The 72,089-nt window shown below is 39.2% G+C and overlaps 4 protein-coding genes across 6 annotated transcripts in view; 1 reads left to right on the forward strand and 3 right to left on the reverse strand.

The window, feature by feature from the left end:
- The window catches only part of LOC131237567 (uncharacterized), a 23,285-nt gene extending 22,758 nt beyond the window's left edge, over window positions 1-527 (reverse strand). For all 3 annotated transcript variants that reach the window (XM_058235400.1, XM_058235399.1, XM_058235397.1), the window contains exon 1: window positions 320-527. In XM_058235400.1, the coding sequence (XP_058091383.1) occupies window positions 320-511 (192 nt within the window). In that variant the 5' untranslated portion in view covers window positions 512-527. The remainder of the gene's footprint in view (window positions 1-319) is intronic.
- Window positions 528-11,783: 11,256 nt separating this feature from the next.
- On the forward strand, window positions 11,784-22,921 carry LOC131227445 (L-gulonolactone oxidase 2-like). Its single transcript, XM_058223244.1, has 4 exons — window positions 11,784-12,449; window positions 19,806-20,055; window positions 20,761-20,925; window positions 22,160-22,921. The coding sequence occupies exons 1-4, from the start codon at window positions 11,784-11,786 to the stop codon at window positions 22,888-22,890; spliced, it is 1,812 nt and encodes a 603-aa protein (XP_058079227.1). The 3' UTR covers window positions 22,891-22,921.
- Window positions 22,922-48,676: 25,755 nt separating this feature from the next.
- LOC131227454 (uncharacterized) lies at window positions 48,677-51,164 on the reverse strand. The gene is made up of 9 exons (XM_058223252.1): window positions 51,113-51,164; window positions 50,991-51,047; window positions 50,756-50,827; window positions 50,523-50,594; window positions 49,879-50,429; window positions 49,663-49,767; window positions 49,498-49,569; window positions 49,151-49,414; window positions 48,677-49,057 (listed from the first exon to the last, which is right to left on the reverse strand). Exons 1-9 carry the CDS (start codon window positions 51,162-51,164, stop codon window positions 48,791-48,793), a joined length of 1,512 nt encoding a protein of 503 aa, XP_058079235.1. The 3' UTR covers window positions 48,677-48,790.
- A 186-nt stretch (window positions 51,165-51,350) lies between these two features.
- LOC131227463 (uncharacterized) lies at window positions 51,351-53,360 on the reverse strand. The gene is made up of 3 exons (XM_058223258.1): window positions 52,658-53,360; window positions 52,256-52,579; window positions 51,351-52,119 (listed from the first exon to the last, which is right to left on the reverse strand). The coding sequence occupies exons 1-3, from the start codon at window positions 53,260-53,262 to the stop codon at window positions 51,351-51,353; spliced, it is 1,698 nt and encodes a 565-aa protein (XP_058079241.1). The 5' UTR covers window positions 53,263-53,360.
- Between the last annotated feature and the right edge of the window lie 18,729 nt (window positions 53,361-72,089).

A 72,089-nucleotide genomic window follows, 5' to 3' on the forward strand; every position in this document is an offset into this window, starting at 1 on the left:
CAGATCATATTTAAAGGGATTAGTATTAATTTCAAAAGTACTCTAGTTTAACACTTGCTAATATTAACCTAATTTCTAAAAGTTTTGGTCCTGGGTGATTTCTGCCTGAGGTGGTACTCGGGTCTTTGTACTGATTTTTCCGAGATGTTATAATGGGGGTTTCCAATCATGGGGGTTCCGAATCCATGGGGTTTCCAATCATGTGGATTTCGAATCCATCGGGTCAACACAAAACTCAAAAGTGGGCCACACCACAAGGGAACAGTAAGAATGAGAACCACCACTATCAATCGATTGAGAGAGAGAGAGAGAGAATTACCTCAATGTTTGTGGAGAGATCGACAGGAAGAGAGAGAGGTGGGAGAGATCTGTAGGGCTGGCACTGGGAGAGGGACAGACGGAGAGGAGAGCGTATGAGAGGGAGAGAGAAACAGAGAGTCGGTTTAGGGCTGGTTAAATGAAAGGTAGGGAATAGGTGGCTAACGTCAGCAAGTTCTGTGGGTCCCATCATGAGGTATGTGTTATATCCCAACTATCCATCCAACTGGCGAGCTCGTCGCAAGGCTTGAGACGAAAAATAAGATAGATCTAACTATCAAATGAACCACACTGAAAAAAGCAGTGGGGGATTGAACGTCTACCATTGAAACCCTTTTGAGGCCATAAAAGTTTTGGTTCAAGCTGATTTTGTTTTTCCCTTCATCGGGGCCTGTATGATTTAATCAATAGATTGGATGTCAAATAAACAGTATAGTGGGCCTTAAGGAGGATTTTAATGGTGGATATCCAATCATTATTATTTTCCTTATGATGTGGTCCACCTTAGATTTATATCCCTATCATTTTTTTGGATCAAGCCCTAAAATGATCTGTTAAAATGGATGAACATAATGGATGATATACATACATCATGGTGGGGCCCACGGAGCACCGAATACCAACCACCGGGCTATTGTCAGGGGGAGTAGCCAATCTATTCCCCATCCCCGCTGGTATTTGTGGTGTGGTCCATTTAATATTTGGATATGATTCATTTTTTGGATAATTCTCTAAAATGATCTCAAAAAATGGATGAACAGTATGAGTTGATACCAAATTTTTAGTAAATCCAAAGTTCAAGTGGACCATGCACATGAAACAGTGTGGAATAATGATTTCCATCATTGATACCTTCCTTGGGCCCAAAATAATGTTTATTTGTCATCCAACCTATTCATAATATCAAAAAAGACATGGATGAAGAGAAAACACAAACATTAACTTGATCCAAAACTTTTGTGCCCTCCAAGAATTTTTCAATGGTAGAGGTTCAATCACACTATTTCCTATGGTGTGGTCCACTTGAGCTTTGGATATGTTCTTTTTTGTACTCTACACCTAAAATTATCTGTTAACATGGATGAACGGAGTGGATAAAATAAATAAATAACCGTGGACCCCGCAGAGTTTACTCAGTATTGTAAGGGTATTGAGTTACTCAGTACGCAGTCTGCTTCCCTGAGAATACTACCCACCCATACGGTAATCCATCCGGGCAGGGTATGTGGGGCCCACCATGATGTGAGTGTTTTATCCATCCCATTCATTATGTGTGTCCCACTTGGATGAGTGGTCAGACCAAGTTTCAACAGCATCCAAAACTCACAAGGGCCCCACCAACTGCTTTTATATATTTTAGGATGTGTTCACGTAGTTTTAGATGGGATGGCCCACTTGAGTTTCGTATATGAATGATTTTTGAGATATCTCATAACCTAAAAGGGACACATCAAATGCACGGTGTTGATGTTCGACACACATCATGATGGGCCCACAAAACTTACATCAATTCTTAGGTTTTCATGAGGTCAATAAATTGGGTCACAATTTTGACCAGAATATTCCAAAACTTCTATGAATGTTATTTTTAATGGTAGATGTTCAATCCCCACTTTGTAGTCCACTTAAGCCTTGGACCCACCCCATTTTTGTTTAAAATAAAATTTTTGTAATATTTTTAATTCATTTTTTATTATTTTCTTTCCCTATAAATCTATTTCAATATAAAAAGTAAAAAAGAAAAAGAAAAACTTTATTTTTTAAGGTGAGAATTTTTGTGAAGAAAGTAATCAAAAAGCATAAAACCCAGAATATTTAGAAAGTACAGGAGATCATGGTGAGAGAAGAATACTAGAAAATAGTAATAAAAGAAATAAAAGAAATTGTATAAAAAATGTTCAGGGCTATTTTCGTCTCAAAATTTTGAAAAAAAAAGTAGTATAAAAAATGTTCAAGGCCATTTTCATCTCAAAATTTTGAAAAAAAGAAATCGTATAAAAAATGGTCAAGGCCATGTTCGCCTCAAAATTTTGAAAAAAAAAAAAAACGAATGAAAAATGTTCAAGGCCATTTTCGTCTCAAAAATTTGAAAAAAAAAAAAAGAAATCGTATAAAAAATGTTCAAGGCCATTTTCGTCTCAAAAATTTGAAAAGGTTTTCCATTTGTACGGAAGAAAAAACTGAATACTTAGAGCCTTTACTTGGCAGCAGACGGATGAACACAAAATCTAGTAATGGATTCTGTTAAGGAAGAAAAAGGCTCAATTAATAAACATCTAAGATAGTATAATCATAGAAATTTTAGTTAAAGGTCAATCAATGGTCGATTCCACAAGATTAAACTTCTTACATCAGCTTGATCCAAAACTTCCGTGAATGTTATTTTTAATGGCGGACGTTCAATCCCCACTTTGTAGTCCACTTAAGCCTTCGACCCACCCCATTTTTTAGTTAATATCTTAAAATGATCCGAGAAAAGCGTTGAACGATATGGAGAAAGTCAATCCATGACTTGGATGGGCCAAGAGCTTAAAAATAAAGTCAATCCATGACTTGGGTGGGCCAAGAGCTTAAAAATAAAGTCAATCCATGACTTGGGTGGGCCACACCACATAATATAGTGGAGATCGGGTTTCTTAAAAACATTCATAATCATATATTGGGCCTACCTAAATGTGATTCACATATCCAACCCACCCATTATGTGTGTCCCACTTGGATGAGGGGTCAGACCAATTTTCAGCCGCATCCAAAACTCATGTGGGCCCCACCAAGTGCTTTTATATTTTTTAGGATGTCTTCACATAGTTTTAGATGGTATGGCCCACTTGAGTTTCGTATATAGATGATTTTTGAGATATCTCATAACCTAAAGGGGACACATCAAATCCACGGTGTTGATGTTCGACACACATCTTAATGGGGCCCACAAAACTTACTAACATCAATTCTTAGGTTCTCACGAGGTCACTAAGTTGGGTTACAATTTTGACCAGAATATTTGGCCCATTTTACATGTCTGGTCCGTTCACTCTATTTTACTGATCAATACCCTCAAATTGAGTAGTAACTCGCCTTAATCAGTTTACATATGAGAAAGATATTAGGCATACAAGATTGATCACACAATTTCAGTGAAATTTGATTTAAACATTTGAAGTTATTTATTCTTCAATCTGAATTGATTAGATTGTCCAAAAATGATTAAAGGTTCAATTAGTGGATGTGCCTAATAATTTAGTAATTTTATTTTTCACAGATAAATTTCAATTTCCATTTAAAAATAACATTTTTTTTTCGAAATGTATATATTTTTACTCTTTTAACAAAATATCATTTTTATTATAAAATATTTCAAAAAAAAATCATAATACAAATTTTAAATTTTTATTTTTAAATTCTCAAAAAAAAATCTCATATTTTAATTTTTTTTTTCTTAAAAATTTTAAAATGCTGATTTTTTTCTTCAAAATCAAAATTTTGTTCTCAAAATTTTTCTCAAACTTTCCTAAAATTTTTATCCTTCTCAATATTCATTTTCATGTAACATTACAAATCATTTAAATATTACCTTTTAATTATATTTTTAAAAAAATTCTACTCATATGAATATTCTATATATATATATATTTACCGACAAAAAAAATTTAAAATTAAAACATTTTTACATTATTACCGACGATTTTCAGCTGTCGGGAAAAAGATATAAGAAAAGGACTTTTATTGACAAACATTTTCATCAATAAAAGACTCATTGACCGACGAAAATTTTCGTCGGTAAAAGTCTTACTGCCAAATTTTCAACACAACGCGAAAATTTTCTAGCTGTTTGATGGAAATATTCAAAAACCCTTTACCGACGAACATTTTCGTTGCGAAAAATATTATTGCCGACGGTTTTATTTCGTCGGGAAAAGTCAGGGTGAATATTTTATAGTACAATACTTTTAGCAACTAAAAATATTATTGGCGACGGTTTTGGTTCGTCAGTAAAAGTCAGGGCAAAATTTTAAGTTAAAATTACAACACTTTTGGCGACGAACATTTTCGTCGCTAAAAATATTATTGGTGACGGTCTTGGTTTGTCGGTAAAAGTCGGGAAAATTTTCGAATATAATTTATAGGGTGAAATTTTTTTAGTTAAAATTTACAACACCTAGCGACGAAGATTTTCGTCGCTAAAAATATTATTGGCGACGGTTTTGGTTTGTCGGTAAAATTCAGGATGAACTTTTTCAAGTTAAAATTACAACACTTTTGGCGACAAACATTTTCGTTGATAAAAATATTATTGGCGACAGTTTTGGTTCATCGGTAAAAGTCAAGGCGAAAATTTTCTAATATAAAATTACAACACTTGGCGACGAAGATTTTCTTCGTTAAAAATATTATTGGCGACGATTTTGGTTCGTTGGTAAAATTCAGGGTGAAATTTTTCAAGTTAAAATTACAACACTTATGGCAACGAACATTTTCGTCGCTAAAAATATTACTGGCGATGGTTTTGGTTTGTTGGTAAAATTTACAACACTTTTAGCGACGAAGATTTTCGTCGCTAAAAATATTATTGGTGACAGTTTTGGTTCGTCGGTAAAAGTTAGGGTGAAATTTTTCTAATATAAAATTTCAACACTTTTGGCGACGAAAATTTTCGTCGCTAAAGGAAACATCTTGCTAAAGGTGGCTTTTAGCTACGAAATTAATTTCATCGCTAAAAGGAAACTTTTTTATTTTGTTGTTTTTCCAAAAATTTAAAACACCCTTTCGCGACGAAAACTTTCGTCGCTAAAACTCTTAGCGAGAGAATTTTCACAATAGCGGGAAAATTACTTTTACCGACGAAAATTTTCATCGGTAAAAGTGACTTTTAGCTACAAATTTACAGTTTCGTCAGTAAAAGTGAACTTTTAGCGACGAAAATTATTTTCGTCACTAAAAGTCATTTTTAGAGACGAAAAAAAGTTTCGTCGCTAAAAACTCTGTTTCTTGTAGTGAAAATTAAACACTCTTTTTTTTCATAAACAAAAGAAGTGGTTGAACGTCTCAAATTTTGACCCTACTCGTTGAATTTATCATTATTAGTTGCTTTTGACTTTTTAGTTAAGAGAAAGGTGGATAGAAAGTATTTATCATTGCATTAGAGGTTCGATATGTGTTTGACTACATGTATTTTTGGAGCAAAAGGATTGCATTGTAGTGATCGATCTCGAGAATTTGTTTGGGCAATGTTTCTATAGTTATCTATTTCCTCAAGAGTTCATTGTCCCTCAGAATGCTCTCTCTCTATATTTATATAATTCACTCCCTTCTCTCTAACCTCCTTTTCTGCCTCCTCAAGGAGTTGCCTAAATAGGCGAATGGTGCCACGTGCATCATGATTAGATAGTGTTGTTGGAGCATCACCGGACTACCACTATTACCACGATTGGTTGTTGTTACGGCCCATAGTAATATGGAAGCAGGAGGATAGCTTGGCCTGGATACGGTGCTCAAGCTACCGCATCCATGGATACGGATTTTCCACCACCGTATCTAGGCAAGGATCTAGGTGAACCTGGATTGGTACTCCCTTGTCTATTTTGTCACCTGTATGCCATGATCTAAGCCAATCCGACTCGCATAGCAGCTACCTTCAAGGCATATTTTTAACTGTACAAACTGCCTCAGTTGGTTGTTATTGAAGCCAATGAAGGGATTCAGGTTTTATCTACAATGGGGTGTCTGCAAGATCACATCACAGAAAAGAGTGTTGATTGAATGTGTACCATTAAAAATTTTATAGGGATCATTGTATTGTTTATTTGCCATCCAACTTGTTGATAAGGTCATGCAAATCAAGATGAAGGGAAAACACAAAAATCATTTCGATTCAAAACTTTTTTGGCCCCAACAAGTTTTCGACAATAAGCATTCAATTCCTACTTTTTTCTGTGGTGTCGTCCACCCAAGATTAAGATCTATTTCATTCTTGGGCTCATGCCCTAAAATAAGTTGACAAAAAGAATGACCAGTGTGGATAAAACACATACATCATAGTGGGCCCACAAAGCTTTTGACACCGGCTAGCATGCTAGTGTTGGGGTCACTAGCCATACCACATCCAATCAGGTGAGGCAGGGTTAATAGTTTAGTGGGTCAGCCCTTGATCTTGGCCTTACCTCAATATATGCATGTGGTATATATCCACGTCGTCCTACCTTTTTGTCAACTCATTTTAAGGCATGGTCCCAAAATTGAGTCACATTGAAAATGATCCATTAAAACTTTCTAGGGCCCATAAAATTATTGGATAAAGCTATTAATTTTGTTCTCCCTTCATTTAAGCCGGTGTGAGATTATAAACAGGTTCGATGGCAAATAACACTACAAGAAAAGGCTACATTGTCGGCACATTCTTGACGGTGGCCTACATTCACCACCGGCGGTTCATATGGCTACCTGTAGTTGAAAGAAATGAGCGTCCCAAAAATCATTTTTGTCAGTTTGGAGTAACATTTGCCAGTAACAAAATCAGCCATTGAAGGTCCTAATAAAAAACAAAAAGGAAAACACTAGCCCCCCCCCCAACAAAAAAAAAAAAAAAAAAAACAAACCCTGACAACCTCTTTTTCTCTCTACACCTCCCCCATTCTCTCTCTCTCTCTCTCTCTCTCTCTCTCTCTCTCTCTCTCTCACTTTAAATGTTGGAGGAGAGAGCTCCCCTTTGGATTCGCAGATCTCAACGAGCTCATGTTGTCAATGACAGATCCGTTCGATTCTCACGCTTGCATCAGATCTAAGGTTTCTTTTAATTCCTCGTTCCCCGTTTTATCAATTTAGGGTAAGAGAGAACATGTGCCTTTCGATCTCATCCTCCTGCATTATGAGGTTAGGGTTTCATTGAACTCTATTGTCATGCCCCGAAAACCGGCACCCGAGTACGGAGACTCCAATCTTAAGTTCCCTGGTGTGAACCTAGCAAAAATACAAGTGGGTGAGTTCCCCCATGCCTGCGCAGTTTGGTTAATGTTCACCAATTGGAGTAGTTTTAAATCAGTGGCATGAAAAGTTATGCAGAGATAACTAAGCCCAGAAATATATGCCTAATATCTAAAATGTACAATTCTAATAGTGTTGTCTGCCTAAATGAGAATTATACAAGCCATAATATATATACCCAAAATGATTACAGGTTAAAGTTTTTAATTTTTTGGCCCAATCCTCCAAACCATAACGGCAGTGGTGCAAGCCAATCTAGGCCTATCTGTCTGAGATCTCGATAGTACTTGCATCGATAATATCGCCTGATTGGTATTTTAAAACACCGTTCTAGGTGGGAGTAAGTAGCTAACTCAGTGGTTTCATTAGTTCTAAGTTACATATATTATAGACTCGATCAGCACAAGTAATGATAACATTACAAAACAAACAATTCCTAAGTTAAATGCATGGATCACACGATGATATGCGCAATGGTTAGCCCCCGGCACAATTAACAGTATTTAACATGATGAATTTCCAAGATCAACAATACCAATATAGAACCACATCAACGCTATTGCTAGCAAAGACGTCAAAGTATGTGCAATGGTTGGCCCGCAACACAATCCAACAATATAATGATATGCATGATTAACCAAATAGTCATTACTTCTAGTTCAAACAGCATGTTGACGAAGTTAGGATACCATCATTCTATTAATAGTCATTAAATGGATTCACGTAGCTCACGGCAGCACCTCACCAGTATCCTTGATCCAAATTTAGGTTCATCACCCAATAGTCCATACAACTCAGTCGGATTAATATTAAGGTTTGTTATCCAAGGAAAATCACGTTTAGCGTGAAGGTCGTCACCTGCACCCTGAATATGGAGAATACGCACCACCCAAAGTATTAACAACATGGTAGGGTCGTGATATTCATTTGTGCTCAGAGAGACTCGTCACCCAATTTTTTGTCTATGTGGCAGACACGTCACCCCAATGTAGGCCGATAGCTCAAATACAGCGTCTCATACCACCATGACTGGCTCATGAGTCGTATCAACTCCCTTGAGCTAAAGATTAATATACATCACAGTGGGCTCCATAGTGAGGGATCCACCCCCTCTATCCACCTAAGCCGCAACCTAGCTCGAGACGGATGGTCCTATCAGGTTCTTTGTTGGCCCACTGCGATGTATATCCTTTTATCTATGCACTTCATCTATTTTGATGGATCATTTAGGGCATGTGATAAAACATATACATCATGGTGGGCCCACATATCCTTTTCACAGGATGGTCCATCTCTAGCTCAGTGTTGGTGCGTGGGAGTAGTACCCAGTCCTCTTCTACATATTAAATTGTTCATCCATTTTGCCTGCTCATTGTAGGGTATGGTCCAAAAGATGAAGCAAATCTTAGGTGGACCGCATCACAAGAAAACATCAGTGATTGAATGCCTACTATTAACAACTTTCAAAGGTCGTACATAATGTTTACACTACAAGAAAAATTAACTTTATCAGCGGTCAAAAGGGGCAGTAAATGGCAAAAAAAGTGCCAAAAAACTTTTACCAGTGATTAGACAAGTGCTGAAAAATGGGTGCGTTAGCATAGGATTTATTGACGTTTATCATCCATTACCGGCGTTTTTTCTAATCGCCATGATCGAGTAGACTTTTCCGGCACCTATTCTACTTTTACCAGTGCCTCTGGTGGCTGTTCGTAATCGCTGAAAAAGCGCCCACGAAAGTTTTAAAAAAAAAAAAAAAAACACCGGCAAAAGTCTATCCAAGCACCGGTAAAAGTATTACAAAGCACAGTTTCTGGCCACATTTAATTATGGAAAAAGAGCCGATAAAAGTTTCTCCAAACACCGGTAAAAGTCTTTGGAATGATTAGAGAGGCATCGATTAAAAGCCATGCAATCCACAGCGGAGTCCACTATATATATATATATATATATATATATATATATATATATATATATATATATATATATATATATATATATATATATATAATTCAATTAGAAGCTGTATTTTTTAAAAAAATATTTGAAACCTATTGTAATACAATTAAAACTAAATATTCAATAAAAATTATATTACTTTACAATTAAAAAAATATATAATATTTACAACAATGAGTTGAAAATGGTCTTGAATACATTAAAAAATTTAAAACCCTCCATGTGGTCTACTCTTAACTTGACCACAACGAAACATGATGACCGGACTGGTTGCCTTTTCATCAATCCACTTCATGCATATGATTATCTAGAAACATGGATGTCAATCAGTAGTTCTGAAACATCAGAAGAGATCATCTACATCATCATCCTCTTCTGTTTTTTGCTTTTAAGATGACCGTAATTTTTTTAAAGAAAAAAGTATCCAGATGGTGCATAATCTATAAACCTAAGACTCATCATCAATATATTAGGAACCCACAAAAATAAAGAAGGGGAAACCAAAAATAAAGACTCATCAGCCTGTAAACCGAATATGGTAGCGCATTATTCCATAGGAACACGTGACATAATAAGTATCAATCTCGACTCGTCATCCACTTTTTTATACTCTTAAATTAATATATTTTAAAATAAATGTCCACAAGATGATCCTACGGTTCTAATCAGCATCCTCTCAAGAGTAGTAAACAAAACCAGCTGACGGGCAACATTCATCACTTGAAAGCGAAAATGATATTTGTCTGGTTTGTATCAGATTTCAAATATAGCTCCATCACTGATAGATATCACTAGATGGACGGCTCTGATAAGGTGCGGCCCCGGCCGCACTCAAGAAGGTACGCCCTTACCGTGGGGCCCACCTTGAAGAATCTATTCTATATCCACTCTGAAATGGATCCAAATCTCACGTGGACCATACTATAGGAAACAGTGTTGATTGACCTCTCCACCATTAAAAACTTTCTACGGTCCATCGTATTGTTTAAGATCAAAAAAATATGGATGAAGGGAAAAAAAAAATATCATCTTGATCCAAAACTCTTGTGGCCCACAGAAAATTCTTAATGTTCATTCACCACTGTTTCATATGTTATTGGTCTACAGAAGATTTGGATTTATTTCATTTTTCTATCATGCCCTAAAATGATCTGAAAAAACGGATGGACGGTGTGGATATAAAATACATGCATCAAGGTGGGCTCCATGGTAAGGGCCGCACCGACTTGTGTGAGGATGGGTCTGCACCTAATCCGTTCCTTTCGTCAATGTTTTCTTATTTCTCTAGTCTTTTCACTGATTATTTCAGCCGTCCGTGAGAAATAATAACCCACTACGCGCTGTCGGTTAGCATAACATATAATCAGCCACACGTGCCAATATTTCATGAGTGAGCAGAATCCGATCCATGCAGAAGGTGGACCCCATAATGAATATCAACTGGTAAAAAAATCAGCCTGGGCCCACTTACCTGGAAGACCATTTCGTATTGAAAACAACAGAGATTAAATCACACCCGTTGGTGATCTGATTCAAAAATTCCTTGCCTGACAAGTGGAGAACCTTGACTTTCAAGACAGGAATTTTCAAGGTGGGGCCTAGTTTTGCACGGCACGGATGCTATGGAGGATTGTTCCTCCGCAACCTTTGTAGGGTTAGCTTATTTCACACCTTCTTTGTGGGGTCTACTGTTACAAAGGGCCCACATCACTCAGTTCATCATGTGAGCCCCCTCATGTTTTCTACGGAGTCCAAAAGATCAGGACCATCCAAGATTCACATGGCCCACACCATGTAAGATCATGTGTTAAAAATTAAAAAAAAAAAAAAAAAAAAAAAAAACAATGCTTATGAATAGAGTTGATGGAATATATATATATACACACGTGTGTGTGGGCACACACCCATTCTGAAACGTTTTAACCGTGGCATCCCATGCCAACTACTACCAGCGTTGGAGTAGATGTGGGCCCCACACGTGTTGAAAATTGGATTTTTAAAATTTTATTTAAATTATATAATATTAGAATAAGAAAGTTAAAAAACTTAATAGGTTTGGTTTGCAGGCGTTGATCCAAACCAGATATACATAAACACATTTTTTTAAAACAAAACTTCACTTTCTCTCTCTCATCTTAAAAAAAAAAAAAAAAATCAAAAAGGACAATCCTAGTTATAGACCTTGTGAAGACACCCTTGCGTAGAGACACCCTTTCAAAAAGAATTGTGACTATTGAGTTTAAACTTAATTAGTGCCACCTTTAGGCTCCAAAAGAAACAATTTTTCGAAACAAAAATAAAAAAGGCATTTAGATTTATCTGAAAAGACACATTTGTAGGGCATAGGCAATGAAAATTTAAAACACTAATTTATTTTAAAATAATTTAAAATACTACAACATGCAATTGAATAAGCTTATTCTCCAAACCTAGCTAGCAGTGGAATACCTCACTGGTATGTTTATAAATACTCATACCATTCCCTTATTTCCTCAAATATGAACTCATTTCAAGGTATGTGTGCAACCATGGCTCTTGGTTTACTGGTCTTGGTGATGGTGATAGGTGTGTCCGCCACTCTACCGAGCCAAGTCATCAACTGTTCATCAGGTAGCAACATTAATTGCACCGTGACGAACAGCTACGGCACCTTCTCCGACCGGACCACTTGCCGAGTGGCGGCTGCTGTGTATCCATCAGACGAGATGGAATTGCTACATGCCGTATCGAATGCATCCATGAAAAAGCAAAAGATGAAGGTGGTGACCGTCTACTCTCACGGCATGACCAAGATCTCCTGTCCAGGTGGGCCTAGTGGGACTGGTCTTGCAATAAGCACTGAGCGGTTGAATCATGTGGCTAGCATCGACTCGGCAAGCATGCGCATAACCGTGGAGAGTGGGATAACCATGAGCAGAATCGTAGATGCCGCCGCTCAGGTGGGACTGGCGATCTCACATTCGCCCTACTGGCTAGGACTTACCTTAGGTGGTGTATTGAGTACAGGAGGACATGGGAGTTCGTTATTTGGAAAGGGATCAGCTGTTCATGAGTATGTTGTGGGTATGAGGCTTGTTGTTCCGAGTCCTGAGCCTATCAACGGCTACTATGCGAGGATTGTGGATCTTGGAGAAGATGACCCTGACCTCTTAGCAGCTAAAGTGTCTTTGGGTGTGCTGGGAATCATTTCTCAGGTATGATCTTATACTATTCTATTTCTGATGGAAACAGATTGCCTGTGTGAGCCCCACTGTGATGTGTGTCAAACATCAACACCGTGCATTTGATGGGTTCCCTTTAAGTTATGGGATATCCCAAAAATCAGCCATATACGAACCTCAGGTGAGCCATACCATCTAAAATTATGTGAAGACATGGTTAAAATATATAAAAGCACTTGGTGGGGCCCAACTGATTTTTAGATGCGGCTGAAACTTGGTCTAACCCCTCATCCAAGTGGGACACATACAATGGATGGGCTGGATTTGTGAACCACATCTCGGTGGGCCCATTAAATGATTATGAATGTTTCAATAGGAGGGTAACCCCTCTCAACTCTTGTATGTGGTGTGGCCCACCCAAGTCATGGATTGACTTGATTTTTAAGCCCGTGGCCTCCATGGTACATCTGACTGATGGGGTGGATGTTCGGCGTACATCACGGTGGTGGCTGTGTGAGGTCGGCCTCATTGTTCCATTTCTCTCCATCTCCCTCTGAATATATATATATATATATATATATATATAGGAAAAGGTATTATGCGCTCGGCCTCACGGTTAGCTCCTATGAGGTCGAGCTGTGTGGGCCCCACCGTTATGCGTGTCGACCATCAACACCGTGCATTTGATGGGTACCCTCTAAATTATGGGATATCTCAAAAATTAGCCGTATACGGAACTCAGCTAGGCCATACCATCTAAAATCATGTGAAACACCATTAAAACATATAAAAGCACTTGGTGGGGCCCGCCTAAGTTTTGAATGCTGCTGAAACTTGGTCTAAACCCTCATGCAAGTGGGACACACATAATGGATGGGCTGGATTTGCAAACCTAGGTCCACGATGGAATGGTGCATCTGAATGATGGGTTAGATGTTCGAAATGCATCACGATGGGGACCACACAGCTCGACCTCATGGGACGGACTCTTGAGGTTGAGCGGATAGTACCTTTTCCCATACAGACTTGTGAGGTCGAGCGCATAGTACCTTTTCCCATATATATATATATATATAAGCTTGATCCAAAACTTTTGTGGCCCCAATAAATTCTCAACAGTGGGTGTTCAAATCTTACTATTTTTTTTGTAGTGTGGTCCACCTGACTTTTGGATCAACATAAGCGTTGGGATCATGCCCTGAAATGAGGGGGCAAAACAGGTGGATGGAATGGATAAAACACATACACCGTTGGCCTTTTGGAGATTGTTCCCCATCGTGCCACATGGGTATCCCTGTGGTGGCTGCCGCAGGCAACCCGCTACCATCTCTGATGGGAGGAGAACGTAGCTAATTAGGTGCAGCCCCTGTTCGGCACTGAAGGTAGGCCCACCTTGATGTATGTATTGGATATCCACTCTGACCATCCATCTTGCCAGCTCACTTTAGGGTAATCCCAAAAAATGAAGCAGATCCACATCTCAGACATGGCCACATTCATTCGTGCCCTAAAATGAGCTGGCAAAATGGATGGATAGCCTGGATAAGCAATACATACATCAAAGTGGCCCATGGTCAAGGCCGGAGGCAGTGGCCACACCTAATATGCTCCTAGAGGAGAAATGTTTACATAAGTGTGGATCATTTGTTCCCTGATCAAGGTGGACATCTGACGTAGGGAAGAACATGTTGAGGTCCGGCACCATCTTCCTCAAGGGTTAACTATTCCTAATCCACTGAACTTCTTGGTCTCCTTATAGATATGTCTCGAATCCACGAGAAAAATTAAGAAAATAGAATAATTCTAGAAAATTTGTAAATTAATTGATGACTGAAATCAACCAGCTTACAACCCTTTAAATAGGGATACTAAACCGTGGAAGATGTTTCAAAATTAAACTACAACTAAAATTCTTAGGGGCATTTGGAGCGTGGGATTGAATGGGATTAGGTGGGCGTGGGATTTCAAAACCCAAGATCTGATGGGAAGTCTGTTTGGTGATGATTTGAAATCCCAGATTTTCGAAGCCTGCATTGGACACTGTGTTGAGGGAAGGGATTTGCACAATCCCTCTTGGTCTTTGGGTGGAGTTGCATCATTTCCACGTGCCTTCAGATGGCTCGAAGTGGGATTGAATGAAATCCCACCAAATCCCGGAGTTACAGCGTATATTTCCCTCATTCCAGGCCTACAGACAACACGATCTTCTGTCTTTCTCATTACATCTCTTCCATTGATTCAGATGGGGGGAAATCTAACCCAACCCATACTATAAATTCGGGGGAGAGGAAGAGCAGGTTTCGCCCAACACCTTAAAATCCTTTGCAGGTAGGTGCATGTACTTCTTCTTTTCCGTTTTTTGATTTCCTTGATGCTTCTGCCTGATGACCCTCCTTAGCCGACCGTCCGATTTTCAGGTGGTAAGTGGACCACAATCCAGGAAGCAGTGGTGATCATGTGTCCCATCGTCGAAACATCTCTACATCCCATAGTGTTGTTTTTTAACCATCCAACATTTTGATAATGCCATGTACACCTTTTGATGACCTTCCGAGCAGGCCCACATTGTTATCCAAACATAAACCTGGAGTGGATCATTACGTAATCCATGGGACTGGAACTATACCCAAATGCCACACCACCTTCAAACCTGGGATTCATTTTAAGCCACCTCTCCATCCAAACACGTTCCCATTCAAGCCAACCAACGTGGGATTGAAGACAATCCCTGATAGACCGTGATAATGACATGTTTTGAATCCCATCCCACGCAATCCCATGCACCAAATGTCCCCTTTGAAATCATGACTTAATATAAATAGTAAACTTACTATTTATAGTCGGTCGTGATTTCCACTAGACCTCATGGTTTTCGGCCAAAAATGGTAAGTGTCCTATTTGACTAAACAATGCTATTCTCCAAATTATTCTAAGCACTTTTCATGTTGGACGTAATTCCTAAAGCCCAACACATGAAGAGTTATAATCAAACTAAAACTTATTATAAATAGTAAAAGCAAAAATTAGACCGTCGATCTAATGGAATCTCTCAAATTCGGCACGTCTGATAATTCATTCCGATTTGCGAGATACGCTTGTTCTAAGGTTCTAACAGTCCAAATCACTTTTGTCGCCGACTGGAACTTTTCTAATCCATCTCGGCCAAGAAATTGTCAGCGACCAGCTCTACATCAACATCTTAGTGCAGTGAACATGGAGATCTACTTGATTCACAACCCTTGATTCACTGTTGCGCTGTGTTTTGCTTCCTGACTGAAATTTGTAGATTGATCCCAGTTTTTTATCAGCACAAGATCTACACCTATCATCTGTTGTTAGCTTCAGCAATTGAGATCATTAAGACCTAATTGTCACTGATCTATTGTTGGACTCTAATCTATTGTCTATCCATACAATATGACCAGAAGATCTAGTTATCACTGATTTGGTTATGTTGATCATCTACTTTTTTTTCTGGGTCATTATTATCTCTAAAACTAGTGTATTTGAACACGTGCTACCTGGCTGACGCAGGGATGCGCGACGAGGAGGTCGATGAAACCAACCCAAGACTTATAAAGTAGAGGGACAACCTCTCATAACGAAACAGGTCTTTATTAAACAATATGAGGAAACGGGATATATATACATTAGTTGAAAAGAAAAAATATGTGGAGCCTGTGAACATTTCAGATGATTTAGAACTAGTGTTGTAGGAGTTCAAGGCAGTTGTGTTCGATGAAATCCCTAATAAATTGCCTCCCATACGAGATATATAAAACCACATTGATCCCTTCTCAGGGACAAGTCTAGCTAATTGCCCACATTATCATAAAGAATGTGAGATCTCGAAAGCAAAAGTTAAGGAACTAATTGATACTAGTCAAGTTAAGGAAAGCATGAGTACATATATTGTGTCAGCTCAAGAGCCTAATGTCAAATACAAAAAAGGACTAATAAACATTGACGTCAGAACTTATCTCAGAATCATAAGCATAATTCAAGGATGAGTTTTTGGCAAGTGGAGGAGTCTGACATAAAACATGTCACAGATGTGTTCCTAGCATGGTTAGGCCAAAAGAAGGTAGACCGTAAATTGACTGTAACTTTTGATCCGGGTATCGTTATAGGGTGCACAACCTATCAATCTTTACTGAAATGGGCCATTCAAGGTGAACCGACCCACAAAGTGGGCCATTCTGCGTTTTATAAGAAAGCACGCGCTTTTAGCTTAAAAACAAATTTTTAGGAAAATATTACTATTTTAGTAATTTTGAATTTTTTATTATTTTCCTATTTTAAAAGTTTTAGATAAAAATAACTTGTGATTATACTAGGACTCTTCTAGCAAAAGTTTATTTAGAAATTTTATTTTTAGAAATTAGGCTTTAAAAGAGTTTTAGTATGTTAGGATTTTTATTAGAGTTAGAATTTTGCTATTTTTGGTAATTACAAATTTTAGATTTTTTTTCTATATTAATGGTGTAACAGATTAGACAATTATCAATAAAATTATTTCGAATATTTTAGAATTATTTCTATTTTCTTTTCCCCGTGGATTCGAGAATTCCCTTGAAGGAGTACAGAGAAGTTCCGTGGATTCAGGATAGTTACCCCCCTTGGAAGACGGTGCTCGACCTCACGTCCTTCCCTGCATCACTGGCCCACTTACAGAAACTCTAGCCCACCTCGCAATACGTGCTTGCAACTGTTGCTGGAACATGTTGGCTACCCTCTTCTTTTTACTATTTGTTGGAATGTGTACGCTGCCCCCTACCAGCCAAGGTGAGCCCAAATGGTTGTGGGCCTGCTACTACTTGCCATATTGCAGTAGATGTGATCTGCTGGATTGAATTGTTGGGTCTTGTTGCTTCTAGTTAAATGTTGGTTGTTGGCCGATTGATTTGCTGGAATTTTTGTACTGTCAATATGGGCTCAAATTGTTGTGGGCCCAAGTTGCCGGAACCACATGTTTCTTGACATTGATTTTGATGGACCATCTTCGTTTATTATCTGTGAGCCCAAATCATGTGTGGCCCGTTGTTTAAAAGATTGAAGGGTGTCACTCATTTTGTGGTCCGGTTCATTGTTGGACAGGCCCAGTATGTTAGTTGTGGGCCCAGTTCCTCTTTTCTAAATGTGTTGCTACTACTCTTGGTTTGGGCCATTGAAGACTATTTTTGGGCCTGTTTTGATGTTGGTGGGCCTATTTGGCTAGTTTGATTTCCTGGTTGCTTTGATCCTGAATCTTTCTTAGCCCACTGGCCCAAATTTGTTTGTTATACGCCAGCTTGATATCTTGGACCCATTGATTGTCTATTTTTATGGTGCATTTTGGACTGTGATGTAGGCTGGCCTTTTTTCTATCATTTCCTTAAGTATTATAATAGTTTCTTTGTATAAGGCTCTCCTTGACAAAATATATGATATGACCAATTTTATACAGGGAGTTGATCCATTTCATTTTGGTACACGGCAGTTGGCTTTTACTTGTTTATATACTAACCAGTTGGTTCAAACTTATGCTTGAACTGGGTGGTTATCCCTACCTTATTTACTCTTAATAATTGGCGTGAATACGTTATTTATATTGGACAGTTGGTCCATTCTTAGTTGTGCCGGATACTAGATATGACTGTTCACATCACCAATGGTCACTAAAGTGTCTACTGGCCTGAAGTTTTTCGTCATCTTGTTACCTCCACTACTCGTCACTTAGTTGCTCGCCTCTCGTCACTGTTCGTGCCACTCCATGGCTGACGCAGGGATGAACGTGATGAGGATAACTACTCTAATCCACGGAGCTTCTCTGGACTCCTCACAGAGACTTCTTAAATCCACGAGGAAATAAAGCAGAAAATAGAAATAATTTCTAAGAAATTTGAAATTAATTAATTGATGAATAAAAACGAGTTCACAACCCTTTAAATAGGGGTACCAAGCAATGGGAAAGAAATCAGAATCAAACTACAACTCAAACTCCTAGAATCCGCGACTTACTATAAATAGTAAACTTACTATTTATAGACGGTCATGATGTCTATTAGTGCGCAAGGTTTTCGGCCAAAAATAGTAAGTGTCCTATTTGGCTTGACCAAACTGTTATCCTAATTATTCTAAGCTCTTTTCACGTTGGGCACAACTCCTAAAGCCCGACGGATGAAGAGTTATAATCAAACTAAAACTTACTATTTATAGTAAAAACGAAATTAAAACAGGAAAACGACCGTCGATCCGGGGGTTTTTCGCAAGTCTGGGCTGCGTAACCTGGCATAGCTGGGTTGGTGGCTAAAGTAGCTTATTCTACCCCAAAATCATATATTTTACGTCAGGTAACTCATTCCGGATTGTGAGATACGCCTAATCTAAGGTCCGGCAGTCCGGATCACTTCTGTCGTCGACCGGGCCTTTTCTGATCCATCTTGGCCATGAAACTATCCGCGACCTGCTCTACATCAATGGCCATGTTACTTTTTCTTTTATGCTTTTAAATAAATATTTTATGTATCTCTCCAATGTAAAATTTCTCCTTATAGAGCACCTTGAGTTTGAAAGAGGATGTTAGAGAAGAATTTCTTTCTTTCTTATATTTAGTTATGTTTAGTCATTGTTCCCAACTGAGCTTCATTAGAATACCTCAACTTGAGGGGGAGTATAAAAAATCAAGAGTTAAATAGGTAGCTTTGTTGAATTGAATAAGTAGATTGACTTTAGTCGAATGGAGTCTCGTAGTAGGACCAGCCCATGTTAGGCCTTGTTAGGGCGAACGGCCACATCTGCAGGCTATAACATTATAAAAAGGCTTTAAGATTAGAGTATATCATATACTCTACATCCTCTCCTCCTACATTGCAAGCTCATGTCTTCACCCTCTCTCTACTTATCTGTATTTTTCTCTACCATTGTTGCACATAAGCCCATATATAAGACCACCAACAATCACAAAATCATGTCCAAATTAAGCTCATCATCGAAATACAGTCTAGATTTCACCATGTGATGTCCATGAATTGTTTTGATTAGATCTTCATTATCAAGTCATCCTTTGGTCAATCTGAGTTGTTGAATGTTTTCAGTAATAGAGAATATGATAAATACAATGAAGAATATTGAGATAAGGGAGAGAGAAGATCATATAAGGATAAGCCCTATTCCATCCAAACTCCTCCCATATCCTCTCTATCCCCCACTTTTTATAAAGAATGCATATTCTAATTAAATACATAATTTCTCGAAGAAAAAAAATAGAAAGGGAGGAATAATATTTCTTGTCCATTAAAGCCACCCTCTAGATAATCTAAATTCTTAATTGTATCATGTAGCCATCTTAACCATAAATCAGATGGTTGATGTCATGGTGATTTAATCAACTTGGCAAATGTGGTGCAGGTGACACTTCAACTAGAGCCCATGTTCAAGCGCTCCATCACCAACAGGGTCTCACTGGATGCAGATTTTGAAAACACCATTGCTACGTTCGGTGAGACCACTGAGTACGGCGACATCATTTGGTATCCTTCACAAGCTAAGGTAGTATACCGAGATGACTTTCGTGTTCACACAAGCATAGCCGGAGATGGCAATAATGATATATTCCCGCCACAACTATCGCTGCTCGTTGAGTCGGCTCGTGCAGTAGGTTAGTATTTGTGGATTGATGATGTGATTCTTTGAGTGAGAATAGGTTGAAGAAGCCATTTCATAGCACACTTATGTAATATTCAGGCCATTATTTAGGTAGGTCATTTTGTGACCATGCCATAGCACCAAAAAATGGGGTGGATAATCTCATCAGATGGACCACATGTTCATGTGGAATATCAACATGAAAATGGACCAATGGCCTGTGTTAAACTTACATTTGTGCTCCACCTGATGAGTCGGCCAGTCTGTTTTTGAACGAGCACATGTAACGGTCTCTGGGATATTGCGTATGGTGGTCAGAACCTTTGATTTTTGACCACCATTGAAATAGCTGTTCCATAACCAAGAAAACCAGGCGATCAGACTCATCCTATCAGTGACCATAAAAGGTATAACCATGCACAAATCACAACAATCAGATGGCTATAGTTGTTTTCTTCCGTTTTTAATGTCTAGCCTAGTTTGTGGATGTATGATAGGTGTGGTCGGAAATCTTTTTGTTGGGACCTACCCGAATGGCTGTAAATCTTTTTATGTGAATGAAATCCACGTGGCATGAGTCCACTTCCAAAAAAATAAAAAAAGATGGCTATAGTTGTCCAATCGCTCTGATACTTGGACTATGGCCCATCTATGAAGTGGCCCACAAGAACTAGCATTGTAGTAGTATTAAGTATTGATCTTTTCTCTAACATTTTAGAGGAAACATTCGAAGCGACGGGAAATTCCAAAGGAAAATGTTTACTGTCCAAAATCCAAGTAACGGCGGCACTCCAGGGGGGCAGGGCACTAAAGAACGGTGGGGATTTACTGGGTTTCACAGGTTATCCAGTGATTGGGAATCAGAGCAAGATGCAGGGCTCAGGTTTGTACAATTGGTTCATTCAAATTCTTCCTTGTGCGGCTGTGCCCTGGTAAGACAATGTTATCACTTCTCAAAACATAAGGGCCTGTTTGCATATCATGATAATTGCATAGGTGTGGGTATCAGTGGTTCAAATTCTTCCTAAGTTTCTAATAGTTTGAATTCCTATGTGGGACCCAAGTTGTCCCAACGAGGATGCATCTGAAGAATCCACGCCAGGACCTAAAATTATCCGTGATCGGGCCATTATAGCCATGCAATTAAAGGACTTTTATAAAATGCCACCCATTTTTTGGTTTCATTAAATAGTATCACCTATATTTTTAGATGTCGCTTTATTTTAGCACTTTCTATATATCAAACCTAAGAAACCATCATTAGCCTGTTTCTAAAAATGACAACAGCATCCTTAAAGTAATATTCATGAACATAATTCAGGCTGTTCCATTCGAAAACAGTAGGCAGCTGTGTATATCTAAACTGTTTAATTGTCCGTGGCTAGTAATTTATATGATTCAAAAGTAGGTGGACAGCTATTTGAATCATTTAAAAGTATGTGAACATAGATATGGACCTTTCCAAGATGGAAGTAGGGATGTAGATTGTTCAAGAGTACGTGGACAATATATGGTTCGGTCCATCGATCCTTTCATCAAAATATGCAAATATATGACCATTTTGTAAGAGTATTTTCATCCAATGACGTTCCTTCTTTCGCTTTTTTTTTTTTTTCTTACGAAAAATGGTAGAATAAAGAGACCCATCAAAATGTGGGTGCTGATATCTTAATAAAAAATAAATAAATAAACAAATAAATAAATAAATAACCTTTTGGGTGGTTCCTTGGTAATTATGCATAAAAATGGCTGGCATTTCATACATAAATAAATAAATAAATACCCTAAAAATGAAAAGTGGAACCCTCCTATACTTGAATCCGGTGATATTTGCTCCATGCAACCAAAGTGGAACCCTCCTATAAATTGGACCATTCTCACCTTCCCATTTTACAGGACTTTATTTGAATGGCTGTGATTCACCCTACTACGGTGATACATGGACCATCTGGTGGGACCCTCCTATTCAATTGTATATTGCGATCACAGGTGGGCCCATTTGAACCCTATATAACACACACTGTAATAAGGTACGATAACAAATCATGCTAGCTAGACCACAGCAACTTGCTTCCACACACCATTTTTTTCATTGATAATATGCTTCTCTTAATCAGAATCTTGCATGAAGGGCACTGATGATGAACTACTCACTGCTTGTCCGTGGGACCCACAAATCAAAGGCCCGTTCTTTCACCAAACCGCCTTTAGCATACCTTTAGCCAACGCGACCTCCTTCTTCGTCGACGTGAAGAAACTAAGAGACATGGATCCCACTGCTCTGTGCGGTGCTGAATTGTATGGGGGATTCTTGACGAGGTTTGTTCGGGAATCTACAGCGTATCTCGGGAAGACGACTGATTCATTCCAGATAGACATGACCTATTACCGATCCCGCGACCCAAATGAGCCTCGGCTTCATGAAGATGTATTTGAAGAGATTGAGCAAATGGCATTTTTCAAATACAATGGACTTCCTCATTGGGGGAAGAATAGGAACGTTGGTTTTCATGGGGTGAGAGATAAGTTAGGGCCGAAAGGTGATATGTTTATACAAGTGATGGAGAGGTATGATCCAGACGGTTTGTTTTCTTCTGAATGGACGGATGGGATCTTAGGATTGCGTGGGGCTGGAGTGTTGATCGAGAAGAATGGCTGTGCACTTGAAGGATTGTGTATATGCTCGATGCATGAACATTGTGCACCACACAAGGGCTACTATTGTCGTCAGGGGCGTGTATTTACTGAAGCTCGTGTGTGTCGGAAAATCGACATCTCTCAGGCTAATCGAATGGATGATGCTTGCTGGGACCATGCGGATGACTTGTCACGTGTGTGGGACATCTGAGCCGTGAACGGGATGGTTCATCCGTGAAGATTATTTGGACCAATGGTTACGACGAATATGTTATAATAAATATGTGACCCACTTTATGCACTGTCGGATGTTCCATGCACATGCCAGGTTAGCATGTCAGGCAAATATATATATATATATATATATATATATATGTTTGTTGTAACTATCATTAAAAGTAGGATTGTTATGTGTTCCCCCGTATGAATTGACTGAGGGAAGTTGGCATATGAGGATGAGATTAAATATACTAGTATGTTTGGGTTAGATGAACGAATTATCATAGAAATTTGCTCTTTCTCGTCGATTGGTGTTTTCATGCTGACAGTCATGGCTCTCCATCTTCCAATGTAGGCACACAATTACTTATCGCTTCTTTGCCTGAGTTCATCTAGGTTTGCTCTCCTAGGTGCCATGTTTAAGTTATAGGCAAAGTGATCCACGGAGGCTTGGGAAAGATCTTCCCATGTCCTGATTTTGTGATAATCCAAAGCCATATACTAGCTGAGTTCATCCTCTTTCTGGGATTTCTAAAATAGTCATATTAGGGCTCAGCCATCTCCTGTAAAGCATCAAGCTTGCCGAAGAAAGCTTTGAGGTGCACGGTGGGACATCTCACTCCATCATACTTTTAAAATTTTGGCATCTCAAAGTTGATGCATATCCTGGCATTAGGGAAGGGATAAAGATCCCTAAACTTAATGGAAGTGAGTTCCACCCCATGTTATTATTGTAGTTCATTTCGCATGAGCTAACCCTCGAAATGTTCGCTAAGTTGGTCTATTTCAGAAGCCTGCTAAGGTGGCGGTCATGCCCCTTGCGAGATTCAGCTCACCTCCTCTTCATAGTGATCCACCTCCGTGCCTTGCCCAAGCGTTGATGTGGGTTGTGTTAGTTGATGAATGACTAGGTGAGGAGGTGAAAATGAGGTTTCAACTGTTCACACCTCAAGTATAGGGTTGTGATGTAGTAATAATCTCAATAAGAATGAGGAACCTTGTCCGTAACCTGAAAGTAACCAGAACTAGAACTAGAAGAATATGAAATCTAAATCAAGTGAATATGAGAAAATAATGGTGGAATATTAATCTAAAACTTGTAAATTCAAAGGTAGGAAACTAGGGTGTCAAGGATCCACTTATAGAGATCAGGGAGATCTACGTTTGATTCATGAACTCCACTGGACTTCGAGTCCTATCTTCATCCAGTTGAAAGATGTATCACTAAAACCAACTCTGAACTTCCTTTGATCTAGCTTTCAAGAGATGAGAGGTATGAGAATTAGAGTTGATTCCATCACAAAACAATGCCCATAAGACAAAGTAAACAACAAAGTAAACCAATCCACAACCAATCTATGAGATGCATGAATGTTAAGAAGGATTCCATCATCCAACCATGTCCAAGGGGCAATGGTAAACAAGAGGGCTTCCTATCTTCACAATCAAAATAATGAAAAGGAAATACTCAAAGCCAACGCAGATCTATTGTAATTTAAGTCACAACAAACCATTAAAACTAAAGGAATTCTTTATCATCAAACTAGAATCAACATCAGTTCATAAACATAAATCCATGCCGTAGAATACTATCCATCACACCACAAGCTTCACCTCTTAGCCCTAGCTAAGAGGTCTAGTTAATCAAGGACATGATTAGACTAAAATCTCTTAGAAAAAATTCATAACCAGAAAGGAATTAAAGAGAAAGGAAGAAAACTCTTGATCTTTGGCCAACCACGTCTCTCTCTCTCTCTCTTTATGCTTCACACGTCCAGATCTGATCCCACGTAGATCTGATCCCACGTCCAAGAGATGCCTTTCTCTCTCTCTTTCTCCTCCTTTTATAGAGGTTTAGGTCGGCTGGAAGGGAGCTTTCGCGGCCAGCTGCATGCCTCAGCCAAGAAAACCGTCTGCGTAACCTATTTTCGCAACCAAGAAATGCATGGAAAAACTTCCACTTTCCTCATATTTTTTCCAAAGAAATAACGTCCATTGGGGGGTTTTTAGACGAGTTACACGATGGACGGTTTGGATCATCAATATGATCAAAGATAGTGAGACACAAACGGCCAGAAAATTCAGTTTTCCACGGACGTGCGTAGGCTTACGCACGTACAAGCGCTGACATGTTTGGTGGACCCCATATTGATGTTTTCTAAGAAATCCGATCCGTTCATTAGATTCCTGGCAAAAACCCCTCTGGAAGAAGTGGTTTTTATCAGATTTTTGTACGGTCCAATATATCTAACCAACTCACCAACCATCCTGTGTTTTCTAACGATCCACGTGTCTACGTGCGTAAGAGACAAAAATGCCACCTAAAAGAGGGTCAAGTCCCATCTCTTGAACGAATGGACGGTCCGGATCATGAAACAGGATGATAAGCGGGGCCCACAAGTAATAAACGGTCGGACAGCATCCGCCCGCTGGCGGACGTTGTTGTTTTGGAAGAAAACGTCAGTCAGCCCTGCACTGACCAACCTTGAGTATTACGGTGCGCGGCGTGTGCACGTGTGCTCTGTGCACACGCCACTCAAGATAAGGTCCACTTTGACGTTTTATGAGAAATACATTCCGTCCATCCATTTTTTCATCCTCTTTAAGGGGTTGAGACCAAATTTGAAGTATATCCTGGTATCAGGTGGGCTCCAAATTAGGATTTAAGGGGCTGATCTGTCTGTTGAGCTACTTCCATAAGGATCCAATGGCTAAAATTTGACGTGTACAGTTAATTTATGGTCCTCATGCTATATATAAATTTTTGAGTTGAATAGATGATGAGAACCCTGTGATCTTATATTCTGGATGATTTTCAAGCTCATTTAACGTGAGTGGCGTGATTTTCTTGGATCTCTTGCATGTAAATTCTTTGATCTCGATCCCCTGCAGTCTGCCCCTTACCTTGGTGATTTATGAGCATTAAATATAGGCTTTTAGTACTCTTTTAAGTCTAAGCTCCTAAATTCACCTTGTAACAAAAAATATGATTAAAATATACCATTAAACAGTATCATGTTCGTAAAAGCAGGTAATAACTGGGGTCTAATATGCAATATTTGACCCTCAACACAACCCTCAACCAGCATTTTGTTAGTCCCGTGCAAAGTTGCAAAAAATAAGTTGAGAACTACAGCATAATTTCTATATATTCAAGTGAATTTTGCAAAACAATCCAGATACGAAAATTCTAGGATTCATGAATGTTGGGTATTACTTTCTCCTAAACTCAAGCGCACGGTAAACTTCATAATCTAGTTCAAAGTAATAATCCATCGATTAGAAAAAGTCTACATTGAGTTACATGGGTGTATAGTGTAATCTCGGCGTATCAACATTTAGATTCACTTCTCTATTTCATGATATCATTGGTAACCAACAAGAGAATTCATGACAACCAAAAACGTAAACCAAAACTTGCCTCATAGATCATCCTACCAACTTTTGATTTTTTCATTAAAAATAAAGCAAAGGAGGGGAATCAAATCCTCAACTATAGGGAGCAACCCAACCCTTTCAATTCTTCTTTATAAGCATGATGGTAAAATTTCTCAGGCTGATTCCTTTCATGCTTAGTGATTACCAAGTTAATCCTTCAATATCGAACTGAAACCTCAATGTGTAAACGAGATGTAATATGTGAAATCATGATTCAATCAATGTTTACAACTTCTAATCATGGATTGATAATTCGAACTCAACTGTGGAATCTATCAGATAACTAAATCTAAGAGACGTAAATCCCCAACACTCCGTATCATATACTTCTCAAATCACGACTATCTTTTAAAATCACTTCGAATTCACAAGAATTTCTAGAAAAATTTATTAAAAAAATTATAATTTCACAATTTTTGCTAAAGACCAAAAAAACACTGATTAGGTAACCTAATCTCCCACTCCCAACCTAAAATCTACATTGTCCTTAATGTAAAAGATATGAGCATACAATGCACATGAGACCATGAAATTGAAAGAGAAGTGATGGGAAGATAGTACCTGACGAGGAGATTAAATAGCTTCTTTCAAAGAGATCTCAGCATGAAAGCGGGTCAGCACAAGAGTGAAATCAACGAAAACAAACTAACCTAATGGCATAAAACTGACTATCCTAGAACGGCATAAAGAAAACTACCCTAGTCCTATGAAAGCAACAAATTCTAATCCTCAACTATGAAAGCATGGAAAATCTACTCAGTCATGCATCTAGGTTCTTCCTTAGGCCAGTATCTTGGTAAATTTCTCAGAAGATTTCTTAACAAGATCATCTAGAAGCCCTTTTTACAATAAGCTTGGATGTCCAGGAGCATGAATGTCCAGAAAAATTGATGGACCTCAGCATAAAGTTTCTTTTTAATCTTCTGAAGTATCCAAAGTATATACGATTCACCTGTGGCAAAAAAAAATTGAAGTTAATACACCATGATGAATTAGAGACTACAAGTAGATGAAGTTCAGAAAAATTCGTAGTAGGTGGTGTAGTCTCAACACACATCGAAGTTTCAATTTTTGGTTCAATTCTCAGCTCCTCCTCCCTTAATGGTAAACATTCATTATCTGGGGGAGGAGGTACTTCAGAATAAGGGTTCTCTTGATCCGTGACAACTACCGAGATATTGTCTTGTGAGGCATCCACTATTTCTTGTATCATGGGATCGTTTAAATCTGCAAAGTGTGCCAAGCAATCATCCAAAGAGTAGAAACATTCAGTCGAAAGGAGTTTATTCATCCTATCGAGATCTGTAATGACATGCTCAATAACTCCTTTATCTTTTCCGAGAGTAGAAATGAGCATACTCTCTTGTTGCTGCCCAAGGCGGAAAGAAATCACCACCTGGTATGTCTCATCTTAACCTAAATAGTCATATTTCAAATCAGAGGGCAAAAGTTTTAGGTCAAGCTTCGGTGCTTTGAAGTTAAATGGTAGAGGCACTACATCGGTTTGGGGCAACTCTTCAAATTGTGGCCTCCACCGATTAATTTCAAGTACCGGTGCAGTATCAAGCATGACACTCATCTCCCTAATCATGTCATCATTAAAATCATAGGAGTGGGCCAGGCACATCTCTAGAGGGTCAGAGGATAAGGGTAGAGGCGTTCTATCTTCTACGAAAGAGTCAATCATGTTAATGTCGTGGAAATCGTTATCATCCTCCAACTGTCTGCCATTATTGAAAAAAATATTTAACCCCAATGTCATATTCCCGAAAGACATACTCATGACTCAATTCCTGCAATTGATGATTGCGTTTGAAGTGGCAAGGAATGGGCGACTAAGAATTATGGGAATCTGAGCACTCATGTTACTGATGGGTTCTGTATCTAGGACGATAAAATCTACTGGATAGTAGAATCTGTCAACCTGGACCAACAAATCTTCGATTACCCCTCTCGGTACACGAACTGAGCGATCGGCAAGTTGTAATATGGTTGAGGTGGGTTTTAATTCACCAAAACCTAACTATTTGTACATCAAGTAAGGAATCAGATTTACGGTCGCTCTTAAGTCAAGAAATGCATGCGCAATTTGATAGTTCCCGAATATATATGATATGGTTGGGCTACCGAAATCTTTGAATTTCTGCGGCACATCTTATTTTAGGATGGCACTCACTTTCTCAGTCAAGAAGATCTTCTTTTGAATATTTTTGCATCTTTTGGTTGTACACAAGTCTTTCAGAAATTTGACATATGAAGGTATTTGTTTTACGGCATCAAGTAGAGGAATATTGACCTTCACTTGTTTCAACACCTCTAGAATATCCTAAGAGTTAGAAAGAGGTTTTGGTGCAACAAATCGTTGGGTAAATGGAGCAACTAGCTTGTCTTAAAGTTCCAGTTCTAATTCTTGTGCAGCAATGTCAGGTCTATCATTGTTATCCTCTTCCGGGTCCTTAGGCTTTTCAGCCCTAACCGGAATGGTTTTGTCAATGGTCTTCCCACTCCTAAGACTGGTGATAAATTTAGCCTACTCCATCTTATCTAAAGAGCTTGGATCACTTATCTCATATTACGGTTTGGGATTGGGGAGAGGTTGAGCAGGAAGCATCCCCTTTCCCCCAATCATTATGTGTGACTCTATCCTTTGAATGGATGATGTAAGTGATCGTATTGCTGATCTGATATCTTGGTTGAATAGCTCTTGGCCTTGAATGTGTTTTAAAACTGGATCCTCTTGAGGTTTCCCTTGTTTGGAATTTAATTGAAGAAACCTTGAGGGGTAGCAGTTTGTCCATTCCTCCAACTGAAGTTTGGATTATTTCTCCAACTACGATTATACATATTAGAGGTGGGTCCATTGAAAGGTCTTTAGTAATTATTTATGCACAGTCAGTACCTCTTAAAAGGCAAATATGGTTGGATAATTTTCAGTTGTGTGACTATTACAACCATAAACACCGCAAACAACTTCCTTACCCTTATCCTTCCTTGATTCCATGGCCTCAAATTTTTTTATGAGATTAGCTACTTTAACATTAATATCATCATCCTCTTTCAGCAAGTATACTCTGCCCCTTTCCTTTGATTGAGTGGGCCTAGAAGGGGTATTTGATTTTGGGTATGTGTCCCATGATTGTGCATTTTCAGCAAGTCCATCTAAGTAATCCCACACATCATTGACATTTTTATTTATAAATTTTTCATTGCACATTGTCTCGACCAATTAGCACATGGAAGATGTCAGCCCATCATAGAAAAAGTGCGTAATGCGCCACGTTTCAAATCCATGTTATGGGCAAGAACTGACAAGATCCTTAAACTGCTCCCAACATTAGAAGAATGTTTCATCCTCCTTTGGGCGAAGTTCATGATTGACTTTCTAAGGGCGTTCGTTTTATGATATGAAAAAAATTTCTTTATGAACTCCCTTGTCATGTCATTCCATATGTCAATAGATCGGGGACGTAGTGAATGTAACCACGTCTTAGCTTTCTCTTTCAAAGAAAAGGAAAAGAGTTTCAGCCTGACCGTGTCCTAAGACACGTTAGGAAAGTATAAAGTGGCTATAATTTCATCAAACTCTTTCAAGTATAGATATGGATTTTCATATTCAAGTCCATGAAATTTTGGAAGGAGTTGGATCACCCCTGGCTTGATATTCATGTGTCCCATATTTTTTGAAAAAACCATGCATGAGGACGTACTCACCCCCGCCTGTTGTAAATAGTCTCATAAAGTATGAGGAGGGGGTGCTTGATGCACCTCATTCTCATCCTAGATGTCCTCCACCCTAGGTTAGGGTAGAAGAGGTTGGTTTACAGTCATTACTTCAATTAACTCAGGGGATCTCAACCGGTGTCTAGTTCTGCGATGGATAGTTAACCCCTCAACCAATCCTCCTTCAGTTAAGAGACGTCGAGTGTTGTCACGAACCCACTTGGGCATGAAGCACTCGCAGGCCTCAATTCAGATTCTAAACCTAACCTAAAAGAAAGGAAGGAAGTAAAAATCTAGAAATAAAGAGAAAAGAGTTTGGAAAGAAGTTACCAAATTTAAAGTTCCTAAATTAAAGACCTACAAAACAAACCAAAACAAGTTAGTTTCTAGAAATAGAAAGTCTACAGTTATAAAGTTCTTAAAATAGAAATAGAAAGTTTTTAAACTAATTAGGAAAGTTCTAAACCTAAATAGAAATTAAGAAAGTTTATCAAAATAAAAGAAATTCTAGAATTAGAAAGTTTCTAAAAATAAAATAAAGGAAAGATAAGTTAGTTTCTAAGAGTAGAAAAAGTTTCTAAAAAGGGAAATAACTAACCTAGGTTTTAAAAATTAATTAGAAAAGTCCTAACCTAGAATTTGAAAGTAAATTAGTTTTTAAAAATAATAAAAGAAATCCTAAAATAGAAAATGTCTATAAAAAAAATAGAAAAGAGAACCTAATTTAAAAATAGAAGATGGAAAAACTAGGAAATTAGAAAGGGATTACCAATTTAGAAGGTCTATTTTAGAATCCTACAAAACAAGAAAGTTAGGTTAGTTTCTAGAAATCAAATAAAAAAAACATAAATCTAGAAAAATCATAATCTTAACCTAATTCTAAAACTAGCTAATCCCAGAAAAACGGAACCGTCAGTCCCCGGCAACGACGCAAAAAACTTGTTCACACCCCAAGTATAGAGTTGTGATGTAGTAATAATCTCGATAAGAGGTCGAATCCACAGGGACTGAACCTTGTACGTAATCTAAAAGTAACCAGAACAAGAACTTGAAGAAGAAGAAATCTAAATTAAGTGAATATTAGGGAATAATGGTGAAATATTAATCTAAAACTTGAAAATTCAAAGGTAGGAAACTAGGGTGCCAAGGATCCACTTATATAAATCAGGGAGATCTACGCTTGATTCATGAACTCAACTGGACTTCGAGTCCCATCTTCATCTAATTGAAAGACATATCACTAAAACCGACTCTAAACTTCATTTGATCTAGCTTTCAAGAGATGAGAGGTATGAGAATTAGAGTTGATTCCATTACAAAACCATGCCCATGAGACAGAGTAAACAATAGAGTAAACCAATCCACAACCAATTTACGAGATGCATGAATGTTAGGAAGGATTCCATCATCCAACCATGTCCAAGGGGCAATGGTGAACAACAGGGTTTCCTATCTTCACAATCAAAATAATGAAAAGGAAATACTCAAAGCCATCGTAAATCTATTATAATTTTAGTCACAACAAACCATTAAAAACTAAAGACATTCCTTATAATCAAACTAGAATCAACATCAGTTCAAAAACATGAATCCAAGCCGTAAAATACTACCCATCACGCCACAAGCTTCACCTCTTAGCCCTATCTAAGAGGTCTAGCTAATCAAGGACATGATTAGACTAAAATCTCTTAGGAAAAATTCATAACCAGAAAGGAAGAAAACTCCTGATCTTTAGCCAGCCACGTCTCTCTCTCTCTCTTTATGCTTCACACATCCAGATCTGATCCCACTTCCAAGAGATGCATCTCTCTCTCTTTCTCCTCCTTTTATAGAGGTTTAGGTTGGCTGGAATGGAGCTTTCGCGGCCAGCTGCGTGCGTTAGCCAAAAAAATGTCTACGTAACCTATTTTCGCAACTAAGAAACGCATGGAAAAACTTCTACTTTCCTCACATTTTTTTCAAAGAAATAACGTCCCTTAGGGCGTTTTTGGACGAGCTACACGATGTACGATTTGGATCATCAATATGATCAAAGATAGTGGGCCAAAAATGGCCGAAAAATCTGATTTTCCATGGACGTGTGTAGGCTTACGCACGTATACACGTTGACGTGTTCGGTGGCATATTGATGTTTTCTGAGAAATTCGACCCGTTCATTAGATTCCTGGCAAAACCAGTCGAGAAGGAGTGGTTTTTATCAAGTTTTGGTGCGGTCCACTGTATCAAACCAACTCGCCGTCCATCCTACGTTTTCTGACAATACACGTGTGTACATGCGTAATACACAAAAAGGCCACCTAGAAGAGTGTCACGCCCCCCTCTCTGGAGCGAATGGATGGTCCGGATCATGCAACCGGATGATGGGTGGGGTACACAAGCAAGAAACAGTCGGACAGCGTCTGCCCGCTGGTGGACGCTGTTGTTTTGGAATAAAACGTCGGTCAGCCCTGCACTGACCGACCTTGAGTATTACGGTGCTCGGCGTGTGCACATGTGCTCTGTGCACACGCCACTCAAGATGGGGTCCACTTTGATGTTTTATGAGAAATTCATTCCGTCCATCCATTTTATCATCCTCTTTAAGGGTTAAGACCAAATTTGAAGTATATCCAGGTATCAGGCGGGCCCCAAATCAGGATTTAAGGGGCTGATTTGTTCATTGAGCCACTTCCACATGGATCCAATGGCTGAAATTTAACGTGTATGATTAATTTATGGTCCTCATATAATATATAAAGTTTCGAGCCGAACAAATGGTAGGAACGTGTGATCTTGCATTCTTGATGATTTTCAGGCCAGTTTAATGTGACTGGCGTGATTTTCTTGGATCTCTTGCATGTAAATTCTTTGATCTCGAACCCCTGAGGTCCGTCTCTTGCCTCAGTGATTTATGAGCATTAAATCTAAGCTTTTAGCACTCTTTTAAGTCCAATCTCCTAAATTCACCTTGCAACAAAAAATATGATTAAAATATGCCGTTAAACAGTATCATGTTCTTAAAAGTAGGTAATAATTGGGGTCTAATATGCAATATTCGACCCTCAACATCAACCATAAGGTGCATGATACTGCATGTTAATAGTGTGACGATTGATTCTGGTTAGGGTACATGGATGGCTATTGAAATTGACCCGACTGGGCCTGCTAAGGTGCATGTTGATTTTCATCAGGGTGTGTTGGGATGGTAATCGAATGGTACTGAAAGCAGACTTGGTTTAATTCCATCAGAGCAACGGGAAACTGGTTGATGATAGGATTGAAGAGTCCTAAGTGTGTGTTGGGTGGTTGTGAGTTGTGAATTGTGGGGGTTGTCTCAGCTTAAAGGAGGTGTGTTGTCATGTCCTTTATCCGACTCATGTCTTGTGCCAAGTCGGCCATCGAAGTCGTGGCCGCGGGCGGTGGTACCTAATGCCTAGGTGATTCTAGAGGGGATGCTCGAGCTTCTTCGTGCGTTGACATAGTTGCCTAGGCATGAGTACGAATGATGATCTGGTAAGCTAATGCTAACTTCGAAGGGCGGCGGACTCGCAAGCTGCCTTTGGGTGTAATGATGGTTGATTATTTTACATTTTCTTTTGTCGGTTTTTTTCTTTGCCTCTTATTTTACTAAAAAGAGAGATGAGGTGTGGCATACAAGGGATAGCAAATAAGGGAACCAAGAAACACTAGAATATAAAATTAGGAAAAGATAAATGACTAGTATGGACTAGAATGCAATATGTTCACGGGAAGGTAAATAGACCAGTGCAGAAGTAAAATGCAAAATGCTTGCAGAAAAATAAATTGACCAGTGTAGAACTGGAATACAAAATGCTCGTAGAAAAGTAAAGGGACTAGTGCAAAACTAGAATATAGAATGCTCGTAAAAAAAATAAATGGACCAGTGCAGAACTGAAATGCAAAATATTCTAGCAAAGAAGTAAATGGACCAATGCAAAACTGGAAAGTTAACAAGTTAGTTTATTAACTACAAGACCAATATCTAATGGATGTTAGCGAGTTAGTTAGTTCCAAGCCGATATGCATTAGATGTTAGTGTTGCAGATACTATGATTTCCCTAAAGAATGTAGGTCCCTTATTTTGAGTCAGACCTTAGGATGGTAAGAATTACCAAGTCCCCAGCCGAGTCACCATTCTGTGACTGTCCTCTCCCCAACGCACATGCACGGGCTGGATGTGCAACGCAGTGGAAGATTTCCTTTCACTAGATGGCATTTTCATGATTATGTGTGGTTAATCCTTTTTTGGGTGACAACAAGTCAATGTGTACAATTTGTTTGGCTCGTCTCGGCTTGAAATACATCTTCTAAGGGCAGTATCTGAATGTTACATTTAAACAACTACAATTGTTACTAGCCAATTAGGTTGCGGTGTGTCCACATTCGGCTAGAATCCACAGATTTTCCATGGGCTGGGGAATGATGAAATTTCTCAACCTAAATGACTCCTAATGTTTGGCATGTGACCTAGGTAAGGGATGGTTACGAGAGGAGAATGGGTTAGGCACCTTCTCTCGCCCGCACTCCCGTGCGGTCTTTACTTTAAAGGACGCGTAGTTTTAAGGAAAATCATATATTTGCAAGAAATGTTAATCATATGGTCATGCTTCGCATAACCCTACAAGAGAGCTAGGTTGGCAAAAGAGATTAAAAATAATAATAATAATAATAATAATAAAGTAAAAAAGTAAACAGATTATAACCATGCTTCACAAAGTCAAAAGACAATGGACATGCAAACAAAATTATATATATAAAGAATCAAAAATTGTAACTTAGCATCATAGAGTCAAGACCCTAGGCAGGCAAGCAAAATAAAAAAATAAATAAGTAAATGCAGTAAAAGAAAATGAAATATTATTTGCAAAAAAGGAAATGTACGGAATGGACCGCATTCTGAGCTTGATTGAGATGTGAGAAAGAGAAAAGTGAAGTCAAATACACTTTTCGTAGATCAGAAAAGGGATAGTCAAACGCCCTTAATCCTAACTCTACTCTTAACGTGACAAGTTTGGATTTGCTGAGTTGGATTGCTGTGACTGATTGAGGTAGAACCTATGTGTAAGTATAGTTGCTATAGGGAATCTTAGGTGGCAAAATCTCCTCGTTTTTGGGGAACAGAAGCCAAAGTTTTTTATGAAAAACTTTTATACTCTTCCTTCTGTCATTTCTGTCTCTCCCTATTAAGGGAGTGAATGCCATTTATATAGGCTTAAAAACTATCGGCTGATAAGTAGTCGACCGATAATTGATAATAATAATAAAAAAAAATTTACATGCATGATCTGTCAAAATTTTGTCAGAAATTCTGAGTCAAAATTTATGGTGCCACGTGGCCATCAACTGATGAACAACAAAAGGTTCATCCTACATAGGTCGGGGTGTCTACAGCCCCTTGAACGAGCTTGGACTTGGGGCATTCCCATGAGGCAATTGGCAGGGAAAGCAGATTAGGTGTGGGCTTGGCTTCACCCAAGATGTATGTATCCTATATCTACGTTGTCCATCTATTTTTTAGACCATTTAGAATCAAACTTAAAAATGAAGCATGTCCAATTCTCTCGTGGAACATATGATAGGAAATAGTGGTTATTGTCCATCAATGGATCATAAGTTTTTTTATTAAGCTGATATTTATTTTTTCCCTTCATCCAAGGTTTATGTGACCTTGTCAACAGGTTGGATAGAAAATAAACATTATGAAAATATCACAGTGGATCATAGGAAGTTTTTAAAGGTAAGGCATTCGATCACCCATGTTTAGAAGTCGGGACGGGATGACTCGACTCGTTCGGACCCGACTTGATCCGAACCGAATGGGTGAGTTGGTCAGAACCGAGTAGGCTTCGCCCAATCCAAACTCAAACCAAGTCGAGTAGGTAAGTCGACTCGACTTAACCTGAAACTCAATTCGGTCAAACTCGACTCGATCTAAAACCGACTCGACTCGGATTCGGGTATATATATAATTTTTTTTTAAAAAAAATCTAAATTTTAAATATTTCTAACCTTATACTCGACCCCACCCCAATCCAATCCCAAACTCTCTTTTCCTCCCTCATCCTCTTCTTCCAAGCCCAACAAAGCCCCCAAGCCCGGCAGCCACCCATCACCACCCTCCTCATCTCTCTCCTCTCCATACTCCCTCCCTTATCTCTCGATCTGAATCAGTGCCAACTCGAACCGACTCGGTACTTTTTACCGGGTTGAATTTGGTCTGGATTAGTCTAAGCTAGGCCTGGATTCGGATCGTTTCATGCATGCAGGACTCAATACCGAGTTGAATCAAGTTCGGGTCAAGCCTATTTCAAAACTTCATTGAGTCAGGTTAGCCCTAACTCGGTCTAGCTCAACTCAATGCCTAGCTCTACCCATGTTTCCTATGGTATGGTCCACCAAATTTGAATTTACTTAAGTTTTGGAATCTATTCCGAAAATGATATGGAAAAAGAGATGGACGGCATGGATTTAGAACACATACATCAAGGTAGCCGCAGGGCAAGTGCCGTGTTAGGTGAGGCCGGAACCGCACCTAATCCGCTCCACATGCACAGGAAGCGGATTGGCCGGTGTATCTCAAATCAGCTATACAGGTGCTGTAGGTACGTGTCGTGCGAGGACGAGCACTGACACTCCTCGAGCTCTGAGTTGTACGAACGGTTCAAAGGAGATCAAAGTTACATGGCCCCCACTGTGATGCATTTATCATATCTACACTGTTCATCTATTTTTAGAGATCATTTTAGAGAACTACACAAAAAATGAATCATATCCAAAGATCATCTGGACCACACCATAAATAGCAGCGGAGATAATGATTTTCACTGTTAAAAAATTCGTAGGCCCACCATAACGTTTATTTTCCATCCAATCTGTTCATAAGGTCACAAAGACCTCAATGAAGAGGAAAAAGAAATTTCATATTGATCCAAAACGTGTGTGACCCGAAAAAGGGTTTCAATGGTTGACGTTTAATCCCCCACTGCTTTTTCAGTGTGGTCCACTTAATAGGTAGATATGTCTTATTTTTCGTCTCAATCATTAAGACGAGCTCGCAAAATGGATGGACGGTTTGGATATAACACATACCTCATGATCGGACCCACAGAACTTGCTGACGTGAATACAGCAGCTATATATCTGGTGTGAGGTACACCGGCCCATCCGCCTCCGTATGCACGCAACTGTTTTAGTAAAAATGAGGTCCACCTGTACGTCCCGATCACTGCACGCGCGTCACATCAACAGTCCAGATTCCCTCGAGACACCAGCTCACGTAGTCACCAGTCCCTGTCCTTTTTACTTCCACCAATGACCTCGATTTTGTTAGGCATGACGTTGACAACATTTCAAAGTACCCACCATGATGATTTCTGTTTTTTATCTACTCCCGTCAACTGTGGCACCCACCATGATTTAGTACCCTTTATAATTTCAGGGCTTAGCTCAAAAATAAATATATCCAAAGCACCAATAAACAGCACTACGATTTTTTAAAAAATTAAAAAAATTAATTAATTAATTAATAAGAGAAAGAGAAGAAATAATGTGTAGTAAATGTTTATTATGAAAATATTAGTAAGGTCACAATGGTTTGGATTAAGCTGGTATTTACACACCCTCATCCATATATAGCTCAAGTGGTATGCTGGGTGAAAGATACCTCGTTTCAATACTGAGGTCTTGGTATCAATCCCTTGTGGGGGTGGCTAGAGAAGGCCGGATGAATTCAAGGTTTCATATGTGGAAATCATTATTCCCCTAGTTCCTATGGTGTGGTCCACTTGAACTTTAGATATGCTTTAATTTTAGGTTAACTGTCAAAATGAGCTGAAAATATAGATTAACAGTGTAGATAAATAACATATATTCACGGTAGGCCAAGCACAATTTACTTTGTAAGATGAAAGCATACTGATGCGCAATTCAATTTCGGTTAGAAAATCGATGGTCAACATGGGACACAGACTGTGTACAGACAACATAGGTAGCAATGTGGCTATTGATGGTGCTATGTGGGTCCACATGATATATATGTTTTTTTATCCTATCTGTATCTCACAAAAATGAAGGAGATCAAAATCTTGAGTGTAACACCCTGTAAGAAAACAGCGAAGATTGAATGCCCGCCATTAAAATCTTTTTTGGCTCACTATAATGTTTATTTATCATCCAACATGTTGGTTAGGTTATATCGCGCACCCTGGATGAAGAGAAAACACAAATGTCAGCTCAATCCAAAACTTTTATAGCCCCTGAAAAGTTTTTATGGGGAGTGTTCAATCAGCACTCTTTCTTGTAGCGTGGTTTATATGAGAATCGGATCCACCTCATTTTTAGAATCAAGCAATAAAATAGTTTAGAACAATGGATGATGGCGTGGATGGGTTACATACATTAATTTGGATCTACCGAGCACTGTCAATTGCCCCCTGGCTGCTTACAAGTCGGTAGACAATCCGCGTCACACGTGGGGACAATCACAGTTAACGAGGAGTTCATGGGTTATTGATGGGACGAACGCAGATTGCGTACTTGCGCACTAGCCACGGCTGGGAAGTTCGGTGGGTGGTGAACGGTTCTGAATCGAGGTCATGTTGGCCCGCGTGGCACATTCGTTTCTAGCTACGGACACCTCTAATATCCATCGTGTACACTAACCGAGTTACCTCGGTTAGCTTGCTCGACACAGCTCGAAAAAGCTTGATTCGGCTCATTTCAAAGTCGAGTTCAAGCCAAGTAGAGCTGATTTTTTGAGCTAAGAAAAATTTCGAATCAAGTTTGTGCTTGCCCAAGCCCAACTCGACTCGGATCGAACCCAACTCAACTCGGATCGAACCCCAACTCAAATCGAACTCGGATCGAACTAGTTTGGTGACACGGTTACTTTGATATTGATGTTGCTTACCAAATGTTTAATGAAATGACTCAACGAAGTGTCGGCTAATGGCAAGGAAGGTATGTATGAAACAAATTCCAATTTTCCTTGATTTTGATGTTGCTAGTAAGGTGTTTGATGAAATACTTGTAAACAGGTGTTGTTATTTTACATGCAGTGAGAAATTGAAAGTACAGTGCGTGTGTTTGCTAAAATACCGCAGAGGCTCAATTTAGACTCGAACTCGGCTCAAACTGGCCCGAGCTGCTGATTGAACCAAGCCTAGCTGGCCAGTCAGGCTCGAGGACCGAGCCAAGCTGGGGTCAGCTAGTAGCTGAGCCGAGTCAAGCTGAGGCCAACTCGACTCAGTTCGACTCGATGTACACCCCTAATGGAGGACATTCCACCGAACGCCAATTGCTACTCCGCTTACCACCAACCCAATGGCTAGGGGTCGGTGCTCTGTGGGCCCCACCATGATATATGTATTTCATCCATTTTTACATATCATTTTAGGGCTTGATCCCAAAAATGAGAGGGATATAAATCTCAGGTGGATCACACCAAAGGAAAAAAAAAAAAATAGCGATTAGATATCCACCATTAAAATCCTCTCAAGGCCCATTGTACTGTTTATTTGACATCCAATCTATTGATTAGGTCATACAGACCCAAATGAAGGGAAAAAAACAAAGAGCAACTTGATCCAAAACTTTTATTGCCCCACAAAGTTTTTAATAGTCGATGTTCATTCAACACTGTTTCCTATAATGTGGTCCAACTGAAATTGGTATATAACTCATTTTTGGTCTCTTATCATAAAATGATCTAAAAAAATAGATGGATAGCATGGATGAAACACATACATCATGGTGGGGCCCAGATAGCACCGACCACTAGCCATTAGCTGGTGGCACGGGGAGTAGCCAATCCGTTTCCCGTAACACAAATAACGGACGCGGATTTGGCGGCATTGCCCACACAATCGCTAGTACGGTGATGGTTGGGGACTCAAATTCAGTAGTGACCCCTCATGCATGTTTTAAATGGAAATGGATTGGCTACTCCCCCTGCCACCAGCCCGGTGGCTGGTGGTCAGTGCTCTATAGGATCCACCATGATGTATGTGTTTTATCCATTCCGTTAATACATTTTTAAAGATCATTTTAGGGATTGATACCAAAAATGAGAGGGATATAAATCTCAGGTGGAGCACACCACAGGAAAACAATAGTGATTGGATATCCACCATTAAAATCCTCCTAAGGCCTACTATATTGTTTATTTGACATCCAATCTTTTAATTAGGTCATACAGACCCAGATGAAGGGAAAAAACAAAGATTAGCTTGATCTAAAACTTTTATGACCAACAAAAAGTTTTTAATGGTTGACGTTCATTCAACACTGTTTCCTGCAATGTGGTCCACTCGAGATTGGGATATATCTAATTTTTGGTCTCATACCATAAAATGATATAGAAAAATAGATGGACGGCATGGATGAAATAAATACATCATGGTGAGGTCCACAAAGAACCAACCACCAGCCATTGGCTGGTGGCAGGGGGAGTAGCCAATCCATTTCCGTTTAAAATCAAGGTGAATTCAAGTCTTAGTTAAACCAAACCACAATAAATAGTGATGGTTGAACACCCACCACCGAAAACTTTGTAGGACCCACTGTAATGTTTATTGGCCATTCAATCTGTTAATTAGGTCACACAGACCGGGAAGAAGTAAAACCACAAGACCTCAGATCCACTTAGATGGGTGGGACCCATTACCCTGGGGCTTACTATGATGTACGTTACTAAACGCGGTTGTTCATCCGTATTGAAAGCTTATTTTTGGGCATGATAAAAATCGAAAATCAAAATCAAAATCCCAGGTGAACCATAATATAGGAAATAGTTGTAATGAACCGTTAAAAACTTTTCATGGGCTACATAAGTTTTGGATTAAGCTTATATTTGTGTAGTCTCTTCGTTTAGATCTTTGTGACCTTATCAATAGGTTGGATGGCAAATAAACATTCAGGTGGCCCTATGAAATTTTTAATGGTGGGTATTCAATCACTACTATTTCCTGCGGTATGGTCCACGTAAGATTTGAGTCAGCTTCATTTTTGGAATCATGCTTTCAAGTGAGCTTTCAAAATGGTTGGACAATGTGGATTTAAGGCACATACATCATTGTGAGCCCCACTGTCAGAAGTCCCACCTAGCTCGGTGGATAGAGATTCTCAACTAATAGGCTCCCACAAATATCGTGTTGATCCAAAACTTTTGTAATCCTACAGGAGGTTTTAATGGTGGCAGTTCAATTACCACTATTTTTTTATGGTGCGATCCACCTCGGATTTAAATCAACCTAATTTTTTTTCTCATGTTTTAAAATGAGCTAGCATAATTTATGGAATGCATGGATAAAATACATATATTGGGTACCACATAGCATTAACCCGTACCAACCTATGGAGGGGTCACCACCAATCCCATTCCCAGTCCATGTGTTGTGGGGCCACCACCACGTATGTGTTTTAATGGAGCCGATTAGGTGGTCACTACCAATCCCATTCCCAGTCCATGTGTTCTGTACTTACACTGTCCATCTGTTTTTCCATATCAGTTAAAAATTGAAGTAGATTCAATTATCAGTAGACCATACCTAGGAAATAGTATTGATTGACTATTAATGAGCCAAAAAAAAGTTTAGGATCAAGCTGATATTTGTTTTGTCCCTTCATCTAAGCTCACATGACCTTATCAAAAGATTGGATAGAAAATAAACATTATATATAGAAACATTAAGGTGTGCCCTAAAAAAGTTTCTAATGATAGATCATTCAACCACCATTATTTTCTATGATATAGTCCACCCCGATATTTGAATTAGCATTATTTTTGGGATAATACCCTAAAATGATCTGGGAAAGAAAAAGGATGGCCATAGTGGATACAGAATACATACTTCAATGTGGGCCTTACCCTAAGGGCACCGTCTTGGGTGAGTAGGGGATTTCCCATGTTTTTTGGAAGCCAATTGCGTACTGACTAAACTCTATCGGTCCCACCGTTATTTATGTGTTTTATCCACTCAGTCCATCCATTTTACCATATAATTTTAGGGCTTGAGCTAAAAAATGAAGCATATGATCTAAAGCTCAACTGGACCACACCACAGGAAATAGTGTGAATTGAATGTCTACTGTTGAACAGCTCTTGGGGACCACATAAGTTTTGGATTAAGTTGATATTTGTGATTTCTATTCATCAATGTCCGTGTGATGTCACGAACTATGTTAGATGGCAGATAAACATCACTGTTGGCCCCAGGAAGGTTTCAACTATAGAAATCATTATTGGCATTGTTTCTATGGTGTGATCTACTTGAGCTTTGGATATGCTTCTTTTTTTGGGCTCAAGCCTTAAAATAATTTGGTAAAATGGATGGATGGAGTGGATAAAATACATAAATCATGAACTCCACAGAGTTTACACAGTTTGCTAAGTATGCAATCCATTTCCTTCATATCCACACCATCCGTCAGGTTTTCAGCTCATTTTAGGGCATTAATCCAAAAAAGGAAGCACATCTAAAGCTTAAGGGAACCATACTACAGGAAATGGTATGGATAATGACACCTACCATTGAAACCTTCCACTACCAAAAAACAGGGCAACGCCGACGGCTAAAAGCCGTCGGCAATGACCTTCCCCGACGGCTTTTAGCCGTCGCATGGTCCGTCGATAAAGGGTGCGTCGGCAATGCTCGCCGACGGATAAAAACCGTCGGCGTTGTCGGCGGCTATAATCCGTCGGCGTTTTCGGCGGCTAATATCCGTCGGCGTTGTCGGCGGCTATCATCCGTCGGAGTTGTCGGCGGCTAACATCCGTCGGTGTTATCGGCGGCTATAATCCGTCGGTGTTGTCGGCAGCTAACAACCGTCGGCGTTGTCGGCGGCTAAAATCCGTCGGTGATTCTCATAAATTTAAAAAAAATAAAAATTTTGGATGATATATATGATTTTGATTTCTTCTTTTGTGTAGACTTTTCCTACTCAAATGAGTTAGTTCATTGCTTTGGAGAAATTGGCATATCTAGTTATGGATGTGAATTAATCAGCACACACATCCAAAACTAAATATACCCATTTCTCCAAAGCTCTGAACAAACCAACCTATTGGAGAAGGCAAGTCTACACAATAATAGAAAAGGAAGAAATCAAAATCAAATATATCATCCAAATTCCAAATATTTGGATTGGATATATGCTTTAAAATAAAGAAACCACATCATTTAAGTCTTTGTTTTTTTTGCTACCAGACCTGTGGGGGTTTTCTTGAAGTCTTTGGCTTTAAATCTAGAAATGCAGTCCACATTCAACTGATGGGCCCTAACATGGATGCCACAAAAAACTCACATACGCTTTAATTCTGATACAGAGTACAAGTGGGGGGCCCATAATTTTAGGGACGTGCAGTTGATCTGATGGACCCACCATGCATTCTGCAAGAACCTTCCAGGCACTTCAACTCTAATGATCTATGCAAGTGGGACAGATGGTTAAGTGATCTGGAGCATTGATATGATGACCACATGGACATCACAAAAACCTCAGGGACAATTAGGCTGTGATGTGTCACAATACATGCATTTTCATTTCTTAAATATTTCTACTAAACTTCGACAACCTCATGGACACTTTGATTCTGATAACCCACATATCTGTTTCTTTTCATATTTCTCATATTTCTATATTTCCACAAAATGTCTTCAGAATAATGCGTATATATTATAAAGCGTCAAAAGCTTATGGACACTTCATCCATTGAGATTTTTTATACCTGTGTCAATATGCATACCTTCTATTTTATCATTGCACTCATCGTGCAAATGACATGTATGTTGTATCCATGTGGGATGTACCATGTTCTAAATTTGAGGGCAATTTCCTCGCTGGGAGTACTAAATGAAATATTCACAATTCAATTTACACGTGCATCGAAATGCAGGGTAAGCTAATAAATATGAGTATTGAAAGCTCGAGTAGGAATTAGTATCAACAAAAATTACCGTAATGTCCATTTGTGCTGACTGCTTCTGGAATTCTTGCATCACTTTGGCCTGCTTTGCTGGTGCCATTCGCTGAAAACACCAATGTATTTGGAAGGTCATAAGAGAATGTACAAGAAACATTCTACTACCCTAGGGGCCTGTTTGTCCGGCTGGATTACACGGGCTTAGGTGGGATGGAATTGCATCTGGTCATGTGCCAATTCCACTCTATGTTTGGGAAGAGTGGAATAGCTAGGAAGTAGGTTAGATGGAATCGTATTGGGTCCCGTGCCAATTTCACTCAATGTTAGCAAGTTGTGTAGGTCCCATCATGATGTGTGGGCTATCCACACCATCCACCCATTTTTCGAGATCATTTTAGAGCATGGACCAAAAAATCAGGTAGATTTAAAGCTCAAGTGGACCCCACTATAGAAAGCAACGGCTATTGAATACTTACCATTGAAAACTTCTTTGGGGCCACATAAGTTTTGGATCGGCCTCTTTTTTAAGCCCATGCCATATAATGAGGTTACAAAATAAATGAACAGTTTAGATATAACGCATGTGTGTTCTTCTCAATAGTTTCAAATGATGGTGGGTATATCCTTTCAATGTACCACCCTATTACAAACAAAGCAGGCAATTAAGCTTATCCAAAACTTGTGGCCCACAAGAATGTTTCAACGGTAGGAATTCGATCCCCACTGTTTCTGGGGTGTGGTCCACTTGAGCTTTGGATCTGCCTCATTTTTCGATGCAAGCCGTAAAATGAGCTGGCAAAACGAATAATGGCATGGATAAAACACATACATCAGTGGGTCCCACAGAGTCAGGTTGGGTCACTCAGCAATCCCGTCCCTACGAGAGGTGGGACCTGCTTCAATCGGACCTCCCAACCCACGCAGGAGAAGATTGTGGGACCTGGTTCAAGAGAACCTACACACAATCAGCTTCCGTACACGATCCAAAGCTGGTGTTATTTAATATAATCACTGGCAGAATGCACTCCCAGCCGTTGTGCATTTACAAGTAATAAATCCAAACCGTTCAGTTGGTGGGACCCAGTATATGCAATTTTGTTCAGATCCTGAGCCCTGGTTGGTTGAAGTTGTTTGTACCATCTGACTGTTGACAGTTTTTCATTTCAACCATCATTACAGCATCCGTGGGGTCCATGACCACTATCAGAAAATTATCTAAAATGCTCCTCAGTCCCTTGAAAAGACAACTTAGAATATTTAAAGAACATGATAAGACATTTTAAAGGAAGTTGAGGTTTGCTCCTGTTGTTTAGATTTCACCTGTAAAAACCCTACAACGGCTTTAGATTTTCCTGCATCTTTTCCTCCTTTAAGATGTGAGTAGACAAGCCATGATCTTTGCTGCACTAAACCAAAATATAAGCACTTATCTAATCAATGCTAAAGATCTACATTTTTCAGTAACTGAGTTACTATACATATAAAAAAATAGTCTAGAGATGGCCAATATGAAAAAAAAAACAAAACAAAACAAAACAAAAGATATTAAGAATTTTGAAATTGATTCCATGCGTGCTCACATTTATGCTCCAGATAACCAAACTGCATCAAAATGTGATTAACCATTGCCTTGATAACCAAGTTGCATCAAAATGTGATCAACCAAAAAAGGAAGCTAATAATTAGAAAAGCTTGATTTTTTAACTCAAAGTATCAAGATTCAAGAATCACATTTCATTGGTCATGGCTTTTAAAGGTATTGAATACAGTTTTTTTTTTTTTTTTTCTTTTGAGGAGGGATTTCATACATTTTCTTTTCTCATGAAAGGGATGACAATTCACAAAATGCAATATAAATGTCTTATCTGAATAGGCAAGGATTCTGCTCAAAGCCGACACTGATTTTGCCATTCCTTCATCCTATAGCCACTTATACATTAAATACCTATGTAACTCAATTGTCTTCGGTAAAATCAAATCACTGTCTTAAAAGAAATACATATTTACATGAGTGATGACTCTTGTTTCAAACATGACTGCTTATCTTGGTTTCTACTTTTTAAGCTGAAGTGATTAAGTAATCTTAAACCAAACTCCCGAGAGACTACCTCGAGCAAGAGTAAGGATTCGTCGACAGTGATGTTTAAATGCCATACGTACAGTTCATAACCTCAATTCCATTGAGATGAAATGAGAACACAAATATTACCCTAATTCAAAACTTCTGCAGCCTCATGAATATTTCATCAGCAGACGTTCAATCCTCACATTTTTCAGCCCACTTGAATATTAGATTCTGCTCATTTTTTATCCCATGTCCTAAAATGAGCTAACAAAATAGATGGGCGCATCTCCAACTAGAACAGTAAGCAGCTTTGAGTGGCCACCATGATATATGCGTCCTATCCACACTGTCCATCCATTGTTTAGCATCATTTTAGGATATAAAAACAAAAATCAGCTAGATACAAGGATCAAGCAGACTACACAATGGGGACTAAACTCTCGCCGTTGAAAACTCTCAAGCAAATTACACTGGTCTTGTTTGAAGGAAAACATTCTGCTAAAAGGTGTGGGTACGTGTGGCTCAAAGACGACCTCTTACGCCCCTAGGTGTAAAAACGGTTCAAATGAGATCAAAGTTACATGACCCCACAATGATGTATTTATTATATCCACACTGTTCATCATTTGGAGATATCATTTTAGATGATGATCCCAAAATAAATGCTATGGTGGGCCTTATGAATGTTTTTACGGTGAGAATCATTGTCCCACTGCTATTTTCGGTGTGGTCCACCTGATAATTGGATAATATATTAAAACATTCATAGGACCCACCTTAGCATTTATTTTCCATTCAATACATTCATAATGTCACACAGACCTAGGAAGAAGAGGAAAAATAAATATCATATTGATCCAAAACTTCTGTGACACCCAAAAGGGATTCAATGCCAGATGTTCAATCATCCACTTCTTTTTGCAGTGTGGTCAACTTGATTTTTGGATCTGTCTTATTTTTAGACTCAAGAGTTATGATGAGCTCTCCAAATGGACTGACAGTTTTGATATAATACAGAGCTCGTGATGCGACCAACAGAACATGGTAATGTCAACACACCAGCCAGGTCGGTGGTGTGTGGTACACCAGCCAATCAGCTTCCATAATCAGGACTTCTAGTCAAGCAAAATTTGTACAAACATGAAAATGGTATTTGTGCACACATGTGTACACGCAGAGAAGAATGAAATGAGTAAATGCATACACATATATACATATCTACATAAACTCATGTATGTATACAATATTTCTAAGAATGATGAAATTAAGTGTTGGCAAAAAAAACTTACTAGATGACACGTTACACCCTTGTTGCCTTAGGAGCCGAAACCAAAGAGCAGTGGCATGAAGATCATCGCTAACATCATTGCCGTTAATATGGGCATCATACATCTTATGTAATGCATCTTTAATCTCTGCTTCAAAGTGATAGGCAACCCCAAGACGTTGAATTTCATTGATTAAATTCAATTCTTGCAAACAATCATTGACATCAGAGAGCATGCTCTTCACTTGTTCCTTCAGTTCTTCAGCCCGTTGTTTGGTTAGTACATCAATCTCCTGTATCAGCAAAGTAACTGGTCAGATTTGACTGCAATATTAAGGAATCAACTACAACAACTAAACTAAGCGAAGTCATAATATTTAATATGAAAACAAAAAAGGAGACTTCTTTCCCGTTTGCCTTTGGCGTAGGAAATGGAAACAGGATCCACAAAAAAGCTTGTAAGTTAAGCTTGACCTCCAAGACTCACTTCAGGGCCCACGTATTCTGTAAGTGACCTTCAAAACATTTATCATGTGCTCCCCTCAGGTTCACCTGGCTGCCAAATTCAAAACTGAGGTTGGCCAGAGGAAACAGACAATAAAGAGCACAAATTCTGATTATAAAGGTGATATTTAGAGTTAAGTTTACCTTCATTGTCATGTTGAAACCGTTCCTTGAATACAGGGACGTCCCTTACTGATCTAAAACATTTAAAGAGAATTACAATTAAAAGAAAGAAAGAAAGAAGAAAAGAAAAAAGGCAAGCCGGTAATTAGACACTCAAATGCAACAAAAAAGAAAAATATAAACTTATCTGGTTAACTCCCTGAAGTGACACCTACACCAACCTGCAACAACGGAAACTAGATCAGTCCCTAATGTGTACTTAGCAATCGAGGCATCAAAAAAATGTAATAGTACCTTTGGGGTGAGAACCAGCCAGTGCAACTTCACCAGATGATCCTGCAACACTCAAAACCAGATCCTGCAAATAAGAGTACCTCTAGCATCAGCATCTTGCTATTTAAATGATTTTAAGATAGCCAGAGTAAAACCATTTACCCTTGAAGTAACTACAGCAGATGATACTCTGTTTGAAGTGTAATTTCTGTACACCTGTTGGTGGCGCATTCTCTACAACAGCTGCCATGGATGATGAAAATTCCCTACACCTCTCTCTCTCTCTCTCTCTCTCTCTCTCTCTCTCTCTCTCTCAAGTGCAAATTACACTTAAAGAAGTGAAAATTATTACAAATCTTTCAATTCCTCAAATGGAGGCTGAAAATTGAAATGCCAACCAAATATATCAATGTATAAATGTGGGTGTTAAATCCATTCCATTCAATATATGTGGGTGTAATCTGAAGTGAGTGTTAAATTCATTCGATTCCATAATATGCATGCATCTGTCTATGTTACTGTATAGTTTAAAAATAAAAGTTAATTGTGTTAGTTATTGTAATGTCTAATATTCATAAACATCATGGATAGATGGTTAGAAATAGCTTGGGCCATACGACAAATCCTCCTACACCGACCTCTCCAAGCGTATCATGATAACCATCTTCCTTCCATAGCTCTGATTGCGGAGCTATAATCTCCATCAGGACAACACTAAAATTTCCATCGCCCATTTCTGCTCCATGGACACAGGTTTTTGGATCCACTGCATGCACCTCACCACGAGCAATTACCCGTTTCTTCCAATCACAGAGATCGCATCTCTTGCCAAGATTTACCAAATCAGGCTACATGTACACATATAACATGTCGTTAGTATTTTTAAATGGAAGTGCATATAATCATAAGCTTAAATTAGCATTAGAGAAACGCATACATACCGACGATGCATGACTAGATTTAAATGGAGGAATTGTCGGTGGAGCCACATCCCCTTGTTCCCCTTGCTTATCTACAAAGCATTGAAACTTCTGGTGGAGATCTCCTAGGCTTTTCTGCATTTCATCTAATTTATCTACCAAATTATCTCGTTCCCGCGACACCACACCGAGCTTATGTACAATAGGCATTGTCTTCTTCAATGTAATCTTGCCTACATTTCCACCTATCCCCCGCATGCGCCCTCTACTATCACTCCCAATTGACTGTAAACAGAATTGCAATTAGATTTATCAGAGAATGCATAAGTCTAAATAAACTCAAGTATTTGAAGGACATGCATATATACCTGTGTAAGGGCATCATCTACACTGGTCATCCGAGATGCGGGATTACTACTTTGAATCGATTTTATTTTTTCCTATGATAACATCCAAAAGAAAAATTATAGTGCGGGAAAGAAGCATTTAAAATTCACATGGATAATGAAAGGATGTACAAGGGTTGCACTTACAAAGGTTTCTGGAAACTGCACTTTGTTATCCTTTGTTGTATGGGCTCGGATGTACACCTCAACCCTACCAACCTCGGCATCAGTAGTAAGATTCCTCTCAATTGCCTTTTCCCCATAACATCCATGCCAAAACACATAAATAATGGAATTAAACAACTAATAAATTGAAATAATCATCATAAATAAAGTAGAACTTTGTTAGTTTAGGACATGTACCATCTCATGACGTGTGGCAGCCATGCTACGCCGACCAAGTGTAGAAGGGCCAACTTGTTTGGCCCGATTGGATGCATTTCTTACACTTGATTCCTTGAATTTATCAGTATTGCAATAATCCACGAAGATCATCCAATCCTCAATAGGGACACCAATAGGGGCAGGATAAGATTTCACAACTGCAGGATCCTTGTCCTTAATATACTTTGCATGCAAAGTGTTCTTGAAATTTCTCCAAGCAGCCTTACAGCGATCACGAATGTATGGTGACCACGCTTCTTGGTTATCCTGAAATTCATAACTACATGCCAGGATATCACTGACCCTCTGAATGTATTGTGGAGGCACCAACCGAAAGTCTGTGTAGGTGATCGGAATGTGTGCACGGGTGAGAACACCAATGCTTGAATTGAATGCGATCTGATTTGCATCCCCTGCATTCGGTTGCCCAAATTCATTAATCCCAATGACCCTTTTCACTGAAGTCCTCTCATGTAATTCTGAACCTCGGGTAGGACCTCTCTTCTTAGACGATGAAGATGAAGACCTGCCTGCATAAAAAGAAAAATAGCTACACATGTTTCATCATTGCCAATATAAAAGATATTTTAAATCTAGACAATTAAGGAAAGCTATCTTATTACCTCTAGCATCTTCAGGGTCTGCAACTGCAGGGGCTGCATCCCCTAGCGGCTCTCCGCCGAATGCCTCTGCCTCTGAGTGAAAGATCATTTTAAAAGAAATGTTAAATCTAAACAGCTAACGAGAGCTATGTTATTACCCCTGGCATAAAAAGAAAAATAGCTACACATGTTTCATCATCACCAATATAAAAGATATTTTAAATCTAGACAATTAAGGAAAGCTATCTTATTACCTCTAGCATCTTCAGGGTCTGCATCTGCAGGGGCTGCATCCCCTAGCGGCTCTGCGCCGAATGACTCTGCCTCTGAGTGAAAGATCATTTTAAAAGAATTGTTAAATCTAAACAGCTAACGAGAGCTATGTTATTACCCCTGGCATAAAAAGAAAAATAGCTACACACATGTTTCATCATCACCAATATAGAAGAAATTTTAAATCTAAACAATTACGAAAGGCTATCTTATTACCTCTAGCATCTTCAGGGGCTGCATCCCCTAGCGACTCTGCGCCCAATGACAGTGCCTCTAAGTGAAAGATCATTTTAAAAGAAATGTTAAATCTAAACGGATAACAAGAGCTATGTTATTACCCCTGGCATCTTTATAGGATGCATCCCCGAGCGGCTCTGCCTCTAGATCCATCTTTAAGATCTAATTTGTAACGTAATTACTATAAAATTTTCTATCCAAATAGCAAAGTACCAAGTATAATAAAGAGACGAGTAAATTAATTCATAAATTTTTTCTATCACATTAATATGATAATGGAAAAATCAAAAAGGGCAGAAATCAAAATCGTTTCGTTACATGCATAATATAACCAACAAATCAGGATTTTTTCCCAGCTCTCTTTCTTTTCTTTTTCTTTTCAACAACCACACAAATATCTTCACTGTCATTGAATAACAACTCGCCACCCATGTCTACTTCGATGAGATCAGGTCCTACTTCAGCCTCAGTTACAACCCGTGTTTCTGATAAAATGCTTGTCTCATCTTCAACGAAAATCTTTCTTGGAACCTCCAAGACCACATGCCAATTAGGATGTTTTGGATCTCTAGAATAAAAAACTTGCACGGCATGCTCCGCAAGAATAAATGGCTCATCACCCACTTGGTCTGAACTGAGAAGATTAGACAAATTCACCAGTCTCAAATTCCCTACCGCATCGAAAGAAACACCTTGGTGCGTCACCTTCACCCAATCGCACTTTAGTAGAACTGGCTTGTACCCTTCTCGGTACTCTAGTTGGATGATTTTGCGGAGGACTCCGTAATAAGGTACAGATTCATCCACTGGATTCTTATCCTTAGCACTAGATCGGAAGGTGGTCATACTCTCTGTGCTAACACCGCTATTCTGGTTCATTTTATTCTCTTCGTATTCCTTGGTGACGAAGAGGAAACCATTGATACAATATTTATTGTACTGCATCGCAAAAGCCTTTGGTCCCCTAACTATATCTCTGAAGACTTCATTACTTGATTCACTCAAGTCTAGCTGTTTCTTCAACCAAGGTATGAACTCATCATCACTCGCCACCTTAGTCCTAGTCCCAACAACTATATTGCGTTGCTTTAAGAAATTTGCATATCTCCTGCAAGTTAAGAAGGTTGTTACAAAATTGACAATTTTTTTCATAAATGTTGTTACAATGTTGTTGAATCAAATTTGAAATTTAAAAAAAAAAAAAAAAAAAAAAGACATACATACAAGCTAAGTCCAGTTCGTACCCTTGCCATGTCTCATAGTTAGGATGACTCTTCAGTACCCAGGTGCGAGCCTGTTCGTACTCAATACCTTCTAAAACGACACTTTGACCAGGGCCAACTGGGCCAACCACGTCAACATCGAAGTCGTCAACAATATCTTGTAACTTCGGCATGAATGAAATTGATCCGTCTAACCGCTTTTCCAATTTCTCCAAGAGGCTCGTGTTATTTTTCCCTCTATACTGGTTGCAGTATATAAGTGTCTCCTCTTGAATGTATCGTTCTGCTATACAACCTTCAGGTCGTGTCATATTGCGGACGTACGCCTTAAACGTCTTCATGAACCTAAAAGAGTTAATAACACATTAGAAAATGTAATTGCAGATGTTGGATCAGTTTATTCATATTAAAATCATATTATACCTTTCGAATGGATACATCCATCGATAGTAAACAGGACCACATACGCGAGCCTCGTAAGCCAAGTGGATAGGCAGATGCATCATCACAACAAAAATTGAAGGAGGACATGTAATCTCGAGCTCACATAAAGTCCTAGCCATGCCCTTCTCGAGAGCCATTAACATTTCAATATCTATGATTCGCGAGCATAGGGCATTGAAAAATGTACTGAAGCTTCTAATTATAGTGCGCATAGGCTTATTATCCTTGAATGCATGTTGGATCAAAATTGGAAGCAGATGTTGCATCAATACGTGGTAATCATGAGACTTCATTCCCTTTAAATCAACCCTATCTTCCTTTACGATGTTCTTCCAATTCCCACTAAAACCAACCGGAACACGAAGCTCACGTAAAGTCTGGATGAAATGTTTTTTTTCTTCTTTTCGAAGGAAGAAAGGACCTCGTTTTTGAATCACTTTGCCATCAGTATTTTCTAACCATAAACGCTTCTTAATTCCTAGCCGCTTCAAGTCTCTGCGTGCGTTAGCGTCATCCTTGGTTTTGCCCGTTGTGTTCAACATTAGTGCAATAAGGATTTCACATACATTCTTCTCAATGTGCATAACATCAAGGTTATGGCGTACGGGAATATCCTTCCAGTACTCCAGATCGTATAATATGGATCACTTCAAGAAGCATGTTGATTCTGCATCATCATTTTGTTCCCGTCCTCCTGTACCACTTTGTTTCCTCTTTCCGATCTTGCCCCACTGCACATTTAGTTTCGAAACGATGCTTTCCACCTCAACCCCAGTCAGACGAATCGGTTGTGGTCGCAACTCCCCCTTCTTATTGAAGGTTCCTGCACTTGTATCTTTTCTGGCTTTATCGTTTAGAGGCAACCACCGTCTGTGACCCATATAAACGTGTTTCTTTCCATGGTGTAATCGTAAGGAATCTGTGTGAGGACCACATGCAGGACAACCATACTTACCCTTAGTCCTACAACCAGAAACATTACCATATGCAGGAAAGTCATGAATTGTCCACAACAAGATGGCACGCATGTTGAACATGTTTCCATGGTATGCGTCAAATGTCATGATCCCTTTCCGCCACAAGTCTTGTAACTCATCAATCAATGGCTCCAAATAAACATCGATATCCTTCCCGGGCTGTCGTGGTCCCTCAATAAGCAAAGTGAGCATAGTAAACTGCGGTTTCATACATAACTTTGGTGGAAGGTTATACGTCACACACATAACAGGCCAGGAACTGTACGACGTGCTGAGAGTGCCAAAGGGGTTAAACCCATAACTAGCTAGACCCAATCGAACATTGCCAGACTCTGCTGAAAAATCCTTATACTTGTTGTCAAGAAACTTCCATGTACTGGAGTCCACTGGATGCCCCATCTTTCCACTCTGCATTTTTCCGGTTGAGTGCCAGGTCATCTCCTTTGCCACCCATGGCACACTGTACATTCTTTGTAACCTTGGTGTTAATGGAAAATACCTTAGCACCTTAGCAGGTACTTTAGCTCGTTTCAACTTGGAATTAACATGGGTCTTATACCTAGAAGTACCACAGTTTGGACAACTAATCTTCGTCTCATGCTCTCTCCAGTATAACATGCAATCATTTGGACATGCATGAATCTTCTGGTAATCAAGACCCAACTTTGTAATGATCTTCTTCGCTTGGTAGGTATTAGTTGGGGTCTTATTATCGGATGGCAAGACATTCTGGAGTAGTTGAAGAAGAGCCGTAAAGCTTTGTTCACTCCATCCATGGTTCACCTTTAATTTAAAAAGTTGTACAATGAAAGTTAGCACAGTGAAATTGTGACAACCAGGATAGAGCTCAGTCATCGCATCTCGTACATTTGCTTCAAACTCATTGGTTGAAGCATCTCCGACAATGTCTTCAGCTTCGAGGGCTACATTGGGTTCATCTTGAATAACTTGGTCAAGGTTATTACAACCGAGGTCTTCAACAACCGCATTGACAATGTTATTTATGTCTGCCACACTATGATATTGGTGAGAAGTGCGTTCGGTACACTTGGGTGATTCAGGCTCACCGTGCATGTTCCACACCCTATATGTTGGATTAAATCCATATTTAATCAGATCTATCACCACATCATCGATTGTGCAAGGTAAACGTAAACATCTACATCTGGTACATGGACAATGAATTGTTTCTCTACCAGGAAGATGTTCTTTTACGAACTTCACAAAGCTCATCATACCATCTATAAATTGTGGGTCCGGGTAATGTAGAGTAATCCACTCCCTAGAGTCCATTGGATATCACCTGTAGGTAGGCACACATTTATACACCTAATTCATCATCCAACTAACTATTGACAACATTTATAAAAATAAAAGATATTCAACCAACCTTATGTAACAACTTGCAACTTAACCTACTGGGAACCGTCATGCACCGTAATATCTTACGGCAGAGCGGGTTCTGAGGAGTTACAAGTTGAATTAATACAAAAGAATATAAATGAAGAAATATAAATATAAATTAAGCAAGACAGTAGGTAAGCACACATTTATACACCTAATTCATCATCCAACTAACTATTGACAACATTTATAAAAATAAAAGATATCCAACCAACTTTATGTAACAACTTACAACTTAACCTACTGGGAACCGTCATACACTGTAATATCTTACAGCAGAGCGGGTTCTGAGGAGTTATAAGTTGAATTAATACAAATTATACCTGATGAAGCAAGTTCTTATCTGCAGCAAGAGAAGTGAACGTCTAACAAATAAGATTATATTCCTGAAACAAAACAAGCACCATCTTTCAATTCAAGCTATATCAAAACATCACAGATATATGGTTGATTTGATTAAAATGGCATTTAGCATTCTATGGAAGCATTTAATGCACCACAGAATCCATTACGTTGTCAAAATGCATCATTAATCTTTGAAATAAGTTGACCACTACACTAAAAAGAAAAGAATTAGGGATGATTTCTTTTTTTTAAAGAAGTTAGCACCAAGAAAACATATTTATCTCAAAAACACCATACACAATCTAACATATTTGTACTTCATGTGTAAGAGCTTCACCTAAATGACCCAAGTCGTGCTATTGTGTATGTAGCTTGCCTAAGCAATCCAGCCGACAACCCCTGTAAAAAATAAAAAATAAAAAAGAAATAAGAAATAAGAAAACCACTACATCTTAGACACCTTAAAACAAAAGGCCTCAAACAAAAATAGGATGTAATACTCTTGGAGGAAGGGTTCTCTCCCTTAGCATGAATTTCTTGAATGAACTTGTTTTTCGGTAATATAAATGTACATGTCATGATTGAAATAAGATTTGATGCCAAAAAGTCCCTCTATGATTTAAGAACCATGCATTTAAATGAGGTCCATTGATATTTTTCCCTTTTACCATCCTACCCAGTGAGAAAGTTTGGATGAATCCCTCTAGCAAAGCATTTCCCTTTTAGTTTCAACCAATGCACATGGACTTTAATGAAGGAAAATAGAAAGGGCAAACTAGCCTTTTATAAGATCACATGTTGTTGGTACAATGATTTGAAAACCTCTACCGTGGAAAAGACCCCAAGGGACCCAAGTCAGCCTTCCAAAAGGAAGTAAAATTTTAAATACCAACTGGGGAAAACTGGTTTATCCAAACCTGTTTGGGTAGAGAGAATTCAAAATATGGATGTTGAAAACCCCTATGAAATCTTCAAGAAATAGAAAATTGCAAAATCTATCAATAATTTCATTGTTTGGTTGTTTTCTATGAAAGTGTCAAAAGGTCAACTCAAATTATATAACAAGTGAAAATTTACATTTAACAGTTTCCAATACTAATTCCATTGTTTGGTTGTTTTGTATGGAAATGTTAAAAGATCAACTCAAATTGTCCACTTAACAAATCATCCAAGTCTTATTATTGACGAATGTTAAATGGAAATAATCAAATACATGTGTACCATATACCAGAAAAAGGAGAGCTGTCTGTGTTAACATGTGAACAGATATTAGGAAAACCTTGTTACAATTTCCAAGTATCAAACAAAACCATGATGTCGAAGAATAATTATAACCCCTAAAGGTTTTTGTGTACCATATTTGCATTTTCCTTTCTTGATTTACCTTTTTTCCTTTTTGTAACTCAATATGGGTTCTTATTTGAACCCAAAGAAAAAAAAGCGGCTTGGTCGTCCAAGTTGCCCTCTCTTTAACACTGGAAAATTATATTTCTAGAAGTTTTGTTAGCAGAATTTTTTTTTGCCAAGAAAAGAGTCAAACTCTACTAATATGTTGAAGAGAAAGGATAATTCGTTAAACACATCAGGAGAATGATTGAGAACCATCAACTGATTGTAGAAGGTGATTCAAGGAGTGCAATTTCCTTGGCATGAAAGAAAAAAGAAGAACAGCCAAAGCAGATTAGAGAATTGTTAGCTTAGGTAAGCACCAAATTTAACCTCATTCCCTGGGAGGCTAATGATCAGGCAAATAGGGTAGCAAAATAAGGTGCATCTCAACTATGTTCATCTAGGCATTCTTCTCCATTTACTTGATTGAGAACCATCAACTGATTGTAGAAGGTGATTCAAGGAGTGCAATTTCCTTGGCATGAAAGAAAAAAGAAGAACAGCCAAAGCAGATTAGAGAATTGTTAGCTTAGGTAAGCACCAAATTTAACCTCATTCCCTGGGAGGCTAATGATCAGGCAAATAGGGTAGCAAAATAAGGTGCATCTCAACTATGTTCATCTAGGCATTCTTCTCCATTTACTTGATGGATGTTGTATGATATTTTTCTTCTTTTTCTTTAAATAAAATTCATGCTAACCATAGAAAAGAATGGATCATGCATGTGTATAGATGTGTGTATGTGTGTATGCATGGATGAATGGATCATGCATGTGTATACATATGTATGTGTCATTGTATGCATGCATGCATGCATGAATGATTGTATGGATGGATGGATTGATCATGAATGTGTGTTTGTATCTATGCATGTGCATGCATTGTTGGATGTATGGATGGATCCGCCAATTTTCCCATGTTTCCCCAATGTTTCCTCGAATCAAAGACGCATGCTTTTACTCCCCCCATTAAAGGGAAATTTATCATTTGATCCCTAAATATACAAATTTACTTATTTTTTGCTATTATTCGACTCTTAAATATGCAAATGTGTATGTTAGCATCTCCTAAACTATCATTGAAAAATTCCACCATTTTTTCCATGTTTCCTTGATGTTTCCCTAAGTCAATATGACATTTGAAAATCTACATTTAATGGTTTCTTTTTTTCTTTTTTCGCTTGTGTGTGGATGATTTTACTCATTTTTTTTATATAGAAAATCTAGGAAACAAAATTGATTACCCCCTTTTTTTGGTTTCACAAACAGGGAAACTGTCATATCAGGGGAAATCATTTTCTTTTCCATGGTTGTCCACCTTCCTACACAAATGCCATGCTCTGGCTAATGGCTATGTTGTTGCCTACTCAAAAAATAAAAATAAAAATAAATTTACACATATTCTAAAAAAGATGAACAGTCAAGATTCAGAATCTTTTATATGCCTACCATGTGTGTGGTGATTAAAGGTTGAATAACTAATTCCGTATTCGGCGTTTAACATCTAATACATCCTCATACTGTAGCAATCTAATCCCAAAGGAAAAGACACATGGTTGAAACAACATTAAGATTACAACATTTCTGAAGTGGCAGGCTGAGTGTTGCAAAACTGTTTCAAGTTTTCAGATTGTAAGAGTGCTAAAATGTGGTCCCTAGTTCATTGATCCCAATAGTCGAAATCAGGGGCTGCACTATGGATGTCCCATTCAGCAAATCTCCCAGATTGGAGAAATCCCAACCCTTGTAGTAGTTGCCAACAAATAGGCAGTCAAGAAAGAATTACTACTATCCTTCACATTCAACCACAAAAAGGGCCAAATAACATAGTTCTTGGATCTCCCAATCTGTACGGATTTTTATCCCATGGGCCATCCATGGTGAGGCCTGCATATTTTCCTCATTCAACAAACCTCACAGCTATATTTAGCTAATGATAGCAAACTTGGCTGCATACTAGTGAATTACAACAGCATCGGCGCCGGAATCTATTCACAGAATGCAAATATACCAAATGCTGGACACAACAATAAGTGATGACAGAACGTAACCAGCTCAATGAAATGTCACGATCTTAAGCTCCTATGCTTGCCTGCTACTGAATTGATTCTTTGTGCAAATTCTTTGAGGGATCCAATGCCAACAAAATACTGACTTCACTAGTTGCAACCACATCTACAGAGAGACCCAATTTCCCAAAGATGGAAAAGCCCATGTTCCATCAAATCAAAAGTAAAGTAAACAATGGTGCAAAAAGGTGAGGTCACAGAGTTTTGGTTATTCACATAGAAGCTCTGGCCTCTGGGTAAACAAGTTGAGAGAGATTCTGAAGGTTTTAGCAATTTAAATTGCTTTGTACATGGCACCAAAAGTCTAGCAACACTATCCAGGAGCACAAGTGAAGTCACTTACTCTTTCAGATCCAAATCAAGCAACTCAGCAACTGGTTCTGACCGTGCCACTAGTTCAGGGTTCACCAGTTTAGCAGAAGGCAAGATTCACCTGCAAACCAAAATAAAATAACACCAACACATCAGTCAGGTTTCTCAAGTCAGGTCATTGAGGATAAATATTCCTAGCCGCAGATTGGCATATGCATAACTATCCCACCCATGCCTACAACAGCACCTACATGTAGTTCCACGCTATTCATCATGCTGGCCCCATGATGAATGTTTAGTAGCTCATATTTTTGCCTGCTGATCATCAAGCAGCATGTGTACAAGACAGTGGACGGTTAAAAGGGGCCAACTAACAGCCTGTTTTCGATGTATATGTGCACCACCCAATTTCAAGTCGACCATCAGGTGGATCCCACAAGATATGATGCCCTCACCCAAATTCAAGGCTACTAAATTGATCATGTGGGCCACAGTTTATGAAACAAATGGAAAGTCACAGGGAAAAAAAAAACTTGGCAAGTTTTTCTACGCTGTCTGCTACTTTCTAACATTCTGGCCCACATGACAATTTTTTTCTTTTTTTGAAAGGTGACGATTTTATTAGACAACAGCCAAAAGGCAACAAAAAACAAAAAACAAAAGCAACTGAAAAGAGAAAAGACTACACTAAGCTAGAAATACAGCCAACAAGCTCAAACACAAGCCCTCCATGTCAGGAAGCCCACTTCCTGATGAAATTAGAAACCTATCAAAGAAGTCCATGGGTGAAAAGCAAAAACCTACCGGGGAATCGCATCAGTCCGTGAATCTCCCAGCAACTCCCGCATGGATCCCAGTTTAGATCTTCAATCTTTGATCTAACGCTTCCATTGCTGAGATTCGGATCACATTTAGAAGATAGAAACGCAAGCAGCTCTAAGAGGGACCCGCTTGATGAAAATGGCAAAAAGAGACCTCTGAGAGGGACCCGCTCGATGAAAATGGCAAAAAGAGAGCTCTGAGAGGGACCCGCTCAATGAAAGCTCGATGAAAATGGCAAAAAGAGAGCTCTGAGAGGGACCCGCTCGATGAAATGGGAAAAAAGAGAGCTCTGAGAGGGACCCGCTCGATGAAAATGGCGAAAGAGCAGATGAGCGCTCGTTATTTCGGAATTCCTCTTCTAAATCGGATAAATAGTTCAAATCCGATATTCTGTGCGTCTACCACTGTTTATAACAAAACGCCTATTAATAGTCGTACATGCAAGAGGGACCATTTTCTGCATGCCTAAAATTATATTACATAACAAATTATAAATATTAATCACTTACAACCAAACGGATTATTTGAATGGTCTGGATAACTCTATATAATTACCATTATTTTTATAAAGGAATCACCACTATTTTAAATTCTGCTTAAAACTCACAGTTTTTACAGAAAGCAAAAAACGGTAAACATACCTTTGGAAAGGGGAGGGATCTATGGGCCCCACCATGATGGATATACTTCATCCACGCCGTCCATATATTTCACAACATCATTTTGGGCTACGCCACCAAAAATGAGAATTAAAAAAGTCTCACGGCGACCACAAAATGGGAAAACGGTAGACGGTTGGACGTCCACCATCCAAAATTGAAGTTTCCCCGACGGATTATCGATTTTCACCGACGGCTAAAATCCGTCGGTGATACCGACGGATATTAGCCGTAGCTTAAACCCCCCAAAGTCCGTCGGCTTTGCCCGTTTTTTTGGTAGTGTTCCTAAGGCCCACTGTTATGTTTATTGGCCATCTAGCCTATTTGATAAGGTCACGTAGACATATATAAAGGGAAAACACAAATGTCAGCATGATCCAAAACCTTTATGGCCCCATGAAGTTTTTAATGGTGGGAGTTCAATCACTACTATTTCCTGTGGTGTGGTTAACTAGAGCTTTTCATCGGCTTCATTTTCGGGATCATGCCCTAAAATGATTTAGCAACACCAAAGTCTTAAGGGTCTATTATCGTATCATCTTGTCATTCATTCTTTCTATCAGCTTCTTTGCATGTGGCTCAATAAAATGAGATAGATTGTAGACCCAAGTGGGCAAAATTATAACAAATAACAAGAATTAAATGCTAATATTTGGAACATTAGTAGGGCCCACGAAAGCCCTACATCTTACATTGATCACCTTATGGATAGGTTGGATGGTATATAATCACGTGTTGGTCTAGAATTCAGCTACGTAGTATACATGTGAAATTTACATGCTTCTCAAAATCAATTGGGTCCGATTCAAACTGAAACTATCAACCCCTGGCGTTGAGATAGAGCAATGCTTAATTGGATGTACGATCAATCGTTTATTTAGCCAACGGTTAACTGAGCTGTAAGGTAATTTGTAGAGGTTGGATATATTCCTCCAGTGAGTTTTCTTTTCTTTTCTTTTTTTCTTGCCTTGAAAATCAAGAACTTTTGAAAGTACAATCATTATATGATTAAGCTAAAATAAGTTTAAGATGAATGTGGAAAAGCAAAACTTACCACTAAAGTGGGATCACCAATCTCACTGAGAGTAACAGAATGCTTCATCGAGCAGCACGTTGATGAGTGGAGATTGAGTAATGCCGAGATTACAACCTATTATCGACCCACCATATGAACGTAAGTGAATGATTTCTAAAGTCAAGATCTTCCTTGAGAACCAGCACGCATGCACAGATGAAAGGAAATTACAGTTATTGATTATAATTACCAACCATCAGTAATTCAGTACAGCTAAGGTTAGGGACAGACTTAGCTAATTTTAGAGACTAAAGGTTCCATGGCTGTTAAGTGGTGTAGAAAGTTAAATGTCTTAGAGGACTGGATAAACGGCGTTGTAGTAGATTGATTGTTGTTTGTATTGGGTTTGATTAATTGGTCATAGATCTTTTTCCTTATGCTCTCTTCTACTATTTATATACTCTCTGATAAAGTCGTTCAGGTAATGAGTTGTCTTTCTTGTATCTAGCATATACTAAGAAGATATCATACCTACGACGTGATCACATCTATGCCATCCATGTAAAACTACCAAATCTTGTCCAATATGATGACAAAGGACTTCAAGATGGTTTCAATGGTCCACCTTTCCATTCTCATTGTTTGCAATCGTCCGGCGAAATTGGATTTTGGTCATATGTAATTTCTACGCATAATTTTTGCCGAAAATTATGAATTGACTGCATGTCAGACCCACGTCTCAGTCGGCAGCTTTCTCGATGATGCCTTGATGTGGCAAAGTTCTGAAGGCCTCACCATGATGCATGTGTTATGTGCATACATCCATCTATTTCACTGGTTAATTTTAGAGTGTAGGAAAAAAAGTTTAAATTAAAAAAAAAAAAAAACAAAAATGACAGATCCAAAAACTCAAGTAAACTGCACCAACGAAAACAATGGAGATTGAATGCCCACCATTCAAAACTTCTCAAGGTCTACGGAAGTTTTGGATCAAGATGATATTGGTGTTTTCCCTCCATCCAGGTTGGTGTGGCCTCATGAACAGGTTGGATGGTGAATAAACATCATAAGAAGCCCTAAGAAGATTTCAATGGTGGGCGTTATTGTCCCCACTGCTTTCTGCGGTATGGTCCAGAGCTTTAAATCTGCCCCATTTGTTGGCTCATCACTTAAAATAATCTCGTAAAATGGATGGATGAAGTAGATATAACATAAACATCATAGTGGGGCCCACAGAACTTTGCCACATGAGTACACCACCAAGCTGCTCCTGTTGTACCAATATTCACGCCATACAATCCATCCATCACACGTGCACACTTGATTTGCATAGGGCCCACTTAAATATGAAAACAGCTTAATAGCTGGTTCTACCATTCCTGCAAGCTAGATGAAGGGCTTGGAGGGGTCTAAATCCTGTATAAACACTATGGTGAATCAGAGACAGGCATTCCCTCCCAACTTATACCCAGTGCTATCCTACATGCATGATTCATACATCAGTCAGATGTTTGGGCTATTTCACGCCGCATATGCGGAAGCTACACGGTCCAATGATCTAGATCTAAAATTTAAGTAGACCACACTAAAAGAAACAATAGGCCGCACCATGATATTTATATGTCATCCAAACCATTCATAAGGTCATTCTATGTGAGATGAACTGAAAACACAAATATTAGCCAGATCCAAAACTTCGGTATCTCAATTAATGTTTCAACAGGAGGTGTTTTATATATTGTGGTTTACTTGAGTTTTGGATCTATCTTATTTTTTGGATCATGTCCTAATATGAGCAGGAGAAATTGATAGAGGGGTGGATTTCTTACAAATATCTCAGTGGGCCCAGGCACACAACAGGCAACTCACATCCTACCACAAATACATGTCCACCAACCAAAAGTTGAGATTATTAAACCAATCTAATTATGAGACTGACTTAGCGGCAATATCTTGTCCAATTTAATGTAACTTGGACAATTTAAATTGATTTATCTGTAGGTGCTTTTGGCGTCATCATTACACTACTAGCTAGAGAGACCATTAGCACTTTTCAAGGGCAATTCACGAGTAATTGAGATATGACACAATGAAAATATCGTGATACATGAATATTTAATTTATTGGCATGTTAGAGAAGGAGCTAGTAATGGTTGAGAGTGACTCTTTTTCATTAGACCGTCTATATAACCCAGTGTTGATAAGCAATCATGTTGAAATTATAAGCAACACATGGCACATTTCCATAAGGTAATGCAACGATGAGTTTGGATCTTTCTCATGACTATCAAGGTGGGACCTAATTTTTCATCCGATTATCGTATACCTTGCCATGACCAATCAGGTAGAGTTCCGTGTAATATATACGGATCTGCATGGTATATTTAAAATTTATAGATATGTACGGAGGAGATTTCTCGATAAGCATAGCTAGGATGTATCAGTGGTGTCGTGAGCGACCAATGAAAAACTAATCATGCTTGAATGGTTACATAATAGGTGGCAAGAGAAGAAGCAAAAGAAGCTAGAACATGGAAAGCATCCATAAGGTGGTAATGCTTAACCGTTTTGGTCACTGCCAGAACGTGAGAAGAATTCAAATAGCTCGATCAAAACTATAAATAGAATATTAATGCAACAAAGAAAATCGTCTCATACCAACCCACACAAATCAAATATATCTTTCAATTATCCTCTGAATTTACATTACATAGTGTAATCTTTAACTTTCCTTATTAAACAAAATTACATTTCTTAGTGTAACATTTACTTTCCAGCCTACCGTTTTACATTCCGAAGCGTAATCAGTAGCGGTAATCAAAAAGCGGGTAACTTTTAGTTGTAATCTCGAGTCTAAGCTCCCACATTGGATTCATTTCTTCTATTGGAAAGGTGTTCCTCAGTTGTTCTTCGTGATCGACGGTAAAGGTTCTTTTCTCAATTCCATTTATTTGTAAGTCCTTTCCTACGAAAGCAAAGGTGTAATCCATCATTAGATCACGAACCCAACCCTCTAAATATAATCTAATCTGATTTTACACATTTAGCGAGTGGTTAAATAGGCGACCAATCTCCTTGGATCTCGGCCATACATTATGTGTCCGGCTTTCTTAGCACTTAGGGTCATTGTTATTCGGTTTGAATTAAAGCCACAATTTCAATTCTGATACGCCTATGCACCTAGTGTAGAAAGCAGACATCACCATCAACCTTAAGAAGGTTTCAAAAGCTCAAAAATGAACAGATTATACCGTCCGTCCATTTTTCTAACTTATTGCAGGACATGAGCTGAAAAATAAAGCAGATCCCTGCCCTGTGAAAAAGTGCGGATTGAATTCTTGGGCACACCAATGCCTATTTACCATTCAACCACTTCATAAAGTCACGTCACCGTGGACGAAGGGAAAACACTAAATTATCAGCTTGATCCAGAACTTCCAATAGCTCCAAGAAGTTTTAAATGGGAGACAGTTTTATTCCTACTGTTTCCTCTGGTGTGGTCCGCTTGAGTGTTTGATCTACCTTATTTTTCAGCTCATGCTTTAAAATGAGCTGGAAATATGAATGGACGGCGTGGATAAATACATCATGGTAGGGCCCACAGGTTTTTTCCACCAGCTACCTGGCTGCTACAGGGTCACCAGCCCATCCGCGTCCGTTACATCCCCACTATATTCCTGTCGTGCGACCCACTTGAGATTTAGATCTAACTGATGTTTGGTCTCATGCACTAAAGTGAGCTGGCGTTACAGATGGACGGCCTAGATATAACACACATCACGGTGCCCGTAAATCTCAGGGCTGCAAATTTTCGAAAGCATTCTACCTGCAGCTGTACCCACTAACTGCCAATCTAAAATCATGCAACGCGGGCCGTTGGCACAAGCAGATTATGCTTCTTCTTCTTCTTTTTTCAGCGCATCTAAAGGGAAACGGATTGCATGCATACTCTCTATGGGCCCACCATGCTGTATGTGTCCTATCCACACTGTCCATTCATTTTATCAGCTCATTTAAAGGCATTAGCCCAAAATTGAAGCATATCTAAAGCTCATGTAAACCATACAATTAAAACCTTCCTGAACCCACAGTGATGTTTATTTGTCATCAAACTGGTTTATGAGGTCACACAGGCATGGATGAAGGTAAAACATAAATATCACATTGATTCAAAACTCCCCTAGCCCCCAGATGCTTTAAGGGTAGGCATTCAATCCCCACTGTTTTATGTGGTGGGATCCATTTGAGCTTTGGATCTGCTTAGTTCTTTGTCTCATGTCATAAAGTGATCTTTCCAAATGAATGGACGGTGTGGATGCAACACATTCATTATGGTGGGGCCTACAGAACGTGACATCACTTCCGTAGCGAGGCTCGCTGAGTTCCGTAGCTAATCGGGTAGCATCAATGCTGGCGGAGAAGGGAAACGGATCGACTACTCCCCTGCCAGCCAGTGGTCGGTGTCTGTAGGCCCTACCATGATGTATGTGTTTCATCTATGCCTTATGTCTATTTTTTCTAGATTATTTTATGGTATAATACCAAAAATGAGGTATATCCCAATCTCAAGTGGACCATATTTTGGGGGGCATAAAAGTTTTGGATCAAGATGCTATTTGTTTTTTCCCTTCATTTGGGTGTGTATGAGCTAATTAACAGATTGGATGACAAATAAACAGTACGGTGGACCTTAGGAGGATTTAAATGGTGGATATCCAATGACTATTGTTTTCCTGTGGTGTGGTCCACCTGAGATTTATATCCCCCTCATTTTTGATATTAAGCCCTAAAATGATCGGTAAAAATAGATGAACAGGTTGGATGAAACACATACATAATGATGGGGCCCACATAGCATTGATCCCATGGCGAAATGAGAGCATTAAATAAGGGGGGAAAAAAAAGGTTAAATGAGGAGAGAGAAAATAGGAGGTCGAGTGTTTACAAAGAAAATAATGGGACACTATAGAAGCTATACACATATGATATATTTGGGTGATGCGCTATATATATTGCAAATCCTGTCCACTAATTGGGTAGGGTCCATTGTAAGTATATGAGAAAAAAAAATTATCAATATTATGATATACTCTACAAAAAAATGAACTATTATAAATCTACTCCAAGAGTCCATATTTAAGTTACATGTGTGGCTCTAGTAGTGATGAAAATTTACAAAATTTTAGTACATAAAATTTCATTAGTGTGCGCCATTTAATAAACGGGTTAAAACTATGACACATAATTTCCAACATACTTATTTAAAACTCAGTGTCACATATCCTTACATGTGGTGCATTACATGTGGATGAAAATAGAAATTTTAACATTTAATGCACAGCTAGTTGGACCAATTTAAATGGTCTAACTAGATGTGTGTGAGCATTTCTCATGTATATAGTTATGGAAAAATGTGAGCAGACCCGATAAGGACCGACTCAAGCAAACCGAATCGATCAATAAGGCCTTGGAAGGAGAGCATCGTGGCAAGTCCGACCTTGCTTCCGAACTATGATTCCAGAACTACGGCCCTGGATTGGCCGAGCCGAGTTCTTATCTGGAAATCTCATCCGAAGAACTACGACCCTAAATCGACCGAGTCGAGCTCTTACCTGGAACTCTCATCCGAAGAACTATGGCCCTGGATCGGCCGAGCTGAGCCCTATTCACATCTTGAAGGTCGAAGACGTATCCTGACCACAGACTCCAACCATAAGGTCCGATCAACGGCTGAGGAGACAGAGTTCCGGAACCAACCCCAGTATGGACGTGGCCGAAGACCACACCCATAGATACACCCCATTAAGGCATATGGGAAAGTGAACTGGCGCACGATCCTAAGATAGCGGCCGATATCTTCGCACACGCGACATCCGCTTGATTGAGCAAATCATGCTGAGATTGACGGCCATGATCCCATCGTCTCATGGGTATAAACACTAGAGGAACTCATTACAATAGGTACGCAATATCTCTCACCCTCTCTCTACATTACGCAACCTAGACCTAGATTTCCTAGCCTGACTTAGGCATCGGAAGGTCCCCTGTTTAAGCCAGGGTCTCCTTTACTCACCTTTCTATATAGGATCAGGGTCTGTTTCGAGTTCGCAGCATTGAGTGGAGGATGGTCCAGATTTTAACTTCAACATTTTTTGGCGCCGTTTGTGGGAATTTGAAACAAAAAGCTTAAAAGCTTTACTAGAAACGGCAAGAGGAAAGAAGAAGGTAACAGTAGTGGAGCCTAAGCCGAGCGGATAACATCAATCGCCTGACTTAGGCATCGGAAGGTCCCCTGTTTAAGCCAGGGTCTCCTTTGCTCACCTTTCTGTGTAGGATCAGGGTCTGTTTCGAGTTCGCAGCATTGAGTGGAGGATGGTCTAGATTTTAACTTCAACATTTTTTGGCGCCGTTTGTGGGAATTTGAAACAAAAAGCTTAAAAGCTTTACTAGAAACGATAAGAGGAAATAAGAAGGTAACAGTAGTGGAGCCTAAGCCGAGCGGATAACATCAATCGTCTTCACTGTTGCATACTGAATCAGCTATCACAGGGCTGTCCCAGCGAACATGAGGCGGAGGAGGGAAATACAAAGCATTACAGAATGAAGTCCAGATGCTAAAGGATGGAATTAATCGGATGAAGGCACAACAAAGTCGGCAGCCACCACCTCTCAATGTGGTAGAGGCGACCCTGACACCCAAGGAACTACCACAGTAACTTAGTTCTCGGGTCAGGGTATCCCATGATTAGTTAGCACGAGCTCCCAATCCTACACAGAATACTGCATCCCAAAATCGCTCTGCCCGAGTCCCAGATCCCGCTCAGGGCACAGAACCATCCTACGTCTCTGCAACCTCGGCTCTAGGCCCAATCGACCTTTATCATTGATTGCTTACCTCCAAGTGCAAAGGTTCATAAGTAGTATTCCATGAATACAGGGTCGATCCCACAAGGAGATGAATTGTGAGAAGGAAAAAATCAAATGCAAAACAAACTAACTAATAAAAACTAAACTGATGATTTGATTTTGGGATTTTTGAATGGATGTAATTCAACTAAATAAAATAACACCCAAGCTTCAAAGTTCCACACATAAATTAATGTTCCAAAATCATGATGACTTGGATAAGACAATTAGGATCTTAGCACTATCGTCAACCTAATCGAAAAATAAAACAGTTTAAATATTTTAATAAGTGATATAAATATTAGAAAATCATAGATTTGCACCATTGATATATATTCTTAAGCGTCAATAATTTTAAGAATTCAATATCAATGAGATATTAAAAATCAAAGAAATATAACAGGTTGAGAACCTCTCCTATCTAGGAAATCTGATTGATCTAAGGTAAGCCTATCCATCAATGTGGATCTCATATGATGGAAACATATGGATCTCACAAGAGGATAAAAACAAAACCTAAATAATAGATAACATGCATACACCACTCTTCTTATCATTAAAACAATCAATCATCATAATCTTAAAGAATTATTAAACTCATGTGCTTCCCTTTTAGCTTGGGCTAGAAGGAACTTAGAAAAACATAATTAAAATAAGAAAAAAAAAATAAGAAGAAATAAATAAATGCAAATATAAAAGATCTAAAAAAAATAACTTATAAAACTCTAATAAAATTTAAAACTCTTTAAAAACCCTAAATTTTACTCTGGGATGCCTTGAATGATCCTTAGAAATGCCCTAGGAAGCCCTATTTATAAGTGGGGAACTCCAATTTTCGTACAGAGTTAGAAAACTCTAGAAACTGCCTCAACTTTACGTAGTTTTTCAAAATAGACTTCTCGCTGCATAGTTTCATTAAAATAGTCTTTACGCTACACAATTTTTCAAAATAGACTTCAGAGCATCAGAATACACTTTTCAGGACGATTTTAAGATTCTTCACTTCAAATCTTCGATTCTTTTCATTCCTCACTTGGTTTTCTTGGATCTTTGGCATGTGAATTCTTCAATCTTGGTCTCTTAAGATCCATCCCTTGCCTTGGTGATTCTTGAGCATCAAATCCATGCTTTTTAACACCATTTTTCAATCCAAGCTCTTAAATTCACCTTGCAACACATACATGAGTAAAATATAACATTAAGTTGATTCACGTTCATAAAACCAAGATGTAAATGGGGAAAATTATGCAATATTTAAGTCTCAACAGTCATCAGCTGGAGAGAAGAAGATGGGGCAGAACACCCGAGGCGACAGAGGCTCCCCAAGAAGCAGTGGTGGATAATCAGAACCCTTGGTAAGTTCAACTTAAGGAATTCAGTGACCAGATCAAGACGTTACAGCAGAATCAATAGCCTGCATCCATCCCAATTGTAGTACAGGCGATGATGGAAAAAACTGAGCCACCCTTCACCTCAGAAATCATGAACGAAGTGATGCCGCTGATGTTTAAGATGCCTTCAGTTATCCAGTACTTAAGGTTCGGGGACCTGTCAGAACATGTGAAATCCTACCGTTCTTAGATGCAGTTTCAATCAGCCATGGACACGATGATATGTAGGGCTTTCTCGATAAATCTCTCCATGTCTGCTCAGAGTTAGTATCGACAACTCAAGCAAAAGTCGATCGGCTCCTTTGCGGAGCTCAGTAGATCATTCCTGACCCAGTTCATCTCTAGTAAGAAGAGTCGGAAGCCGACAACCCATCTATTCACCCTCAAGCAAGGGAACAAGGAGCCACTTAAGGACTTTATCGCCCGCTTCATTGAAGAGGCGCTACTGGTGGACGACTACGACAACAAGATGGCGCTCTCAGCCATGTTTAACGGACTCAGGGAAGGGAAGTTTGTCTTCTCAATTAGAAAGAATCCACCGACTATTTTGGCTGAGCTCATCAGTCGAGCTCAAAAAGACACCAATGCCGAGGAGTTCTTCAACTCTTGTAAAAATTCCAGGCCACAGAGCAGTCTTCCAAGGGAAAGAGGTCGAGGAATGAAGAACCGCAGTCATCAGGTAAAAGGTCAGACGATAGGTATTCTCGCGATCACCGACCAAGTAGGAGACCCGAAAGCAAGTTCAACTAGTACACTCCCTTCAACACGTCTCGAGAGCCGATCTGTTAGATATCAGGGACCAAAAATTTCTGCAGTGGCCGGTTTGCATGAAGGCCGACCCAGATCAACGAGAAAAGCGTAAGTACTGCGCTTCCATCTGGACCACGATCACAATACCAGCAACTGTGTGGATCTCAAAGATGATATCGAGACCCTCATCCGCAAGGGCCATCTATGACGATACACTAAGGAAGAGAAGTTAGCTTAGAAGGAAGACCAGAGGAAAAACCAGCAGAGCAAGACCACAGAAGAACTTACATAGATTCGCACGATCTATGGCGGTTTGACTGGGCAACTCGAATAAGGCTCGTAAAACCTATTCTCGAGCTTGAACCCCGAGCATTACGTCCACTTGGCTGAAAGGCCGAGGAAAAAACTCCGAGTAAGCCCCTGCAGCCTGACCTTCACAGAGGATGACGTACGTGGAGTTCAACATCCACACAATGATGCCCTGGTGGTGGTGATAACCATAGCTAACCACAAGGTCTACCGCATATTGGTCGACATTGGCAACTCGGCCGACATCATCTACTCCGAGGCATTAAAAAGAATGGAGATCGACAGGTTATGCCTCCGACCTGTGAAAAACCCCTACACAGCTTTGCAGGAGATAAAGTGATCTCTGAGGGAGCCATCTCCCTCCCTGTGATAGCAGGGGAATTGCAGTATCTGGTTATACTTCTGGTGGACTTCCTTATCGTGAACGTGTCATCAGTGCACAATGTCATGCTGGGCCAACCTTCCCTTAACGCAATAAGGGCGGTCGTGTCCACTTATCAACTTATGATGAAGTTCCCTACAGAGGGAGGGGTTGGGTACCTCCGAGGAGACCAACGCGAAGCCCGAAGGTGTTATTCTATAGCGGTCAGAAAGGGTTCGATGAAGCAGGCCCTCACCATGAATGTTCTCGACCCGAGAGCTCCTGGAGAAGACTCCTCCACGAAGGACTTAGTGACCGTTCCACTCGAACAAGCCGACCTGAGCAAAACTGTTAAGCTCAGATCATCGCTGAACTCTAAGTAGCGATCTCAGATGCTGACTTTCTTACAGTAGCAGAAGGACGTCTTCGCATGGTCGCACGAACACATGTCGAGCATCTCTCCTGATGCTATAGTCCACAGGCTGAACGTGGACCCAGATCACAGACTGGTAAAGCAGAAGAGGAGAGCGTTCGACCATGGGAGGTATTCGTCTATAGTAGATGAGGAGTCGAAACTCCTCAGTGTCAGATTCATCGAAGAGGTGCACTATCCAGACTGGATTGCAAATTTGGTCCTTGTGAAGAAAGCAAACGGGAAGTAGTGGGTCTGTGTAGACTACTCAGACCTGAATAAGGCCTGCCC

This window comes from Magnolia sinica, chromosome 2 (assembly GCF_029962835.1).
Source record: "Magnolia sinica isolate HGM2019 chromosome 2, MsV1, whole genome shotgun sequence".
Taxonomy (NCBI): Eukaryota; Viridiplantae; Streptophyta; class Magnoliopsida; order Magnoliales; family Magnoliaceae; genus Magnolia; species Magnolia sinica.

Coding starts and splice junctions, on each gene's coding strand:
- LOC131227445 (XM_058223244.1), top strand. CDS start 11,784: ATGGCTCTTGGTTTACTGGTCTTGGTGATGGTGATAGGTGTGTCCGCC. Junction 12,450..19,805: donor TGCTGGGAATCATTTCTCAG/GTATGATCTTAT, acceptor AATGTGGTGCAG/GTGACACTTCAACTAGAGCC. Junction 20,056..20,760: donor TGAGTCGGCTCGTGCAGTAG/GTTAGTATTTGT, acceptor CTAACATTTTAG/AGGAAACATTCGAAGCGACG.
- LOC131227454 (XM_058223252.1), bottom strand. CDS start 51,164: ATGGATCTAGAGGCAGAGCCGCTCGGGGATGCATCCTATAAAGATGCC. Junction 50,595..50,755: donor AGACCCTGAAGATGCTAGAG/GTAATAAGATAG, acceptor TCTTTCACTCAG/AGGCAGAGGCATTCGGCGGA. Junction 49,415..49,497: donor TAGATGATGCCCTTACACAG/GTATATATGCAT, acceptor TTCTGTTTACAG/TCAATTGGGAGTGATAGTAG.
- LOC131227463 (XM_058223258.1), bottom strand. CDS start 53,262: ATGCACATTGAGAAGAATGTATGTGAAATCCTTATTGCACTAATGTTG. Junction 52,580..52,657: donor TGGATGTATCCATTCGAAAG/GTATAATATGAT, acceptor TAACTCTTTTAG/GTTCATGAAGACGTTTAAGG. Junction 52,120..52,255: donor AACTATGAGACATGGCAAGG/GTACGAACTGGA, acceptor CTTAACTTGCAG/GAGATATGCAAATTTCTTAA.